Source organism: Homalodisca vitripennis, chromosome 8 (genome assembly GCF_021130785.1).
Source record: "Homalodisca vitripennis isolate AUS2020 chromosome 8, UT_GWSS_2.1, whole genome shotgun sequence".
In the NCBI taxonomy this organism is placed as follows: domain Eukaryota; kingdom Metazoa; phylum Arthropoda; class Insecta; order Hemiptera; family Cicadellidae; genus Homalodisca; species Homalodisca vitripennis.
Genome location: NC_060214.1, coordinates 38378207 through 38450295, shown reverse-complemented (window position 1 = coordinate 38450295; position 72089 = coordinate 38378207). Strand labels below are relative to the sequence as shown.

The 72089-nt window shown below is 31.1% G+C and overlaps 1 protein-coding gene across 1 annotated transcript; it reads right to left on the bottom strand.

Moving 5' to 3' along the window:
- Positions 1–20966: 20966 nt before the first annotated feature.
- LOC124367568 (nitric oxide synthase, salivary gland-like) lies at positions 20967–54104 on the bottom strand. Its single transcript, XM_046824505.1, has 25 exons — positions 53923–54104; positions 49336–49478; positions 48115–48192; positions 45453–45615; positions 41426–41517; positions 39609–39750; positions 38181–38320; positions 36372–36546; positions 35600–35701; positions 33964–34158; positions 32999–33093; positions 32621–32765; positions 29624–29728; positions 28843–28910; positions 28181–28297; positions 26991–27165; positions 26765–26894; positions 25591–25860; positions 24122–24291; positions 23594–23804; positions 23413–23500; positions 22943–23064; positions 22706–22854; positions 22436–22627; positions 20967–21360 (listed from the first exon to the last, which is right to left on the bottom strand). The coding sequence occupies exons 1-25, from the start codon at positions 54010–54012 to the stop codon at positions 21256–21258; spliced, it is 3462 nt and encodes a 1153-aa protein (XP_046680461.1). The 5' UTR covers positions 54013–54104; the 3' UTR covers positions 20967–21255.
- Between the last annotated feature and the right edge of the window lie 17985 nt (positions 54105–72089).

The following is a 72089-nucleotide window of genomic DNA, read 5'->3' as shown; positions in this document are numbered from 1 at the left end:
AAAATAATTAAAAAGTTAATTATTTTTTTTTATATTATAGGTTGTTAGCTTTATAAACTTAAGCCGACCGAGAGACATAAGTAATTATCGTCAAGCAATTATCATAAGTAATTATATCCATGACAAATTACTGTATAATGTGTCCCAAATTCGCTGCTTTCTTGGTCTGTATATGGCTAACAGTGATTTAACATTAATTTATAGTGGTTGGTTAGTGTTTCAAGATAAGAAAATACATTATTTGAAGAAAAACTATTCATTTAATGTTTTTTAACCCTATGGATATTATTGTATCGACCTCTACGAAAATCTTTGCTGCTGAGGAATAGTTCTCTACGTATAGGAAATTTATCTGACAAAAAAAATAGGTTGCTTGATTATAAAATGAAAATTGGCTCTCGACTCTAAAGCTATGTAATCAGGCTCAGGATCATAGTTCTATTTGTACTAAAATGTCATAAAACTTATTTAAACTAAGTTTGCTAATACTGTCAATACTAATTAAAATGTCGTATATCAATATTCAAAGAAATATTATTCGAAAAATAAAGTGGAAACAATATGAACAAGGTTAGTATTTATCGTAACTTTAGTTTTTTATATATAATTAAATTATATGAAGTTGGGTTGATTAGAGAAACTAAGTCCTAATATACACTGTTTGACGATTAAAATGTTTAAAACAATACTTTAAAAACTATATTTATGAGTTACACAACTTCATAAGTTACGGTCTCTTCTTACTTTTAAGCGACTTTATTTTTAACGAAACATATTACGATAAAGTAATTTACTATAAGACACAATCACCAATGTTGCTTCAAGCGAAAATCATGACCGTGGTATATTACAGGAAGGAAAGTACTCCATTTAAATACAGTACATTTCAGTGATATGAGAACAGAAAGACTACGTTTCGCTATCTGCAATCTGTTCTCTTTCTCAGACTACTGATTTCTATTTTTGTTTTGTTTCCATGAACAATATTTAAATTTCCACATTAAATTTGGACACAAATTATTTTTCCTTCACGATCCTTTTATTGCCAAATACAAACTTTAAATAAAGAACAGTTCATTCCTTTTATTGTAAAAAGTAATTATAACCACCGACATACCTGAAGGATATTCCTCTTATTTTATATTTTAAACAAGAAACTAAAAATATTTTCGCTATCAACGTTTTCTGAAGAAAGTTTTTTTTATTGTATATTCTAATCCTGAATCCAATACGCCTTATTCAATTCCCTCAAATATTATCTTTTCATGAATAATCCATAGTAAATTCTCCAGTGATGAATACCTTCATTAATATTCGACTACATTCCGTTTGCATAATCAGTAATCGGATTTATTCACATCTCCGTTGACCAGTTGGTAGAGACGAATTGACGGCTTTTGATAACAGATCTGTTGCGTCATCAGACGACACACACAACTAACTGTTTAAATAGTACGTGTTTCATCTTAAATAATCGCAAAGTAGTGAATCAGTACGCAACTCGTTTCATAATCTAATTAATTACCAGTATTTATAGATCTATAGATTTATAGAAATTGAATTGTGTACCTCCACCAAGTATTTTATGCTTGAGGGGACTTAAGTATAGTATAAATCGTATTGCTTTAACGCAAAGTAGTGCATGGCTAAAAACGGCTATGCTTTCATTATCACTTACCCAAAACCAAAAATAATGAATTATGGTTGGTGATAATGTATGTTGCTTATCATACATACATTATCACTTCTATAAATATTTTACAAAGTTCTTAATACTCAGTCAAATCAGTAAAATGTTCATTGTACGAGCACATTCTTTTTAAATCGCATTCCAATCAATTCTGAAATAAGTAATAGTCACTGTAATTATTGTAACCTCTTGATCCAATTTATATTTCAATTTAAAGATACGTTTTTGGGATCTTTGAATGTAAAATGAACCAGTTTTCAAAATTTCCTGTAAAATAACTCGAATTAATTAAAAATATGCTACGACATTCTATTGAACTTAAGAAAAACAGAAACATTTTTTCCTAGTGTGGAGGAATCCTAAATTTTAGGTCCATAGCTTCTCAGTTAATGCATTGATTATGTAATAAATGATAAGGCTCTATGTAATTTCGAAACGGAATTAGTCATATTTTAAATATATATTATTACAGTTTTTATAGCTAAGAGCATCAAATGTTAAATGAAATTGCATATAGTTTTATTAAAGGTTATTCGTATGTATAAGCACTTCTGATTATATTTCCTGATTATATATATATATATATATATATATATATATATATATATATATATATATATATATATATGAAATTTCAATAAACATTGAATCGCAAAAATTACTTGCTCCGCCGGGATTCGAACCCGGATCTCTCACTTGCCGGGTGAATGTGCTACCATTACATCACAGAGCGCTTACTTTTGACGATTCAATTATTTTGTATTTGACCGTATCTGTCACATATGCTTTTAAATAAACAAACTAACATATGATCGGAAGACCAAATACCTGTCAAATGACTTTTATTTACATTAAATTTGTATAAATGGCAATAACATTATTTAATTTCAATAAACATTGAATCGCAAAAAATACTTGCTCCGCCGGGATTCGAACCCGGATCTCTCACTTGCCGGGTGAATGTGCTACCATTACACCAATCTAATTTTCTTTTGGTCTTAGGTATTTCTGGTACCATAGTTGAGTTTTTCTTTGTTACAACCATAAAAAAATTTGTTTATGCAATTCTAAAACCACGATTTCTCTAAAGAAAATAAACGAATTAAGAATAGATATAGATTTCATAAAATTAATTTTTTTGTGCATGGATAAATTTAAACTTATATATTTATAAAACTGTAACTTATAAAAAGGAGTCGACTTGAAACATCAATTAAAACTTTACTCAAAATATATTCCTACTCACAAGTTATAATTTACGTTTCTCATAAATGTTAATCCATTTATTATTTTTGTGACTTATGTCAATGTTATTTACTTATTTCATATATTTTTCGTTTGGTTGACATTCCACGGAAAAAAGACATCGTATGGAATTATACCTATTCAGGTATTTTTGTAAGAAAGATATTCACAGTTTTTTTAATAAGTAAACCATCTTACAACTTAAGTTCTTGAATGACTTTTAAATAATATTGTCATAAATATTGAGTTATCCATTCGGGAGAGGAATACGAGAATGTAATTCAATACTACCCTCTAAAAAACCAACTTGATTAATGCATTCCAGATTTATTGCTTTTTCGAACACTTGCCATATTTTCATTCAATCAAATCAAGATTGATTCATCTCATTAAAATGTAAATCTAATCATTTCTTCGGTTGCATTTTCTATCCTGATATCTCGCATAACCCTAGTAGAATTGCTTTAGAATGTAGTAAATCTGAAGTGATGTCAGTTATAGACTCAAGAAAACACCATCTGCTATACTACCTGACAAATGTCCTTATAGCAATTAGGTTTCAAAAATTTTAAGGAGGAATTTGTCCTAGAACTTATTTCCACAAGTTAACGTGTGCTTAGGCAAAGTTTTGTTAATTTTTAAGTTATTTGTTTTCTGATTAAGTAGTATTTAAGTAGCAAGTTTTTGTAACCTCTTTATTGAATTTGAACTTGGAACATAGCTTCTTCTTGTTCCAAAAAGTTATACTGATTTTCGGATAAACAAACTAAGGGTAAAATGAAATGGTAAGGTTTTTATTGATCTTAAAGGTTACCATAATTGCTACGTGGACAAACCAATTTTTCAACAAACAACGTACAATCATATGAGATTTTATGAATGACGTGTTGAAGTGACTTTGTTGTATTGGTTAGACTTTATGTTCTGCCAGTAATCCAGCGCATCGGTTTCTTTGTACGGCATTGTGATATTGAAGCCTTTCTATTTTTTTAGGTAAAAATGTCTAAGCCAGAACATAAAGTAGTATTACTTACCTGCCATGACCTTTACAAAAGTCACATACGTTGTTTTACTGTCTGACTTAAAAAATACAATGTGTGGTAAATTTCACACAATGTACTATTATTCCTGTCTGTATAGAATATAATTTTTTTTAATTTTGGTAGTAGATGAACATCAAATGAATTATTTTTATACCAAATAACATTCCATTAATAGATTTGTCTGTAAATTATATATATATATATATTATATATATATATATATATATATATATATATATATATATATATATATATATATATATATATAAACTTAAATATACATATATTTCAATAAAGAATGAATTACAAAAAATAATTCTTCCGTCGGTAGCATTCTTGCTCAACAAATGAGAGGTCAGAGGTCAAGTCCTGGCGGAGCAACTATCTTTTAAATTCTATTTTATTCTAATTGAGATAAACTATTGCTTTTTATACCTAGATAATTAATATCAATACATCTATATTATCACGTAGCAAAATATTAACCAAAAATAATTATGATACATTTAATTAATTGTATTACAAATATAATGAGTTGAATATTTATTAGTATGACTATACTTTTTACGTATATGAATTTTAATGTACACTTTCAACACTTGCAGGTTGTTTACTAATTCATAGAAATTAAATATTTACATTTTATCTTTTTTAAATTTTTATAAAATATTGAAAAAAATGTTTAATATTTAAATTAGTCAGATATCTATCAAATTTCATACGCGTATATAAATGGTTTTAAAATAATTATGTTTTAAAAATATATATAAAAGTAACGGTAAAAGTAAACCAAAATCAAAAACGTTTAAATAGAATTCTTTTACATATTTTTACTTGTAGAATGGGGTTCTGGATAACCAGCTAAGATTTATCTACTATATTCACTACTTGTATAAAAACAATATATTTTTAAATGCATTAGATTTTTTCTTTATGGCTTAAGATTTAACTAAAACAAGCGATATTGTCAGCTGGCTAACCTGTGTAGAGCCCGTTGTAGATCTCTGACACTGACACAGCCTGCAGTGATTGTCCATAACTCACTATTGTAGATGTCTCTCGATCCGTCAATCATCCTTCTCAATCAAAAAATCTACTTGACTGATTGATTGTACTGTTCTAAATGGTTACCTCAGAGGTTAACGTGACACTACTGATTGAGAACGGATGATCGCTAATTCTAGTTTGAGTAATTCTTCTGTCATCCATAAAAAAATGGTTTTGCCTAATTTGTTTTTGACTTACAATTATTTTAAAGTTTTTATTCAATTAGTTAATGTCTCAATATTAGATTCAAATTTATGAAGTTATAATAGTTCAATACCTTTATATTTCTTTTAAATTTGTTAAAAATACACACTGGTACTGATCCTACATAATTTAAATTTTCAATCATACTTACATTTCATGCTGAGCAATAGTTATTTGAATTTGTAAAATTAAGAAACAAGACTGATACACAGAAGAACTCCATTATTTGATTCTATCCCTGTAGAAAATGCACCATCTACAAGTACATATTATGTAATGGATGATTTGTTCCATAGTTACGCACTTTCTATAGTATTGTAAGTTCTTCTTTGCTCTTTCAAAGTGTTATACTGCTGTAGATTTTATCTAATTTAAAATTGTCGAAAACTACCAATTTGTTAGATTCATTTGAACTAGTATGTTGGAATTCATATTATTTTTAATTTCTAAACCTGTACGTGTTATTCACCTAAACTAAGATACTGAGGATAACTTACATTAGGTTTTTATAAAAAACCCTCCTCTCCTTTCACATGACCGGATATTCATGGTGGATAAAGCTGAGGGTTGATGCCTCTAAAAATCCCATGTTACTTTCACTAAGAGAGGAGATAGTAAACACTTCTTAATGTATTTAAAAAAAGGGAGTTTTGCTTTCTTCACCATCTTCCACTCAAAGCAAGCGTGGAATTGTACTCCCTCAAGTTTAGGCTTTCAATTTTATAGGGGATACCCACTCACTCTTAAAACCATCCTCCGCTATAAACTAATCCTACAGATTGACAGTTTACTTCAATATTTTCACATATCCATATGAGTGCCTCATTATAACATTCATTACATTGCCAGTAGGTAAATGATATTTTCACACTAGGCGAGTTCACATTGGCTACTGTACCGTGTTGACCTATTTTTTATTTGTTATGTTCTCTTAGGACAAGAATGTTATACATTGCACTTATTCCTGTAAGAACCTTTGCGCTACTTACGGAGGGACAGGATATTCAGGATGGGCAAGGTTAGGGAGTAGGGGCCGCCTACTATCGAGATCCATAAGGAAGAATTAGGGCACTACATCTCAAAGTCATGTCTCCCCGGAAGAAGAGGGGGCCAGGTCTGAACCAGCCTCTCCAGTCAAAGTAGGTAGGGGAGGCATACTCTTGTTGAGGCTAGCAAGAACCTCAGAGGTTAGAGAGAACAAACCACACCAACTACAACAGTAATTTCCTACAGTAGATTAAACCTATCGAATTGCCCACGATCCCCAGAATCTCGATATTTGCGGTTAGTTATGTGTTGCTCTTCCATAAATGTTGCCCAGATTGAAGTGGCACATCGGCTTTTGCTGTACCCAGTGGTGGATTCAACTAGAAGATGTAAACCAGCCAGAAGTGATCCCTGCTGAGTAACCTTTTGACCTTGCAATGGGTACAACAAAGGCCAATGTTTCACTTAAATCTGGACAACCTTATAGATTTCCAGAGGCGGCATATCACTAATCGCAATTGTCGTGATTGGGGTGCTAAGGTAGATCGGTAAGTCTAATCTACTGCAGGAGATGACTGTTGGATTTTGTAGTGCTTCCTTGTGTTAAGACTTGTTGCTAGCTTCAACATAAGGGCGTGCCTACCGCTACCTGCTTTGTGTGGAGAGACTGATACAGAGCTGGCTTCCCTTTCATCGAAGAAGAAATAGCTGAGATTAATTCCCAAATTCTACCTCATGGATCTTGACAAGAGGAGGCAGTATACCCAAACTTACCCATCCAGAATATTCCGCCCCTACTGATCAGAACAAAATTTCTTTTTAGGACTAAGCACAATTTCTCAGCTTTTTATCCTACGAAAACAAAAATAATAGTAACAGACTTGTCGACCCTACTCTGTAAGGTTCTGTACATTAAATTGCTGTAAAATTTTAAAGAGATGTTGACAATTAATAAGAGCAAAATAAAAAGAAAGATGAATGTTGATATTTAAGAATAATGAGAACCAACGTGTTTTGCTTATCTCAATTTAATAAAAATATTTTAAGTAAAAGAAACATATACTGCATTTACATGTGTATTAAGGATATAATGGGACAGTATAAAACCTTATACTGGAAAAGTTGAGGTGGGATTATGGAATGAAGATAGGCGGGTTGATAAGAAGATTAACTATCCTTCACATCTGGAAACAACTTAATCGTTCATATAACATCAGACTATTCTTGCCAATCACATATGTATTGCAATTTTCACTTCTTTTATGAAGCTGTTCTTACAGCATATAAACACCTATTACAGCAAATCCTAATCAATTGGTTATAAGGATGTAATTTTTTTGTTTCTACAATGTAAATATTCAAAAATGTGTTTTTAAAATAATATGAGAATATCATACGAAAGTAATACCAATTTGGGTATTTTGATGCGTCTCTATCTTTACTTGAAAAGGCTGTAATGTATTATGAGGAAATAAGATACACTAAGAAATAAAAAAAATCTCTTCACGGGATAGAAAATAGTGTAAATTCAGTTGAAAACTATTTTTTTATTGCCAGAACCTTGCAAAACAAGTTGGTAAAATATTTCATTTATATGAGGAATTGAGCAAAATGACATTATAGCAGCACTTCGTTTTAAATATCAATATTATTCACACCAATTTAAAAGTTGAATTTCGTATCCATCTATAGGTGTTTTTTGTAGTAATTTCAACGTACGTATTAAATAATATTGGTGTATATTAAAAGTCATTTTTACTACTGTAACATACTGTTAAAAACACTTAAATTAAAGTAGATAAGAATCGGTTTCTTAAATGTGTGTAATTGAAATATACAAATTAAAAGTATATCACACCACATTGTCGCGTAAAAAGCTTTACTAAAATCGCATGGAAAATTTAATTTAGTCTCCCGAAAAATCAAAAAGAATTGTGAAAGCCAAATGAGTGATGGTTATCAATGAGGCCCACCTAAAGCCCATAGACGAAAGTGCACTATCATAAAACTCATTCTTGTTTATGTATAAATGAAGTTTCATCAAAAACGTTGGTATAAAATTAAATATTTCTCTAGATATCTTACTGATAATTAGACTAAGTGATTTACTATGTAACATTTTGAAATTGCATATGGTTTTGCTTAATTTGTTAACAAATGTGTCTTTTGTGCGATTATTCGTGTATAACATTAAGGTTACGTTTAAGACCAACTAAATAAATACGCTAACACTCAGCCAAATCCAATAGAGTATATTACCATTGTACATTATATTTCTCATATAAAAATACTTCAGTTTGTTCTCGAAATATCGAGTGAACAGACAGACTGATAAAAATAACACGTCATCAGGCCAATCAAGTGATAGATCTCGTTAACGCTCAACCAATCAAACAATATCAAAAACATAGTTTTATAAAATTTAAGTACTGTTAGCAAGCGAATTATTGACATGATTAAGATAAATTTAGTATTTTCTAATTAAAAAACTAAAATTTTAAAATAAGTCTAATGGTACCACTTCATAATCTATGACGCTAAACCATAACCTAATAAACCAACAGCAGTACAACCGATACATACGTAAACATTTAGTCTGATATAATAACAAAAATAAATACTGAAGTATAATAATAGACTGTGAAAAATATATAAAATTACCAACCTCAGCAATAAATAAGCACAAGGAAAAAACTAAGCATGGCAACAACAACAATGCAAACAACATAAGATGCAGCTATGAATAATTAGCTGTTACTTTGCCAGGATAGTTTCAGCATGCCATCTTAAAATTTAGTAGATGCAGCAAAGAAGACGACTCGTAACAAATTGCATTGACGAGGTGGACGAATCTTGGAAATATTCTGTTATAGTTCTGTTACAGTTACAATGAATATGAAGTCATTGTAACAAGTATAAATTCAAAAATCTATCGACGGGTTTTTTTTTGACAGGCCGCCGAACACAACTCGACACCCGAAAATTCCGGTCGGCCGAGGTGCATATCGGTTTGCAAAAGTGCGGAAAAACCGAGAACTGTATCCAAGGCCCAAGACAGTACTCTTGAAATTTCTACAAAATAAGTTACGAGATATCTGTCCAGCAGGAACTCTGACGCATATTACCGTAAGCAAACCAGAACAGTTTCAGTAGGGGTAAAGATTTTTTCCCAAAAACAGTTTTTTTTTTCAGTTCAATATGATGATAAAGAATTCTTCGAAAGAAATCGCAAAGAGATTTTTATATTATTATTTAACAACATATAAATAAACTAATGTAATCGTATTTATTGAGATAAATAGGATTTAATAAAATCCACAATTATAAAATAATAACGAAATTTCAAAAATTGCAGAATAGAAGAAATACAAACAGACAAACAAAGATAAAAACTTTGAAGTTCCTCGAGTGACAGGCTTAGATAGGCTTCGCCTAAGCTCACCAAAAGCAATGTTATCACTGACTGATGGCGAGATAGATCCGTCATTACTGCTGCAAACTCGTCAACGCCGATATTAATATCGATAACTCAACAGAGCTGTAAGTAAATCCGATTTAGGGGCGGAATGTAACTGACTATTAAGGGGTAAATCCAACACTATGCAATGTATCTTTCCACTTTAAATAAAAAGATATTCCTAGGAAATCACATAATAACGTTTAATGCATCTTATTTGCTGTGCAAAGCTATTATCATAGATCTTCAGACTAGTTATATAAAAATGAAGCTCTACGTAAATAATCTAGCCTCTTGTGTGAAAGGCTTCGCGAACACACACCCAATGTTTTTAAATGTAATATTAAAAAAAAAACTTTGGTAATGTTTTTTCACTGTTTCTAAACTATGTTTTTAGATATAATCTCTTATTTTAAATTAAGATTTTATACCATTTCAAAAATTATTTATAAGAGCTAACAAATAAAACTTTAAAGCATGACAATTCACTTTGGCATAAATGTACTTCTGATCACCGTATCAACATTTATCGTGTGATATTTATTTGTGTTTACTATGTTTTGTACTATAGTGGATTTAACGTTGTTAATATGCAATCCTCGAAATGTTTGCTGGTTTCTACATTTTTGAGAACTTTGTTAATACATTTGATCAATACACTGACTAAGGTAATTTTTTAGAATAAACTTTCAATGAATGCACACCAAATGTCTTCAGATAAGGAAGACGTTATCCAATTAAAGTTGGTAAACCAATATACAAAAAGACCTCAGACAAACCACGAACAAACTCTATCTAAAGATCAAAGTTTGACAAAATAATCAACATCAGGAAACTTTAACCATTAAGAATCACAAATATTTCAACAGGTGATTGTTTTACGAAAGTGTCCTCTTTCCTTTACTTTACATTGGATATTGTTACAAAAAGGATTAAGAGTTATTGGAGTTATATAAATGTTTTTTTAACTAGTGAGTTGTTTTAATAAATGTTAAAAGTAAATGTAAACATATTATCAAATAATAACATAGTTATAATTATAAACGTATTAATGAAACATGGTATGCCAAATAACCGGTTTCCATCCAACAGAATTTTCTTAGAACCTTCAAATGAATTTATTTGTTAGATATCTTTTCAACCACATGTAATTTTATTCACCTATTTTGAGTAAACTCAGAAAGGACATATGTTTCATAATAAAAACTGCTTTAGTTTGTAATTGTTTACAGAAAATATCTGCTACGCGTTAATCTTAAGTGCGTGTGTATTCCTATATTTAATATTTATACAAACTTGTGATGATTGTGCAAAAAATAAAATTTTCCTTTCTCCTACATTTATTCTGAAAAATTTAAATAGTATCAACACTGGGAAATTTATTCATAGAACGAACATTAAGTCCTTTATTTTCAAACTTAAGACTCTATTTTTTCAAATAGACTTAATTTTTGGTCAGTTATTACATGACTAGCACACAATATAATTAGTCTTGTAAAATCCAATGCTAAACGCCAATGATAGCTTTTAATAGTATGCAGTTACATTCCATTACTAATTAGGTTCATTAGTTGAAGCGGGAATGTTAAAATAGATGAGGCATACCCGCTACGTGTTGACGAGTTTAATGACAGCTCTATCGCTTTATGTCAATAATTACCATTTGCCAGTAAATATAGGTGATTGCATTCTTGCTGTGCTTAACTGATGGTCTTTTTAGTTTTAAACATATGATGGTTTTTTCTTGGTTTTTCACGTATATTTAAAACTTTTCATCGAATAGTATTAACTCAATATATGTTATAAAGTTAGTAATTTATCAAAACAACGAAGTTGATAAAATTACCGATTTTAAGTCTTATATACGGTTAACCTTTCAGTGCTTAGAACCAAAATAATAGCCTTATTATCAGGTGAAATCGAATATAAATTATGTTGTATATTAATCATTCAAATTTTATGTTTATTAAATACCAAGAAAGACTCAGAGAGCAAAGGTAGTTCTTTTAAGTTTTAAATTCTTTTTACTGCTGAAGTTGCCAAGCCTGACTTACATTCCAGTCCTAAGAGACTAATTAACCAGAACAGTTATTCATTACCAGAATATACCGGAAAAGTAAGACTAAAAAATCTGATCTAACATCCCTTTAATTTCTTTATATGAGATTTAGAGTGAGTAATATGCAGTGAGTGAATGCACTTATTTAAGGTTTTGCATAAAATTTACTTAATGGTATGTTTATTGAAATACAAGAGCATATAGAAAAAAAACTCTAAGAAGACATCAGTATCTATTCGAGGAACACACCCAAGTAAATTAATTTTTTAATTAGTATTTCTTACGACAAATGTACCTAAACAAATCTCTTTGTACTATTATCAGTTCTGAGTTAGGGATGGAGAAGTTTGAAATTCTGTTTTTGACCCTAGCATGTTTTATCAGTGACATTGTACTGTATCCACTTTCCTTCCCTTTCATGCATATTTGATAAGATCTTCGCACGTGTTAGTGACTCATAAGGACTGGCAGAATAAGGGTTAAAAGGGGATTATAAAAAACAAGGACTCTTTTTTGAAATAGTTTTTAGATAGGAAGGGCAAAATTTAATCGATTATTTTAATATTTTGCCCTTCTTATCTAAAAACTATTCCCCGAATGTATTCTGATGTCTTCTTGGAGTTTGTTTCTATATGCTCTTGTATTTGAATATTATATCTATAGAATATTTGTTTTAAATAGGAAGACTAACAATGACTTATTAGAGAACCTTATGAGATCCATATACTCAATACATAATATTTACATCAGTAATCCCAGTCAGATTATGGTATGATTAACATTTTCGAGATTTTTATGAAACTAAAATCGATTCCTGTTACTGGAAATGTCATATGGTTTCAACAATATCAACAAATGTAACTTTTTTTTTTGTGATGACAATATCGTAATCCATAACACCATTGTAAACTGAGCTACTTTATAAATGACATAAATCGAGACTCACAATATACCGATTTTAATTTCCAATGAATAGATATAGAATAAATAAAGATTCACCCATAATTTCAACCCTCTAGGTCGACTCATTCGACAGCTACAGTGGGTACAGACATACAGAGCGTTTGATGTTAAGAAACTGGCGGGAGATTTTTCGCTGAACTACTTTAGACTAAGTGCCAAAAAGTAAAGATAATCTTTTTATCTTTATCAACAGAGATATTGCCAACAATTTTGCTGTGGGCTGCTAATTAAACCATTATCTTGTCGTTACAACTGTTTGACAGAACAATAATTAAGTTAAGGATAGTAATTTAAGAGCCCAAGATTGTCGTTTGTTATATTGTACAATACGTTACTCTCAGTTATAAAAGATTATTACCCTCTGATAAAATTGCCTGTCTTCAGTGCTTAGGCTAATCCTTGATGTTTCTTGTAGCCCTTTGTACACAATCAACTTCTGTCAAACCTATCCGTAACATTAATGAATTTATTTAAAAAAACTCAACACATTGGATCTACATTTTTAATTGATAAATAAAATTTTACTTAAAATTCATTAAATTTCAATAAATATTCACATTTACTTGATATGTATTAAATTGAAATATAAAATACAAAAATAAATATTTTGAAAAAATATGTTCCAAAAAATTACGTAATATGTATAACTTATAATTTTCAACATTTATGTCTCAGCTATAAAGTATTTATGACTTTAAGGGTAATAACACAAACTTAAATGGAAATACGTTTTAATATTAGGATTATTTATCTGACTTGTGGAAACAGTTACAACAAACCTCTTGTCGAGGCTTTTAAATTTATTTCGTGGTTTACCTTCATTACATTAAATAGATTTTATTACAATGAAAAGTCAACTAAAATCCCTTTTAAATGTTTTTATTGCCATTGTAAAGTATTAAATACTTAGTAAATAGATTACTAATCAAAATTACAACTGTGTCATTTAAATTTAACATATCTTTTAAATTGTCCACATGTGTATATTTAATTGTTTATTATTTATTTAGAGGTTAATTTACAATGATAATGGTTGAATACCGGAACAAGCGTATGGCAATAAAAATATTTTTAAGAGGGTTTTAGTTGACTTTTCATTGTAATAATATAAAGATAACTCTATAATATGGAGTTAATTACATAATAAATAGATTTTGTATATCCAGTCAGACTATTACAGCTGTCAGGGCAATATGACGATACAGACCGATTTCCAGAACCCAAAATCATCAACGTTAGAAAGTTTAGATTATTATTATTATTATTATCATTATTATTATTATTATTATATTATACTTGCAGTTATCTGTGGCTTCGCAAGTAATTTATAGTCTTTATTTGTAGTTAGAGTGAGTTATATTTCCGAAGTACGATCATTTAGAAAAAATACTAAATAAAAAGTACTTTATTTAATGTTAGCAATTCAAGTTAAGTAACACAGATATCACAACTTTACTTAATTTTATAATCTTGCAACATTCACTTATAAATAAAGTAATAAAATTAGAACCCACCAAAAGACGCATGGCGGCATGCTACAAGCTATAATGTTAATCCTTCTTTGGTCGTGGCACTTTAAATAATGCGCTTGAGAGTAGTCTTAAATTATAAAGGACAGGGCAATAATGTTACCAACATTATTTGCTTCCAGTATATTTTTACTTTATGAGGATCAAAATATTATATTTGAGTTTAAACTTGTTTCTGATGTAATACTATATCATTAATATATTAAACTGATTTATTAACATTTAAACTGATCATTATATTTAAATTTTATTATAAGATTTTATTAATAATGGGGAAATTCTCTTTCAATGCAAATTTAATAACACAAATCGAATTCAGCTTAATAAAATCGGAAATTTATTAAAGGTTTGAATGAGGTATACCAATTTAATATCGGATTATAACAAATTATGAATTTTGAATATTTTCTTCGTCTGTATGCGTTATTCCGAACCTGAAATAGAGAAAATGTCTCCTTAAGTTCAATTTTATTATTAAAAGAGTTAAAGCGTTTATTCTTCTCTTTGTAAAAAAGTAGTAATAGTATAAATAAATCTGTGTGATAGGTCAGTAAATATTAAAAATAACTTAATAACTCACAGAGTTTGGAACTGTCAATAAATATGTTTATATTTTATTGGGCATAAATATATAAAAACAACAAATATTTTAGAAAATACGTCACGATTATGTTGTCAAGCGATTACGAACATGTCACATAGATCTATCAGCTGATCACTTTTTGTATATTTTCTGCGATTTGTCTGAACCACATAAAACAGCACATTAGTGATTAACTTTAGGTGTCAGTCGAATGTGATAATGCGATGTTCTCATTAATGAAATTATACAATTAATGTATAATTTTCATAGAACATGGCGTTTTTTTTTAAATTCTTATTTGAAGGGAAAAAATCTAACAGGTTGTTTAAAAATCCATCGGTAAAATTGTATTAAAAGTCCGATCCACTTTTAGCATTATTTTTCGTATTCCCGTAAATCATTGGTGTGTACAATGATGTGAGGATCTTTTTAATCATGACAAAAAGAAGACTCGGTACAATGAATGTCGGTATTGTAATTGTATTGTAATTATATTGTAATTGTATTGTAATTGTATTATAAGTGTATTGTAATTGTATTGCAATTGTATTGTAAGTGTATTGTAATTGTATTGCAATTATATTGTAATTGTATTGCAATTGTATATTGATATGCCTGCTCTGTATCTATCTCAGATCCATAGTCCGATGCAGTAAAGAATGCGGCAAGTGGCTCACCCCATTAGAGCAAAAAAAAAAACTGAGCCCTGCATCCCAATATTTGTAAGTATATACCTTCTGGTGATCAGAACTTGAAATTTTAACTCTTTTTTAACAAGGGTAACTCGTGCGATTATTTCAACTTCATAACTGTTCGCTTTTACATCTAAAATTATAGTTTTCAACTGAGAATACTTACGTATTCAATACAATAATTATAAGTAACGCACTCAGTTGAATGATTATTTACTAATCAAAAGAAACATCAATTACCAGGAATTTATTTTCAGAATATGTTCCTGTATAGTATCAGAAAGTTTAATGGAATACTTACCTTTGTTTAAAATTACTAAAACAAAGAAAACTTTATTATTTTTATACGCAGAGTATAATTCATAATTCAGTCATTAATTAGTATATTATAGACATATAGATATTTAAGGCACATACTATTATTATTACTACTATTATTAATAGCATAGATAGATTCTACTGTAATGCATTATAATATATTATTGTTATTGTTGTATGTTAAAGTTATATCGTTCTTTTAAAAATCTGTATGGTTGTTTTTACTGTATTTTTATATTATTACAAATGTTGAGATTATCTCCATTTCACTTTCTGCTGATTGCGGTGTCTAAAATATGACCAGAACCAGACAGAGCGTTTTTTTTAGTTTACATTAGAATTGTCTGATGTCGAAACGATGAGCCTTCGTTGCCGAATGTTTTTTTACATTTATTCAGACAGACGTGGACAGCAGATCCCTTGACTGAAGTCTGTGACGATGTCAGATTGCAAACTCTCTAAGCGGAAGGAAGATGTAGCTAAAAATTCGCATTGAATTGAGTCTTCCAAACACAGTTGAATTTATATTTTTGTTACGTTTGTTATTATTTTTATTTATTTATTTCGTTATTATTTATTAAGTTTTGTCAAAATGTTTGTCTAAGAAATATTCTGTAATAATATTTATAGAGAAAGCATATTTTGTTATAAGTTTTTTTATAATTTATATTGCCTTATTAAAAAAATATAAAACAGTTAAATTTTACTAAGCAAAATTGAAATTGAGTAAAGTTTTATGAAATCGTGGTAAATAAATATCACTGTACTAACTTAAATTGGATAAGAAAATTTTACTTTAAATATAACCATCGGTTTTACGTGCTAAAATAGCATTTTTATTTGTTAAAGAAACAAGAATCATACAAAAGTTTTAAGTGAACTACTTAATGTATTCTGTAATTAAAATAAATGTATAGATAAATTGCCCAGTGATGGATTTATCCATTAATATTCAGTTACATTCCGCTCCTATAATCGGATTCACTTACAGCTCAGAGGAGTTTTCAATAATAACATCGGTGGCGTTGAGTTGACTGCTTTAATGACAGATCTATCTCGCTATCAGTCAGTGATAACATTGCGAGGGATATGATAATGTCGTCAGCATATCAACACCTATCACACAATAAACTGAAAATATTGCATTTCTCTTGGTCTATCTGTCCGTACGATAAATCGATAACATGGTAACGTAGAGACTGCATTGTCGTGCAAGTCAGTTCATGGGTTATAGCTGGGCGTTACATTTATATATTATTTGTATAGAAAATGTATAAACAAACGGAGCACAATCACGACATTTTAACACATTTCGCTGAGCTATCTCAGTACAAACAACACCATCACTTGGTGACTTGTATTATGTAACAACTCATTAACAACTTAATTAACAAACATGTGAATTTTTCATTCGAAAAAATATCTTACGAAAGATTCAATATATAGAGTTCTAAATTTTAATAAAATTTAAATTTACTTGACAAGAATGTGATCTATGATAGAACTTATCCTGATGTTGGTTAAACTTCATTAAAGCCTACCATTCAGTAACTGGCACGATATCTGTATTGACTAACGTGATTATCATGTGATTATCTGTCTGTCTGTCTGTCTGTCTGTATGCAGGACATCTCAATAATGACGCAATGTGGTGTAATTTTACCTTATAGATAATCCCAGTCACATCTTATTTCATAGCCGAATAGGTAGATACTATTAAACAGATAATTACCAGTAACATATATTTAAATACCTCAGTTTTATTTTGAAACATATTTGTCACATCTTACGTAGAGATTGCCCAAGTAAAGGAGAAGTTTCAACTAAAAGCCACTTTCTGAAATGTACTCCGACGAGAAGGAGGTGAAGGGTGATTACAGCTCACCTTCAATCTTAGTGATCCTTAACTTCGCCCTCTCATCTTGTGCTGAATTTCTACGAACATCAGTTTATGATGGCTAGTAGTTGGCCAATTATATATAATTAGAACCGCATGCTAAGATATTTTTAACTTTAATTTATAGTACTGAAGTCACATTGAAATTGTAATTTTGATTATTATTTTACGTCTACGGTAGACCGTACGATTTTTATTAATTATTTAACTCAATTTAAATTATACTTTTAAGAAATTCAAAGTATAAAATAAGTCAAGAATCATATTTTCGTTGTTTTTTTTAAATAATTAACATAATTTCAAATAACAAAACTTTCAAAATTAAAATAATATCGAATTATACATTCTACAATTATCAAACTATTTAAATTAATTTCATTTATGATCCCCAAAACGAGATGTTCTTAAATCTAATCATTATTTTAGAAACTTTTTTAGTGTGTACACACTTTTTTGATTAGTGAAATTCATACGTTATAAACAATACCCCGGAAATAAACAATATAAGTTTAAATCATATTATTCCCAAAAGTGTTTTATTAATTCGCACTCAATTAAATTACCAAATTCTTTAAGAACTCTAACTGATCCTGCAGATTTGACCAAACTTGAAAAGTTTTAACTCTCCAGTAAAAGTATTTACATTTCTAATTCACATTCTTTATATTCTTTATAACTTAAAAGTTGTTAAAGAACTTTAACATGAGGGTCCTATGTAAAGAGCTCTCAAGATTGTTTGATGCAAGAGTTATTTGATGTAGATACTCTCTTCTTACTCAAGGCACCCCAAGGAAAAACCAGAGAAAGGCTACTCCCCGAGTTTAAGTATTAAGGCACTCCTGGCGCTATCACTATATTGTCCCATATGTGAAACCAGTCAGGGCCAACTACTCGCATTGCCAGGCCTTGACTTGCGAGACCAGCTAAAATATAGTATATTCTATATGAGGCAGTATATTCTATAATATACTATATGAGGGTCTTACATATATTATCGTTCCGCTTCCTCTAGCCTTGTAAAACTGGCATTCATTGTACAGCTTTAAATATACACGTACAATTATAACACCATTAAATTATTTCATCTATAGTATAATTTTTTGTTTGCAAAAATGTTCATATTTGCAAATTATATTTGTATTTGAATGTACATTGTTTAAGTAGTTTAGACTATTTGTATGTATTTCAAATTTGTACGGAGAATTTCCAAATTATAGTACAAGATAGCACAAGTAATGAAAACATTTTTGTCTGCATGAAACTGGCATAATCATATTTTGTTCTGGAGTCTTAACAAAACTTTTAATGGAACAATATGTATGTATAAAATGACAGGAAAATGAACGTGGGTGGAAACAAAAGAGGTTAGTAAAGTACTTCAATAAAGTATATTCCTTGTATTATTACAAAAAGTTAAATAATAGCTTCTCTTCATATAAAAAAGTAAAACAATATCAGTATAAGATATAGAAGTCCAAATGTGAAAATTCAGAATATAATAACGTTATTTTCGAAATAATTTCCATATCGATACATTTTCTTGCAGTAAATTTACTGTCATACATTTTTAAAGTGTTTATATTATTACACATTAAACAACTTTGGCATTTGTAATTCTGTTCAAGTTTGATTTTAATGGTTGATGGCTAGCTAAGCCATTCCGTAAAATTTTTCCCAGCGTTACCGAACGTTTTAAATTTGTCTTATGGGAAATCATTACAGCACGAAAAATGGCTAATTTATTACATTTCTAAACAAACTTACTACAGTCATTTGACATTTTACAGCAGTAGTATAACTAAATGAAGCAATAGGCTTAAAATGTGTATACAACCTCAGCGAAGCAAGCAACACGTGTGGCGTACTCCTACCTTTTCTTTATTACCATTCAATGCAAGGGGTAATTAATTCACCTATATTCGGTTTCGGTGAATATCTTCATATATTGCGCACTCTTTAAGTTCGTTGCCATTATTTTGATTTTTACCGTAAACATAAATTTAATATTGTTAATATAATTGCAAAATATAGTTTCGCATTGAGTATCCTCTAAAGCTTAGTAAAGTTGTCTATTTTATTTTCTCACTTAGGAGTTCAACAAAATAATTTATTCGCAATATAATTTCATCCATGTCTATTTACGTATCACTTGTCAATGCGTATTACTCTTACGAACAAGATATATATTTTTTTAAATCCCTTTACAAACAAGCGAACTATATCTAGGGGCTTTAATATTTTATTCCGTAAGACAAACTTTCTCGTAAGGCGGTTTCAAATCCTTGGGAATAATTACTATTACAAAGAAAATAAGTTCTATTTTGTTAAATCCATTAAACAAATATTTTACAATCAAACCAACTACTTTCTAAGGTCTTAATTGTTTTATTCCGTAAGACTAACTTGCTTATAAGACGGTTTCAAGTCCTTAGTTAGGATAATAGGAATATATCTAGTAGTTATGGTTGATAAACACAAGAGTTTTAAATATTTATTTATTTAATATTATCATTATTTAAAAAAATGATCAGTATTAAGAGGATTGTAAAAATCTTAATAGATTGTAACAAATTGCAAGTTTTTAAACGTTATTCCTGAGACGTCATTTAGAAAATATATTTTCCAAGGTTCATTTTTGATAGTACGATTAGTGGAATGCTATGGGTTACAACTTGTAAGGTATGTGTTTGAGAATTAACATCATTACTTCTAATTTGAAATATGACTCTTTCTGTTTGTGTCTGCGGTATGAGTAATTTAACCAATTTTCAGTTAGGTATAAAAGTCTTCAACCTGGGTGCATGAGTAAATAAACTGAATAAAAGCACTTATAGAAAATGTTCAACATATTTCATCCTCGAGCCCTTTATTAATGAGAGCCTTGACTAACAAGCGACTGACAAAGGAACAGGATTACTAGTAAGCTCATAGCGTGTCTCCTCCCAGTGGCTTTACTCTCTAGCTTAGCTGTGCATGAAACTTAAATATACACTCAGGCCTTTCGTTGAAGAAATAAATTCCAAAAATGTCTGGATTATGCGTTTTGGTAACTTTTTCAAAATTGTAAAAGAGTTTTTACTAATTTAGTAATTTGAATGAGATTCGAAAATTATGACGTCAAGTAATTTCAAACTAGTCAGTTTCGATAATAATCTACATGTCATGGATCCTTAAGGGACTGTGGTAGTCCAATCTCTAGATTCTATTTTATATATTTCTATAGGGTAAGTTATGGTAATTAAATACATGTTATATATTTAAAAATATATATTTATTATTACTAAAACAATTGTGAATTTATTATTCTGTAATATATATTATCAATCTTTAAACGAAATATATTGTAAGAATATATACCAGATGGTATTTTAAATAGCAATCACAAATGACAATCAGTCTTAATTGAAAATAAATATTAATCCATTTTATGAATGTAATAATATGTGAATATGACTACTATGAGCAGGCAATGTAGCCTACATATAAAACTATTACTACTACTGGATTCAAAGTGAAGTCTTCTCAAATGTCAAGCGTGGTACTATTGTGAAGCCAACTTGACCTTGACAGTCTCTCGAGTCTTGTTGTGGATGTCTGATACCCGAAAAGTGACTCCAAAAATGTCCTCATGATAGCGATTCTCAGCCTATAAACAAATCTCAGTGTTAAAGTACAGAAACATGAATAATTTCAAAGCTGAATACTGATATTTTAATTTTCTACAGTGATATATCTTAGTGAACACAGTGGTTATAGCAAGATAATCAAGTCAAGAAACGTTGAGCGTGGTTGTTCCAGGGTTTGGTGGCCAATCCTGTGTGGTTCGATTCTAGAAAGCAACCGAGCTGTTCGGGCATTGGTTGTGGATTTTAAGTCACGTTTCATTCATAATTGTAATTTTAGGCGTTAGAGAGTGTTTCTTAGTCCCTACTGATAAACTAAAACTCTCTTACTTTCTTTATTTTTACGAATTTTCAAATAAAGTTCATTGCAACCAAGAGTGTCTTCCCTCAAGAGTAGAAGCTGTGACTTCACTTTGTCACCTTCAGTATTGGAAGAATATCAACACTCTTAAGCTCTGGAAAACAGTTTTTACCTTAAGACGTCATGAATGTTTGATGAGAGAACAATTTAAATTTAATTATATTAATTAATTTTTATATTTACGGTTAAACCACTAGAATGACAAATTTCTCAGTTAACATTCTTTTAGAACCACTGATTGAAAATATCTACACTGTTTTATATAACTAATTAGTAAAAGTAGTATTCACCTCCAATAGGTTTTTCAATGCCACTGTAAGCACCGATCACTTGTCTTATCACGGACTGCAATAAAGAGTAGTAGTCTCCAACACACGACACAATTATTCATATTAGAGCCGATTGTAAAAGACTAAAGTACCTCTAACACTAAAAGTAGACCTACTTTTTAGAACACTAACAAACCACTACAATGACCACGTTGGATTGATCGCTTTTGTAAAAAGCCTTCTGTGCTTATCATAGTTGCAAACGTGCTCATTTTTGTTTAACATCGATAATCCTCAAGATAAAGTAATATCAAATTGGCCGATTGTTAATATTACTTATCCATGATTGGCCTACTTATTTTTTACATCAAATCTATCATATTCTGGAAACCGAGTGACTTTTACCTTTACATAATCAAAGTTTTATAGAACATTAATTGAAAAGAATGAACATATTTTTGCTCATACCCTGAGCGTGAGCATGTATTTCTCGACTTCGTCAGTGCTCATTTTGCTTTCAGCTTGCAGAAGGGCCTTCAGAGTCTGCAGGACATGCTCTGCCATGGTGACGTCACCACAAACGTAGAAATGACCTCCCTCCAGAACCAGTTTCCTGTAGAGAGATTTTGCCTCTCCACGCATAAGGTCTTGCACGTATGTCTGAAATCAGGGAGATTAAGTTATAACCGGTTTCAAATCTTTTCTAGCAATATTATTTCTTTTACTTGCTTAATTTACCTTTGGGATGCTCGGTTCTCTGGACAACGCGAGGAAGACCTTCTCAAGAACTCCTTCGGTTACCATCTTCTCCTTATCTTCCTTGTGTAGATCCAGGGATCTCAGTCTGCATCCGAAGAACAACGTCATCTTCCCAACGTCTGAGAGACCTGACGAAAAATAGTCCAAAATTATTATTTTTTTTAATTAAGGCATCCTTTAAGAGCATGAATGACAAATTGGAAGATTTTTAGTCACCTTCGTTCTTCTTAAGGGCAAATCTATGTTGCCAGAAGCCTCTGAAAGGTGCAATGCCTGTGCCAGGGCCCACAAGAATGATAGGCTTAGAGATGTCATCGGGCAGGTGGAAGCTTGGAGCACTAAAATATATATACAATATATTATAAAATACATGGTGTTATATTTTGTACAAAACTTTTAATATGATATTACATAATCCCCTTGGATTTTTAATATAACTCACAAACATATATGGTATCAGTTGTCAACCTAACAAGTTTCAAATACCAGTGAGCTTACTTGCATTGTGAATTAGGAATCATTAAATTTTAATTTTAAATTCTCGCAGAAATGTGTTTGATTCTTTAAAATCTAAGAAAATCCTTTTCTAACTAGATAAAGTTGTTACGTTATTTTTATGATCAACAACGAAATAGCTTAATGCACAAATTCGGGAACTAATTTTTTTCCTATGGTTTAAAGCTCACCTGCGCACGAACAAGTATACTTGGTCGTCCTTCTTGACGTCATTAAGGTAATTTGAACACACTCCATAATGAACAGGCCCTTCTCCACCTACGTGACAAATGTTTGTGTTAAATATATACACCCAGATAATATTTAATAGCATAGTACATAATTCATTGGCTTTCTGGTTGATATACTTGCCTTCTGTACGGTAAGATACAACTCCGACGGTGAGATGGACCTGATTAGGACACAGAGCCTGGGAGGATGAGATGCTGTAGAACCGAGGCTGGAGAGGGGTGAGGTGTGCCAGCAGGAGGGCGGGGAGTGGCTTCACCGACGGGAACTCTTCCAGTACCTCCAGCAAGTGCGGGAAGCTCCAGTGCCTCCATTCCTCATACGCAGTCGGATCCTGGACAAGAAATATGGATTATGCATTGGATATTACATCTTTGTGGTTTTAAATTTATGTTCAAAAAGATACCCTACAACAGTGGGTTTAGGACGTATTGTGAAATTGACTGTAGTATTTCAATATATGTATCTTAAAGTGTCAATGAGACGATGATAGGTGAGAAGAAGGGATCTCTTAGTGGTGAGAAGATATTTGTTGGTAACTTAAATTACAAAAGGGATATTGGAGCGACAGAGTGTTCTCGATCAAAATAAAATAGTACACAGTATCATTTATAGCAGGTAGTATAATGTTGTGTAAACTACATTACTAACCTCGACTAGAAGCTCAAGTTTTTCCTTGTCCTTAGGATCAGTTGCGCAAGAAGCAAGGAAATTCAGAAAGTCGGGGGTAGGTGGTGTTGTGATGTCCAGGAACCGAGTCAGTAGCACCCTGAGAGAGGCTCGGGGTAGGCGCTCGTGAGCTTCCCACGCAGTCATCACCCCTGAAAGATGTTAAAGACTGGAATTAATAATACGAAAAGTGATCATTATAAATACTCAGCAACAATTATTTTCTTATTTTTTCTTGTTTTTGGGGTTTTTTTGACGCTAATCGCATTTTCAACTAAACATGCTAAAAACTTTGTAACTAAAAGCAGTCCTAACTATCTCAAACATTAATTTATCTCCTCGAGAATTGATCCTGTTACGTGTCGGTTACGGGGCCGCAACCTTACCACTAAGCTATGGTGAAGGTTAATAATTTTAAAATGGTGCGAATAAAATATCACTTTTTAATAATTATTATAAAAACCTACATAAAGTGACGATGTTTTATTTTCTAATATATACCGCCATACACTCCAATTTTTTAAGGATTTTATATTATTATTAGAATATTAAGGCTCAATAATAACAAACTTATATTATAGGACTATTTCAATTTAAGTTAAAGAAGTATATACAATAATATAAACATTATGAACACTGTAATAAATCTTTACTGTAATTGGACAAAAATAAAATACTGTAGTTTAAAGCCAATAAAAACTGCATAATAAACTCCTTACTGTAAGTTCGAGACACATTATTGCAAGACTGACCGCATGAGCATTTATTGCACCCCACTTCCCCCCTCACCCAGTGGCATTGCCACATTGACATATCAGCTGATTCTCAGTATGATACGATGCTCTCCATTCCAGTTGTTTTGTTCTTCGGTGTTCGATTATTTGATATGTTTTTATTTTGTTAATATTTTATGCTCACTTTCTTTGTCGTAGCGTAAAAACTTGTTAATTTCAGTTAAATCGTGCAGGTATAGGATTAAGGAAGGTAGATGAGGGGTAAATATAGGCAGTATCGATTGCTCGATTGTTGAATTAAATCGATTATCCCATCACTAGTTATTGTTTCGTCACAGCTGGCAACATCGTCCCATAACCCTGGCTAGCATTCAATATTTATTTTACTTATATGGCCTCTTTTTCAAACTAATTTCCTTTCTTGAAATAACAAATAACTAGAAAAAATGTGATTGGAATTAAATTGAGTTTCTAATCCACTCTTACATCCACGATAATTTATGGAGACTACAAGATTAGTTCGTTTTGTCTTGCGGGAACCCCAAATATTAATTTGATAAATTCCATAAGAGTGGACTATGACAATCATAGGGCTTTTTCCCAGCTAATTTAAAAATATTTCTCCAAATGGTGGATATTATTTCATATTTGCGATTCTTTGTTATCATAACGGGTTTATTGAACGAGTCCTTTCTAAAGTATCTTCACTTAGCTTACCCGAAGAAGCTTGAGTTTCTTTGAGAAGCTGTAGCTCAACAGGACGATCAGGGTTCAATTCCGAAAGATCCAAGTGCTTCAGAACTCCTTCTACCAGTTCAGTCCTATTACAAGCCAGGACCCCCACGTGGTCCCCGGGTTCGTATTCCACACCTTCTTCTGTGTCCAACTCCACTCCGAGGGTCACAATGGGAGAGTCATCACTGTGCAGGTTCCGGTTGCAGGCGACGGTGCACTGGTAGACCTTCCTGTTGTGGTACTTGCCCAAAGCTGTGTGCACAATTATAATATATACAAATATTAGCTTGTAAAACTATAGAAAGAACAGAAAATTAAATCAAATAAAGTCCGAATTCATGAACCTACTAGGGAACTCTGAGTCTTGAATTTCAGGACAAGAATTAGAATTGGTGGAAATTTTTCCTCAATTATGTCACAAATTTTATTATATAAAATTATCGAAAAAAGAGTTGTGTGAACAATTTCTTGGCCATTTATGAGCCATTTTATACTCGTTTCCTTACGCTGTATTTGTGTTCTTATAATAAAAAGATCGTTTATAAAATACTGTAATATAGCCTAACAAGGCAGTATGTGAAATACGATTTTATCCCGTTTTATGAATTGTTTCTAACTCATGGACAAACACAACGGTTTCCTGATGCAGCATTTTGCATTTAAAGCATAAAAATAAGATAAAAGCATGGATTTATTTATATAATTCATATCAAGAGGTCTGTGGCTTCATGAATTCCGTACACTGATATTGTTCGATTTTATAAAATTGCATTTTGATATCTGCAATATTAATGGACAAAACTAACCCAATAATTGAAGACTCCTGGAGCATTTGGAAAACATTTTAAATATTACTAAATGTTAATAAAAACAATACTTTTTCAAATGGTTTAGATGCCTTTAAAACCAAATGTTTTACCATCAGGCGACTCCACAAAATCATTTTTGTTTGTTTTGGAGTCGCCTGATGAAGTTTGGTTTAAAATGCCTCATCCCAAAAATAAACCATTTTAAAAGTTTTTTTATTAAAATTTAGTAATATTTAACCCATTAATTATTCTAGTCCAAGAGATCAATGAGCGTAAATGTAATCGTAATTATCGTAATTCATTAAACTTCCCTGTATTGGATTGGTATACGAGTGTATCAACCATACCTTCCTTCAGGTTCATCGCAGGACATTCTGTAAGTCGGACAGTGGATGCGGTGATGGGTGCACTCTGCAGGCTCTTGGCCAAATCAATGAAATCACCACAATCTTCCAGCGAAAACCTTTCACATGCAGCCTGCAAGATTATTATGTTTTTTATATTCCTCGTTACTTCTCTGATATTGTAGGTAACTAAGAAAATACAAGGTTACATGTAACCAACAGTACTGACCCGGAAGACCTCAGGTGCCCACTTGATGAAGGCTTGCTGTTGACCACACATCTCGTCTCCGGTTGTCATCTTCAGCAATCGCTCCCCTCCCAGCTCCTCCAGTAGAGTATCCACATAGGATCCGAAAGCACAGTAGTTGGGGTAGGCGCTCGATCCAAGAGCGAATACTGCGAACCTAGCACCGCCATTTTGTGATTAGTTTAACCCATAAAGATGACTTATTTTCTTAGTGCAGCCTACTTTTCGTCTCAGTAGGGGGTAGTAATATCTTATATTATTTACTCTATATTACTTAATGTGCACGAAGTTGGGTAAATAAAGATAAGGATCATTTTTGGACGACATTATTTTAAATATCTCCACTATGTCATAAATTAATGAGGAGATTTCGATATAATCAGGTGAAATTAGGACTATTCGATTCTTTCTTTTACTTAACTCGTTTATATTGGTAATAATATTTGTTAAGACAATTATAAAGACTAAAATGTCATATTAAATTAAACTATTAGTGATTGCTATTGATTCAATTTATAAAACGTCTAAAGTCTAATTTTGTCAATTCTTGTTACCATTAGATTAAATGTTACATTCAACTCCACACTTTTCCTATAGACAATTAGCCTCTTTCAAGGTGTTACTAGAGGAATTATTGTTTTAATTAAATAAAAAAACACTCTAATTTTTTTAATTTTCAAAAATATTTTATTTGTCCTATAAGTTACTAACATATGCATTTACGCATAGCAACTAAGTTAAAAACAGTTTCGTTTTACCTGCGGTCTGGAAGTTCTTTTTAAGTGTAAAAATTGTTTTTAACTCAGAAGTATTTCAACTCGCATATTATAATTTTTGTAGAAATATTACATATTCCACAAGAAAACCCTGATGTCCGAAATTATTTACTAACGCTATAGAAACCAAACAGAAATGTTTTAGATTAATTAATACAGATTAAAATAACAGCTTGGGGGACAGCTCGATAAATATAATAATAAATAAGATAAAAATAAGTTTATTTACTCGATCACTCAAATGTAAATAACCAACAATAATAAAGTGGTACTTAATTCTGGGCAAATTTTTTACTTTCTCAATGCTCGATATAGCATTGAGATATTCAAAAATTAAACAACAGCAATATTTTTCACTTATATAACCCATGCAATAATCTATATCTTCATTTTTACCTGACATTTCCTAAACGGCCATTGTTATTGTTCAAGTTAGAATTTAGCTCTGTCACAAAAGTTCTACGTTCCTGCTTCTGCTTTCTTTGGCTGTTCGCTCTGATTAGGGTGGCAGAACTGAAAAATAATAAATTCATTAAACTTATATCAGAAGTTATATGCAAAACGTGTTGCTAACGGTCATGCTTATAATATCGTGAAAAATAATATATGTATTTGTTAGGGCAAGAAATTAAAATAATCATACGAAATGAGGATCTACCACTTGGCAAGTTTACTGTAGGTAGTATAATATACAGTTATTGTTCTGATTACCTAGATGCGACACTATTACACTAATATTGCCATAAGTGAAACTTCTGTTTTAAAATCTGCTTTAAATTAAAAAGATGTGCAATTTACCACTGTTAAAGTATTAATAAAAAATATTACGCAATCAAATAAAGAAACTATAAACTTGGAAATTGTTAATGTCATACTCTCGTGGGAATCAGTGCTTCCCAAGCTTTGGCTCAGTTCAGAAAGTACGAATTTAACCGACTTACAATTACTGTACATTCTTGGTAAATTGTAAACCTTTACCAATAACATGTTTTGTATTTACGTTTTATCTAAATATGTTAAAAAATATTTTAATAATATATAATTGAACTTAGACTTACTTTAACTGCTTTTTGACGATTATTTCGTTGTTTTCTCCCTTTAGAGCGAACAAGCTGTGTGCAAATGACTGAAACAAAATAGAAATTGCATGAAAATTTACACATAAGAGATGGCAGGTGAATTAAAATTTGGGTAAAAAAATACATACTACTAATCTTGTGTTAATCCTAAATTACTGTAATTGTATGTTAGCAAATATTTGCACATTTGCCCTCTTTATGAAATATTAAAAATTGATACCTATGAATATTTTGAATTACCAATATTATTACCAGTATAACACAACACCGAGGATCGATTGTCATGTTCGTTTCTAATAAACCTTTATCTAGTTACAATGATGTTTTAACAAAATTACATCATATTTTGTATACTTTCTGGCTTTTAACAACGAAGTACTCATTAAGAATTTGAGAAAGTTAATTCAATGGGCCTGTTTGTAGCATAAATATTATAAATCTGTTTTCAAAAGCCGTTTTGTAATTTCCAGGAAATTTTAGAGTAACATTTATTTGAAGTTTACAGTAGAAAAGTATACAAAGTTAAATAAAAACTATTAATAATACATAAGATATTTTACATTGAAGGTAAACTTTTATTAAACTGGTCCAAACTGTTTAGTTGGGTTATTTGTGATGCCTCAGAAACAGGTAGATTAAAAACAACTAATCTAAGAATACTATGTGACATGAGTGTACTAGAATAAGTTGAAAATTTACACAACGTGTAGGAGTCGACACTCTTAATAATTAGCTGCAACTTTATAACGACGCACCATACCTGTCCGTTCTCGGGAGAATCGCCATTGCCGAATGTAGAAGCAACGACAAAAAACAGGCTCTCATGTTCAATATCGTTCATGTCATACTCATCCATACACAGGCACTGTGGACAGAAAATTACGTAACACTGCTATTATAAATTATATGTTCAATATCGTTCATGTCATACTCATCCATACACAGGCACTGTGGACAGAAAATTACGTAACATTGCTATTATAAATTAAATGTTCAATATCGTTCATGTCATACTCATCCATACACAGACACTGTGGACAGAAAATTACGTAACATTGCTATTATAAATTATATGTTCAATATCGTTCATGTCATACTCATCCATACACAGACACTGTGGACAGAAAATTACGTAACATTGCTATTATAAATTATATGTTCAATATCGTTCATGTCATACTCATCCATACACAGGCACTGTGGACAGAAAATTACGTAACATTGCTATTATAAATTATATGTTCAATATCGTTCATGTCATACTCATCCATACACAGGCACTGTGGACAGAAAATTACGTAACATTGCTATTATAAATTATATGTTCAATATCATTCATGTCATACTCATCCATACACAGACACTGTGGACAGAAAATTACGTAACATTTCTATTATAAATAATTCCTTTGTCGTATTCAAAATAATGCAACCAATCCCATACTTTTCTTACTTATGGTTATATAAAATATTAGGTATAAAATAAACGTTACTTGTGAATTGGCTCTAAGAAATCAATCAATTGTAATCAACATCGATTACAAAAACAAATATTACTCTAAATGCATTGCTATATAACTTTTTATTCATATTAATTTTAAAAGCATCTTTGTCAGTTTAATAATGAAATTTTAGAATCAGTTTTCATTAATTCTGTGCCTTTTCAAATATTTATACTTCTCTCTACTTTTAGAGAAAATCTTTATCTACATGTAAAGACTCAGTTAGGAAATGAATTGGTTCAATTTAGTGACGCATTCAACATCCAAGCAGTTATTGTACAAGCTAGTTTAACTCTTTAGTTGACAGTATATAAGGAGTTAGAGATAATCTTACTAAAAGGATACTACTATGTAAAGGGTTAACCGTTTATTATACTAGCTAGTTTATACCTTGAAATTTATACATATTACAGTATCTTCAATGGTCATATCTAATAAAAAATCAGATGGCCTAAAAATATTTGGTGTTAAAATTTTTATTGGTAATTTTTCTACAGAATTTCTATTTCAAAATCAGTTTTTAAACAACTGTAAAACTGTTAAAAAATATAACTTAAACAACCTTTACAGCTCCAAAAACTCTCTTTGCAAAGTAATTTTCCAGATATAATACTCATATTAAAAACTTTGCAAGATGAATTGGTTTAAAACCTCTTAAATATACTACTAGAAAAAACATAGTAAATTATTTAAAAAATCTTTTAACGTAGATTTTTTTACTCTATGTTTTTTCTGCCCTGTATGCCACGCCACGCGAGATACAAAAACCCTAAAAACATTTTTATATAACGTAGAGGGGCTTTATTGGTAAATTTTACAATATTTTGACATGATGTTTTTGGAACTTTGTTAGCTATCAACAAATGTAACACACTTGCGGTAAAATTTAGGGGATATGGAACTATAACACACGTATAGACAATAAATAATTCGTGAACAGTGAAATTTTGCTAAGGAAATAAAAGTGACAACACTACCAAGATCATTAACAAATAGAAAACTAGAGGATTTGAACCTAAAGAGTAAAGACCTCCATACAGTAATAATAGCCACTAATATATTATCAGTTCTATTTCGTTACTTTAGATCCAAAACTTTTATGCGTTTATATTTTTATTCATAAGTAAAAAACTTATTCAGATGCCATAACCACACGACATTCTACTGAGGACATTCATAGGACACTTGAGCTATGGTGAGGTAGCTTTAAGTCTTCAAAAAGTCGTCCTATACTTTTTGTAAAAAATTTAAATAGCAATTTTTAAGAGTTGTTAATCTTATATACTATATTTTATAAATTGAAAAATTATAATGCTACAATTTAGGGTACAATACAAATGCTACAAATACAAGGTAGGTATACGCCACACCCCGTGCTGCGAAACAGACTTCATGGAGGTTACCTTCAAAATTAAAAATTATTTTTAGATGTCCTGCGAATAGGCAGATAGAAATACAGACAATTATACAGAAAAGAAATTTCTACATGCCCCTGCAAGCAAAACTGAAATTGTGTCAGCTTCCTGAATGATATGCTACAATAACGCTAAGTCTAATTTCGCTAATTTCATAGTTACAGATGCACCATCATAGAAATCATTATTGAAAATGTGTACAAGTGAAGTTTTTTTTTTATTTCAAATTAAAGTTTACAGTTGAAATCTTTCTCGTTATATCTTGGCACATATTCATTCTCATTTTTGGTAATTAAGCTAGGCTTCAAAGCAGTGTTCAAATAAATAGATTCGGTGAGTTAGGAAGTGCACTACAACGCAAGATTATGTTTACATTAAATATTGTCACTAATTTATAAAATTGGCCTTCAACTCGATTACTATTTCTTTTACCTTCATGGGTAAACATTTCACATGTTGAAACCTCATGTAATTATACTTAGTATGTGTACAAAGTTATTTATGATACTATTTCCTCGTTGCATCTTCGTTAACCATAAAAATGTTGCAAAAAGATTCGCTAACTTTCAGTTAAATTCCATATAGTTGCACGCATAAAAATGAATTATAATGCAAACGGTCAAGTCTACAGGTCAGCCTTGTTTTCGAGACATCGTCTGAACAAACAGATACTCGGAAAATAAATGTTCCACCTTATCTAAAGCTTAGCCAATAATAAAATAATTTTGATACTAACATAAAAATCACGAAAAATATCATTATACTTTAGAGATTAACTTTATTAGTGCTTCTCTCTTGAGCTTAAATTCCTACGTTCTTGTGGAAGTTGGATTTCTCTTACCTGAGAGTAAAACGCGTGACTGAGGATGTCATTGAGTTTCTTGGCAAACTGCTCGGACTTGCCGGTTTCTGTTGCGTACAGGATCGTGGCCTTGATCCTTTTTGAAAGGGCACCTCCGTAGAGTTTTGATGTGAATTTGATAGCTCTGTGAGAATATTATATGGTTAATTAAAAATGTATTAATACCAAGTGTATAGAAATTACTATGAAGTAATATACTGACTTATAATTTAACTTTAAAACGAATTAAATTGTATTAACAATTCATAAACTAGCTGGATTAACCCCTCAAAAGGGTGAAGATAATGTGCATATATCAGGGTTGTTACATATTAGCTATTTATAGAAATAGACTCGTGTTTAATTATTAGGCCTAACCTTGCAATTGGGGTAAACTTAATATTTTGGCCTTTCTTTTTATTTTTGAATCCATTCTTTTCTTCATTCCACACATGCACAGTCCATGCTTTCTCCTGAAATCAAAGTAAATATTATTAATATATGATAAAAATTCTTCTTAATAAAAATAATTCACTAATAGGAAGATATTTCAAACTTTTTACAATTATCTTATACTTACTGTTTAATTATCAGTATCCTACTCATTCTAACAAAAGTTATACAACCCATTTTTTTTAAATTTTTTAGTTACTATCCTGTTCCTTTTGCAAAATCTTTTTAACATTATCCACCAAGTATGTATGCATGTATAAACACTTTTATGGTAATCAAGAATTTCGGGACTTAGTTGAGTGTTGTCAAATTTTATCACCATTTTCTTAAAAATCAAAAAAAATTAGTAATTAAAAGATAGTAGTCAAATTATTTATTAGTCAGAAGTTAGTCAATTGAAATGAGTTTAATATTTTTTATCGCCTTACAAGAAGAATGAAACAAGACACAAACATGAAATGAAAATAAAAATGTGTTTAAAGATAAAAATCTTTCCAATTCGACTCTTATTAATAAGACAATTTATAGTGCATAGCGCTTTTCATCAATTCCGAGTTGCCTTATTTACTAGTCCCGCTTATTTTTCATAAAATTTATAATTTATTTTTAGTTTTAATGTACAATTTTAAATAAAATAATCAAAATATTGAGCAATATGCTGCTTAACCACCTTTTTGTTCTTAAATGCAGACTTAGACCTCAAATTGCCTTCATTTTCAACTGACGTGACTCCCAAATTGTTTAGTTTCCAAATGAGATGGTTTTGTACAAATATAATAATCACCAATTTTATCACCATTTTCTTAAAAATTAAAAAAATTAGTAACTTTAAACTTAGACACAGATATAAAGTGCCGTTTCCATATATGTTACTACCGACGACTAAGTACCTGATATATGTACGTGGGATAGAGATTGTAGTGAGCCATCTCCAAGTGGAAGACCGGAGTGATGGATCCGGATATCGGAGGCACTATCCAGGCCCAGTCGGCGGGACAGCCCCGGCGTAGTCGCTGCTCATTGTCGTAGTGCTTCATGAAGGACTCCGCCGCGGTGTGGTGGTCAACAATAGTCACATTCTTCAACTGTAAAAGCAGAGCGTGTAAAAGGAGGATGTAACAGGTAAACTGAAATATGCCCTATTTCACCAGGCGAAGTTAGGGCTTAGAAGCCTACTCTGACACATAACCTGGGGATCAACGCTTATGCGACTTCCGAACCACCACAAATAGACGGGCAGGCGAACCCGTCAGCGGTCACCCATCCAAGCAACAGCCACGCTCGACGTTGCTTGCCTCAGTGGTCTTGCGATAACCGTAATACCGCCCACTACACTGCGCCATTAGCGTGTAAGAATTCAATTTGTGCCATTTCATTCAATAACTTAAATATTAAATGAAAATTATTACGGAAAGCATACACTTTACTTCACCAACGGTTTATTTGGGTTACAATAGGTTTACACGAGTTCAGTATTTTTTTCATAGCAACTTTATATTGTTATCCAGTAGTATAAAATTTAGAGGTTAAAATGTTTATAAAATCACCCCCATCTTTCCAGAAATGTAATAATGGTATTTCCTTTCAAGTTTAGACGTATTTTTAATTATATTAAATGATTGAATGAACCGACTTTACGAGTATGCCCAACGACTCTGTTCAACATAACTGATCGTAATGAATAGTCAATAGGCAATAGAATTGTCATTCAATGTATATCAACGATATATATGTATTCTATAATTTAATTTTCTACAATGACCATGTTTTCTTGTATGTTTATGCAATCATAGTTAGTTATTAATATATTTTTATCAAAATTGTATTTAATTAAAAGCAAACTGTTTGTGCGTTTGTGTTTTTGAAACCATCTTCATAGATTATTCTAATGAACTAACTATTTTATTACGTTGCAAAGATAATATTACACATAAAATTCTACGTACAGTACAGTTAAGCATGGTTTTATTGTAAGTATTGCACGGACACAGTATTTGCTTTATCGTTGAAATTGAGAAACCTCAATTGTTTACTTATCTGGCTCGCTTTCCAATGTATTTTTCACTGTCCTAGATTGCGTATTTTAATCAGTTTTTCAGTTCTCAGAGTTAGCAATATTAACAAATTTCGTGTAATTAAAAGTCTGGTTTATATAAAAAAAAAAACTAATATATAGTTATTAAAACCCTCTTTAAAATGTTTACAAGTGTTACACTTTATATATGTTAAGAAATCGTGAAATCATGTACTAATTTACATAGTAATATATTTATACTTATTATAATGCTGTAGCAACATAATTAACATAATTTCTCGCACACAAAAATAATGTAACAAGAATGCAACGAAAACTTGTCATTCATTAGTATGGATTATTGTACCTTTTATAATCTATGACAAAAGACTATTGATGTAGTTTGTAATGTTTTTTTAAATCGTTCTGACATCTTAATAAAACGTTCTCACAAGCAAAAAAGAATTACTATGAGTGATGAGCTTCGCTAAAGAAAAGATTTTTGGGTCTACCTGGAAGCTGTGTAGGACTGCAAGATTGGCTTCTATTAGGGCCTTATCTTTCCAAAGCGTCACTGGCGTCCTCGTATCCAATCCCATCTTCTTAGCGATGGTCTGAAAAACCACAAGGCTTTGTGTTATGTGTGACACAAATAGTATTTGCTCCTTAAATATTTTTTGGAATATGCTTTCATACAGGATTAAACAATCAATGAATGTACTTTCAATTCAACTAACAGAATAACAAGGAGACTGAAATTTAGTTATAATTGTGTTAATAATGTATTTAATCTTATTTATCAACTCGAATTGTGTAATTTAATATTTTTTTAATTATATAAAAACTGAGGGAAGTTTCCCTGAGGTAGATGAAGAGCTTATGCAAATAGACATCAGACGTATATAAATTGTTATAGCATTGTTAATACAAGAGCTTGTCACGTATTAGATGAGCTAGTTCACTATAGAATGATCAAACCCTGCTTATATTGCTTATTGCTGTGATAAGTATAAATTGTTAACTTAACCACGACAATGAATTACATTAGTTACTAACCTATTTCTTACACAATATTATATTAATTTTTTTATTATTATCTACCATTTGTACTGTAAAATGTAGCCCACTTAAATTCTGTCGAGTCTGTATAAATTACAAAACAAATTCAAATATACTGAAACTTCAGATACTGTGACTTCTCCAACTGCATTTACTAAAGATTGTATAATCGGGCTTTAAATAGATTTGTATCATTGCACTGCCCAGTGGAAAAAATGTAATCACCTCAAGAAGGTTGTATCTGGTGGCGTCACACAAGTTCCGGGCTCCGATCTCTGTACTCATGTACCAGCCGTTGAAGGGGGCAGCGGTGAACTGCAGACCTCCACAGTCGAACATCATACTGGAGACTGCCGGTACCGTGTACCACTGTAGACCCAGCTCCGCGAACCACTCATACCTGGAAGTGATCATATTATGATTTAAATTAGAAAAAAACATATTTATCTTGCTTTTGGGGCGTATACTTTTTTAAGTACTGTAGAAGAAGCCTTGAAATGGAAAAATTTGGAATTATATTTGGGTAAATACATTAATAATAATATTCATTTTATTTAGCTACTTAAAGTTAGATTTAATTTATTTTTTTCTTTATTACAATTTTGTAAGAGTACAAAATACTTTTTAATGGATATATTATAGGTATAGTTGAAACTTGTTTGTACAGCTTATATTGTTTTGCTATTTGATAAAGGAATTATTTGGAGGTTGCATATTATACTATATCTTATTTTGCTGTTCCTTGTTAATAAATTAATTTGAAAAAGATCAAACGAAAATTAATTAATCTTTCTTTTGGGCCGTAATAGCTTTTTAAGTGATCATTAAGCAGAAAAGATAAGAAAGACAGAAAGAAGGTTTTAGCTTTAAACAAAATAATGGTAATTACTCATACAAGTAAAATATAAAATACATTACAGAACATATAATTTTAAACTGTATAACACGCTATATACTTTAATAATATTTATATTTGTTAAACTGCAGACTTTTATGTAATATTCTTAAACACCCAAAGGATCCCAAACTCATAGTAAATAAAGGAATTCCCACTTTATTTTGTCGTATGGATAAATATTTACAACCTTGTTAATGATTTCAGCTGTATATATTTTGTCAAATATTTGTTTTTTGAACTGAGGAAGAAAAACGCACAATTGTTTAAAAAACAAATATTTGACAAAATTTATACAGCTGAAATCATTAACAAGGTTGTATATTCCATACTGTCAGGATATATATATATATATATATATATATATATATATATATATGTGCGTGCGTGCGTGCGTGCGTGCGTGTGTGTGTGCGTGTGTGTGTGTGTGTGTGTGTGTGTGTGTGTGTGTGTGTGTGTGTGTGTGTGTGTGTGTGTGTGTGTGTGTGTGTGTGTGTGTGTGTGTGTGTGTGTGTGTGTGTGTGTGTGTGTGTGTGTGTGTGTGTGTGTGTGTGTGTGTGTGTGTGTGTGATAAAAATCATAGCATACACTCACAATACAAAAGTTCTCTTAATACGTTATTTAATTGTAAGGGAACTATGTAAAATAAGTTTATCAACCAAGATTTTACGATTTGGAAATTACAATAATTCAGTTACAGTTTCTAATTGCATAGAATTTTTGCTCAAAATTAAATATTACATATGTAAAGAAGGGTGCACATTTTTAGCGGTAGTACTACTATGATGTTATTACTAATGTTTTAAAAATCAAACCTGTTTAATTAAACACTATACTTAAAAATCTAGCTATCGGTTTAGTACATTTTTTTACAAAAGTTGTTTTTAACTCAGTTCTTTGTGTAATATTTTTATGTTTTTTATGATACACGTTTAAACATTGTGTGTCATATTTTGTATAGAAAGAAAAAAATTCTAAACCTTAAAAACCTATTATTTATCAAACATTTTTCTTCAAGGACATTTAATCTACCTTAATATGTTTCTTGCTCTAATTGGAAATATTCCTATTCAAAATTTGAGTTTTTCCAACCAGTATAAATTTTTTCTACATAATTTGATAAAACCAGTACTACTTACTCAGGGTGGACGAAGGGTACTTCTAAGATAATCTCAGGAGGGTAGTCGTAGAAATCAGGATCTTGCCCGTTGGCAGACAACACAATAGGTAGGATATCCCAGCTTGTTCTCTTGCTCTTCCACCCCAGTTTGATACAGATCTATAAAAGAAAACATACCTTATTAATAAATCTAAATTACTTATGTTTTACTTTCATTACCACTCATAGAATTCGTAATTAATTTAAAAGAACACATGTTATAACGTAATCATCGCTAAAACTACAGTAGACTGTAATTGTATAGCTAAAACTTATTAGAATTGATAGTTATATATTTTTCTTAACAATTGTAGAGCCCATTTATAATATAGTATGACAAAAAAATTTATTTCGAGTGGAGTGCAATAAGTGGATCCAGTTGCTATATCGATATAAACAATCGATGTTTTAATATCATACACTGATATTAACAACCGATGGTAATTAAGTAAGCTATAACAAATAACTCAAATAATCGATTAAAACTGTAAACACTTTTTCAAATTATAAACACTACTTAAGTAAATCAAATAAATAACTTTAAAGATTATATACTTCAACTAACTTGTAATGAGCTTAAAACCAATCTCTAAGCACAAATCTTTAGAGAAGAACGATTGTTTATAGAGCACACTGTAATGTGCCTTCATAAAATGACCAGTCATGTTTTTTTTACTACTTTATTTACATAATTATGGATTGAATTATATCAAAATGTCTTTTAATCGATATTTTAAATAAGGATATTCACTAAGCGATTTACATACCAACTCAGAATATCGTATTCTGACCTGTCTTTCCAACAGAATAATCAACAATTTATGTAAAATACTCTAAACATGTGTGAAGCAAGATTAAACTGAGATATAACATAAATATTTCATACAGTACGTATTATTTATCTCACTTATTCAAAGAGATACAAAAAAGCTTGGTTTTATTTCTGGCTAAACACGGATTGACATACTCTGTAAACACTTACCCTAAGGCATTCAAATACAGTAGTGTAAAACCAACTTTACAATATCCATAGAGTCTGTAAAACCAGTAGTTATATTATCAACACATACGCAGTACATGGTATGCATTAATTAATATTTTGTTTACTTACATTGAACTCACAATTAATAAGTTACAATTTTACTTTTACACTAGTCTTAATATGCATTTTCTCGCCATTAGCATTTGTCTTTGAAGTGTTATGTAATATATATTGCTTCCTTATATCCCTAGAGACGTAAAAAGTGAAATTGCATAACTCATGAGATATAATATTGCAAAATATGGGATTATTTCATTAATGAAACACCTTTGGCGCTATTTCTTTTTCACTTATTTTTAATCCGTTAGGTCTCTGTGTGTTTTTGAGTAGTTTCCAAAATCTTACTCGTGAACGTCGAGTTCTTACCTCGGTAAAATCAGCGTACGCAGGGTCTCCGGTGATGGTTCCGTCAGCGTTCTTGTAGCCAGCGTAGGCGATCAGCTGCTGATTCCAAATTTTGTAGTCATGCTTGCCGTCTGTCCTCTGCGGGAAAACTGTGATGGCGGACCTACGGAAGTTATAACACATGCAATATTACTGTTCTATAGTTTATACATATTGGAAAGAATGCAAAACAAAGTTTGAGTAATATTACTATGAGGTAAACGTAATGGTATTAATCAAACTATACTCCTAATCGGAGTGTGTCTTTGTCCATGGTAAACCAGTGTCTTGGAATAGAATAATACCTAATAAACTAAGCTGATTATAATATATTGCACTTGGTATGTCTGTTGTCATTTTTTGAACGCTAAGCATGCAAGCGGCTCAAGTAAATGGTTGAAGTGGTATAGTATATGTAAGGAAAATACATGTTTTTTTTTTTTTAAATATTTTACCTTATTATTTTGCCTTTGAACTGTCTAAATATTTGCAAAAAGGTATGTAAACGTCCACTTAGTACGGATAAATACAGGTTATTAGCCTCAGTTTTGTAACGGGTAGAGTAAATAATTTTAAATGTAAAATATATTCTGTTATTATACGGCATTTAATTTTGTATGGTGTTCCAAGCCTTAACATTGAAAGATTTTGAGTGCAGGGCATTTTTATATTATTACAAAGCAAATTTTAAAATCGTAAAAGTTTTTAAATCTATTTATGTGCAGTAAATAGTATTATTTGAAAGACGGTGTCATGAAGTATCGAAACAAATTTATTTTGGCGTTTATTCATATCATAGGAGTGGAAATTTAAAAAAAAACCTCAGTTTTCTATAAATTGTAGGCCACCATAAAAAATATATATATACATATATAAACATGTTCTTTGCAAACATATTTTCGAGACACGCCGAAATAATTGGCCATTTTAAACTTATCTGAGAAGTATATAAATATGTTTTTTAAGGGAAGTGGAAAACATTTTGAAAATTTAATTTTGGGCCACACTGTACCGTTTTCAAGGAAAGGAGATTTGAATACATGTCTCATTTTCGAATGTAACCTTTAAACGCCAAGCTAGGTTAAGCTCAATAAGCGTGTAGTTTTTAATCTAAAACAGTATTGTGCACCTAGCTTTCAATTGTGAACCTGATGAGACAATGACCTTTTCACCCACATTACACTATATTGTGTATTAAGGGTATATCTGACGTCAAAACGATATAAAGGGTTTATTTTGAGCTTCTTCGTCACCGACTGTCTTTAGGACTTTTTTAGACGAGTCACGTCTTTGACAGCATCAGATTCCAGACGCTGCACTAAGAGCAAGGTGAACTGGAGGGAAATTGATAATTCATAATAAATAATATTATTTAAACGTATGTATTTACGATGTGGACCACATTTTCGACCGTGGGCTCAATGGAAAACTCTCAAAGTGTAGGAACGAGCTTATCATAGAAAAAATGTACATAGACTAAAAGGTCTTGATAGCCTGTTTTTTTCTAAATTTCACAAACAAAAATGTTCGGTTTTCACCTCGTGTTCGGAAGAATCTCTCATTGAGGATTCAAAATATTTTAATCTTCCTAAGAAGATAGGCAAGATGTTTCGCTGATTTTCTCTCTTTAGTACGCTGAAAACTTGTGAGTTATAAATTTTTATAGCTAAGTTTAAGGATAAAACAATTACTTCAATATATTAAAAAATATAACTCTATTATGTATTACAATTTACTTTTCTGGCTGTAATTAGTTTTCAACAAGTATGATTTAAATTTTAAATAAATAATAGAATTACCTTATGTTGCCGTTGTTGGTTGCATATTTGATGTGCTCACAGATAGCCTCAAACATGCCCCTGGTGGTGGTAACATGGCGGCAGTCAAACATCTGCCAACAACCACCAGCGTCAAACCAATATACACAACAAACTTGAATGTACACAGTTACAAATGTACAGTGTACAGGGAAGCCACACAGGGCAGACGGGTCAGACTTCGTGTGTACACTTCCAAAATACAAAATATGCGAAAACCAGAATTAAGCAAATAACAATGTGGACTTTCTATGTTAAAAACTACTGTACGTTGTGTTATATCAAGTCTAGATATAATAAAAACATATCAGGAAATAACCAATCTATCTATTGAAGAAAAAATGAGTTATTGCAAAACCCTTTAATTGGTCCTGAAGCCAGAGATGGTGGCGTTAATTGATCCTACTTTCCAACTCTATTTCAAATTTATATTTGATTTTGACAATACATTTTGTAGGTTGGTTAATATTTCCGTTTATATAATGAACAAAACTGGTTAAAGTCATAACCCTTGAGGAACTCTGTTCCATTCAAACCATTGTACCATTCGAAATGTTTTTAGTTCTTAAAAAAAACAAATATTAAATGCTAAACTATTATATATTTTGGAAGTTTTAAGCGAATCGGTTATTGCATAAACGAAATTTAAAAAATCTGTCTTTTCTTAATTAAAGTTTCACATTTTTTAAATTTATTATGATTTTAATTAGTGAATGAGGATATTTAGAGAGATACAGTTCTTCCGTTATTTTAATTAAATAAGAGCTGCAATTTAAAATAATATAATCACAAATGTAATAAGTATTTATAATTGTTCTAACATGTTCACTAAAACCATATAAAAATAACTTATTGAATAAAAAAGTATACGATAATATACCAAAAAACCCCACACTTAATTTAAAAATATATTATTGTCTGCTCTATGCTGATTTATGGACATAAAAGAACAGAAGAAATAATTTTTTTCTGTACTGGTCAAAGATTTACCACTTAAAAATTAAATTGTTTTATTACTCTACTTTTTTACTAGGAAAATGACAAAAGCAGAACTTCACCGTAACTTAGCTTCCTCGGCACTGCTATTTTATGTTGCTTCTCAGAATTTGAACTTTAAAAATGTCAAAACCTATATACAATGTCTGACAAACGGTGAATCAGCCAACACAGTACATTAGACATAAAATTAACATTAAAGTCTGTCTTCATTCAGCATAAGAAGTCATCAAACCAAATGATTGGTGAACAATCAGGTCGCGCCATTAACTGAGTAAACATAGCAATAAACTGTTTATTGTCTGGTCTAACCTCTCGTTTATATGGCCGTTTAGTTTAGTAGTAAAACACCTTTGATGGACTGCACTCCAATTCATATTACCTTATGACGGTCATAAAACACCTTATCATCATGTTATTACTGAGAGTCCAACATGATTCACCGATACTACACCAGGATTTCCAAATAATATGATAGTCATGTCAATTCCTAATGCATTGTATTAAAGAGGAAACTCTACAAAGTACACAAACAATTGTGTGGATGACGCAGAAGATGGTAAAAATGTGGGAGAATGGGAGGTGAAATTGGTTGGGAGTGGTGGAAGAGGGCTGAGTGTTAAGAAGCTAACTACAAAGGTATCGGTAACTCGACAATGGCTCTTAATAACTTGACCTCTTATCAGATACATCAATTTTGACCTTATACAAAACTTGTTGTTCGTGCAGCACACGCCTAGGTTTCTTGCATATCATACCTTTATCATAGGATATTCTGCAATTGGTTTCTTTACGAATGAAAGCGGGAATCTTTTTAATTTACCATTTAACCCTATAAGTATATTGAGTAAAAATCTATTGATTCTTAATTTTGTTCTAAGAAATAGCATCATTACAACAAAAACTCCGGTTTAACCACAATATATTTCAGTTACTCCACAGTTTTGAGCTATAAAGCTTCAAATGCTATTTCTCAAATGACTTCCACGCATTGAAAAGTACATAAATTGTGTAGTGGAATACATTCATAAATAAACAGTAGTCACTTAATGTTTTTAATATGATTTCTTTGTAAGAATATTTTTGACGACAACATGGTAAACATAATGTTCACTCAGCCATTTCTTAAGTTTAATAAAATTATATATTTATCAAAAATATTTTTATAATCGTAATATTGCAATCGCTGCATATTTCAATTGGATAAAGTCACAAAACTTAATTTCCTTTACAATTAAAACATGTTTTTGTGTAATATAATAGTCGAACTAGAATGTATTTTAATATCCTCCCTTTAATAAGGTTAAAGTTAATAATTGGCCATTAGAGTATGTAAGGTTGCTTTTATAAGAATATATTTTTACTTATTCATTTGCATAATCTATATCCTTAACCCTATGTTATTTTCAAACATTACGTGTTACATGTTATTCAAAAATGTATGAAACTAAATGAAATGAAAAATTTCTTTATTAAAGTGGCGGCTATTAAGCCCTCTCTACCACTCAACCTCATATTGTATACAGAAAATTTAAAATAGTTTAAAAGCATTTATTTTTTAGAGATCGTGCTTCTAATTCAGTTAATGCCGATTAGGGCAATGAAGTTTTTAAACTTAAAAGTAATGGGTTTATTTAATAAAAGCAAAATATGTACATTATTTTTTAATTGTTCTCCTAACATACCGTCTCACCCTCTTTGACAAGAGCCAACCATTGATCGCTACTCCAATACTATAGAGATATTAGGGTCATACTGCAATAAGGTAGATAACCATCCGTTCCGCCTATTGTAGTAACAGCTCTGTCGAGTCAGCACAGTTTCCCCTAGCTCGATCAGATCATCATTGACCTCTCGACCTTTGTTTTGGGCTAAATGTCCTTTGTCACTGCTGCCGCTACTCTCCTAGCCTTTATAATCAATGGGAATTACCCGATGGAATCCTTATTTATCCTGGTCGTCTTAGGTTATATGTAATACCATTTAGGAACAAATTGAAATTTAAATTTAAACGTCATTTAAATACAAAAAATACCAAACTTGAAGGCAATATTCAAATAATACGAGTACATTAAGTATAAATTATCACTACCACACTACACTAACATTTTATACACGTCCATACAATTCGTATTTATTAATTTTAAATAAATTATATATGGTAATAAATGTATTGTTTTGTTAAGAAAATACCCTACAGTTGTAGGCTTTCATAGTTTATAATACTATCTACTTATTTAATTTTTTTTATTTTGCTTCTCAAAAATGTTGTAAGTCAGGAAATACATGAGATAAAATAATTATATTAAATTGCATTGTCCCTAAAACTTTTAAATAAAGCACATTAAGGGTTATGCAATTTTACTGTTATTTCTAAAAATGTTTTGAATAAAATTATTTCTTATAAACCACCTAATTTATTGAAATGCTACGCTTTTATAAAACCATGCAAAACGTTTTAAACTACTCTTAATGTTGCATTTCTTTTTTCTCTTCCATACGAATAAAGATTCCACAGTAATCTAAACTTGTGCGTTTTGTGTTTTCAGAACTGACGCACTCTTATGAAAGTTTCAAAATACTGAATGGCAAATTATGAATTGGGATTTCAGTAAAAACTCTCATTTCATGTAAAACCAATATAGGTACTTTTTCTGGTACTTAACAATTTTTGACAATGATTTAAACTCTCACTTCTGCATTTAGTTTTATCGTAAGAAGATTTAAAGCTAGTAGAAGAGTGGAAAGTACAACATAGGGAGAATCGTACATTTTGAATACGAAAGAATTAATATTTAACAAGCTACATGGATTTTTAAAAGCTTGATTTAAAAAACACTAATAAAAATAATACGACTGTAACTATTTACCCTATATAACAAAAAGGAAGTTGATATTGAAGTATCTTCTTATTAACAGAGAATAACTTGGATCTAATTGATACTTTCAAACCTTAACTCCTCTGTTTGCATGTATTTAATGTGTATAAGTTAAGAATAAAAATACTACTTACGTGGAGCTTCGACCATTGAATTCGCCCTATACATCTGGCAGCGTTCCTCCAGGCCAACTTAGCTCCGAACGCCAACTCACTCGTTGTCAAGTTGTAGGTGCCCGTTTGTTCGATTTCCTTCAGGACTTCTCCCCACCTGGCGTTCATTGCCTGATTCGAAGATCTACAGCATATACAGGATCGTGATGTAAAGTAAAAAGGTAAAGAATTTTTAATTTGTCCAGGTAAAGTTAGAGCTAAGAACCTCTCTCTAACACTTAACCTAGGGATCAACGCCTTAAAAGTGACTTCCAACTCACCAAGAATGCTCTTTGTCAGGCTTGTGGACTGCTTGTAAGGGTAGGATTGCTCAACGCTCACCCATCCAAGCGGCAGCAGCTACGCTTGATGTTGCTTGATTCTGTTACTTGCAATGACCTGCGTAACCACTACACTGCGCCATTGACACAACACAAATACGTGCTCTAGAATCTCACTTTTTTCATATTGTCTTCTATATTTTCATATATTATATCACTATGTGATTTGTTCCCCATTGACTACTGGCATGTTTCGATGGCCCCGATAAAAGTGCTACGGTCAAAGACAGTCTGGACTAGGATACAAATTCCGACGTCGTATACCGTTCAGGCATTACCTTTCACGAAAGAGTAATAATTAAATTTCAAAGAACATTTTACTTACATAATTAATACCTTAAAATATACAACCTCACATTCCAGCGTTATAAATTATCATTATAAGCCCAAATCATGATTTACTCTGAGTTCGAGGATGTTACTAATTATTACTATCAAATATTTCGATCAAATATCGATGTTTCGATGTGGTGTGAAACGAAACCCCAGATAATACTCATTACACCAATGGTTACTGGGATTGCATTAACGATGGGCTCGAGAGTCCATTGTTACTATGATCAGTGTAATGATAAGGTGCTCAGCTTTGATGGTAAGTTGTTACGTCGTTAACGATAAGTTACGAGGTGCTGTCAAAGCTGTGTCCTCCGGATATTAGATGGTAAAACGTCATTGCGCTTCCTATCCGATGTTCTACTTTACCTCTAAGTTAGTGTATATTTCCTCTAAAGCAATTTATAAAACAAACCTACTATCAATATTCTTTATATTTATTTAAAAATGAAACGGGAAATTGTAAAATAAGTGGGAAAATATAATGGATTGTCGATTGATTTACTACACTCTTTATTTTGACAGGCGAAGTTAGGACAATTAGATCCTTTCTTACACTTAACCTATCGAAGGACCCAACAGAACGTAACGACATCGCAGCTGAATGTAATTTAGTTTTAAGCCAAATGAATAAAGTCAATTAATCTGAAAAGTGACGTGTGTTATACGTTTGTTTTTTTTAATTTTAAAGGCTCTTATAAGAAAGATGGAGAGTGGAGGATAAAGCATAATGTGGAGTTGAGGCAACTATATATGGACCCAGACATAGTGGCCGAGGTGAGAAGTAGGAGAATGAGATGGGCTGGCCATTTACTAAGGAAGGAGGACAACTCCTTAGTCAAGAACGTCCTTGTAAACAATCCGGAGGGCAGAAGACCACCAGGAAGGCCCAAGTTGAGATGGCGAGACCAGATCAGAAGAGACGTAAGAAAACTGGGAAGAAGGGAAGAAGAGGCAATGGATAGAGAGATCTGGAGGCAGTGTGTTGGCGAGGCAAAGTACCACCTTGAGTACCAGGAGCCACGGCAGTAAGTAAGTTATAAGAAATTTCGGGATATTTTCCATCGATTTGTGATTTAAAAACATCAACACTACGTCTCAAGATCGGCAACTGATCCCTTCATCAAGTAGATAACTAACCTAACTAATAACTAACTAAAATTTACCTGTCTGGTTTATTTTACCCTAGATTGAAGTGTGTGGACAATATTTTTTCGCATGAGGAAGAGATTAAATTGCAGTTCTCAAAACGTAGTGTTACTGATTTTGAGTCTCACTGATAGGAAACGTTTGGAAAATCCTGTTTCCTTCAGTGTGGTGTGATTAAATTTAAAGAATACTCTTATTTCTTTCCGCGATTTTCTCGTTGCAACCACGGTTCCTCATAAAATCAACGTGAAAATGTTTGAATTGACTTTTTACTGTGCTATTCTTTGACTTTTTTTACACTGAATTCATTAGCGCTATTTCTTGGACCAATAATATTATACAAAAAAATTAGTAATCTCTAGGACGTTTATATTAAGATTTACCACACAGATGTACAGGCAGAAGGTTTAAGAAGGACCTGCCAGATGTTCTCTAGATGACGTGACGGTTCTCGAAAAAAATAATTGAATTTATAATAATATTCAAACCGCGAAATGTTTCTGCAGAATTAATTCATTAATTTCACTCCTGTATTCATTATAAAATAGGTAAATACAGAGTTTGTCACATATTTCACTCCTTAAAGATTTTATATGTAATATTTAAAAAAAGTACAAAACAAAACAACAACAAATTATTGCATTGATATTTAGAATATAAACTCCATAATTTCGTTGGTCGTCATACCAACCTTTTTTCATTTAGTTTTGTCACCGTGGTGGGGCTCAGCATAATTGGCTATAGAGGAAGATAATTGTACTTTTTACAAGAATTATCTTCAACCAACTTGTTTGTTGAGGTAACTAAGTGACGTTACTTACTCTGTGATCCTCGCCATAACGCTGGCTGGCAGTCCATGTCCATTCTTCACCGATTTCTGAGCCTTGGCTTCTTCTTCACTAGAAATACAAAGTGCTTTTGCATTTTCAATTAAGAATAAGAATTACTTATTCACACAATAGAACACAAAGGTTTTCTGTGCAAGTCAAAACATCAGTATAAAAAGTTATTATAAGAAAGCAAAAGAACAGAACTGTTTACAAGAGCATACAATCTAATCATAAAACACAGTATATTCTTGAGACAATTTTAAAATTATTCCCACTACAAAAATAATCGGTTTAATCACGAGTGTCGTGGAGACTATAGAAAGCCTTCCCGATCAAGTAAGCCTTTAAATTCATTAGGTTTGAATAAAATATCTATTTATTATTTTATAACTATACATAAATGAATATACCGTCAAAAAATAGGAAATGCATTTTGTTTTCCATCTTAAAAACACTGAAGTATTTTATGTTTGCTGACGTATTTATGTTTTTTTTTTCTTTCATAAAGAGTTTAAAAAATCTTCATTTCGGCTAACCCTTTCCCTAGACTACTAGAGCATTTTAATATCTGAGGGATAACTAAATTATTTCAATTTTAAATGTATTGGGAACTCTTTTAAATAAATAAATAATTATTAAAAAGATTCATAATGTTATTAAATAACTGTCCACACTCAAGTGATTCACTGTTGAATATTCCAAAACCTGTAGGTTATACCACCGATGGAAGAGATTCATCCTAATTACATTAATAAATCTAACCTGAAATAAAAGTTTTTTATTGAAAAAACCAGTATGATTATTTAGATAAATTAATGGATTAATTCAAACTATATTGAGGACTACAGAGCTACATCAGCACAAATATTAAAAGGTTTCTCTCAATAATGACAACTTTTCCAAATCTACTTCTGAATCTGATTGTACTAGTTACACAACAAAATGTATCCTCTTCAAAGTGAGTTGTTCCAGTGAGTAGTGATCATTTGAATGGGAAAAATAAAAACGAAAGTGGCGCAGCTCTGGCGTTGGACCTTGGAAATAACTGAACTAATCCCCTAGACCTCAACACTCCTTGTCCTGAATGATTTATCTCCTGCGTAACTAACACAATCAAAGTTTGTACTCTACTATAATGGCATTCATGTACATGGTTGTTATTAACAGATACATATATTTAAAAGGATATTAAGGATGTTTAGTTTTATTTACCTCTTAAGAGAACCATAGTACTGACTGAGAAAGTCCTTAGCATGAAGTATCAGTTGCTCTTTAGGGCGTGCCGAGTAAGTGGTCTTTACCATATGCTGGAACATCAGGGCACCCTTGCAAGCATCTCTGGTGCATGCTGCCTCCTGTGAACACATAGATGATTTTAGTGATGATGAAAAATATATAGTGGCGAATTTCCAAATTATGTGTCAAATTAATTCTAGGCTTATCATCAAAAAAAGGTTTTAAGCTTTTATTTTTTTAAACTTGTATCCAATTAATTTCATAACTAATAAATCATGCCCTGATTGTCTTCAGTTTATCATTTTTTTAAATGCATCCTTTTTGTAATAATGTCTCGGACATGTTACATGCTACTGTGAGCATACAGATAATTTGGTGATGATGATTCAGTGGCAAATTTCTAAATCATGGTTCCAAATAATTCCAGACCTATCATCAAAACATTGTACTAAACTTTGACTGTTATTATAACTAAAACATTATGCTTGTCTTCAGGTTGTGATTTTTAAAAAGGATCTTTTTTATAAGTATTTGAATTTTAAACTAAATTTTCATTATCATGCATTTAAATTTCTTACTTTGCTACATGGTTGACGTTATAATTTAGGATTTCACAACAAACGTGGAGCGTAGATTCCAGTTTCCAAAACAATATGTTATTGACAAGAGAATACCAGTTCAAAAATAGGAATACATACACTTTGCTTAACACAATAATTCATCAGGCTCCCTTAAATGCACATAGAAAACTCTCAAAATTTGTAGGATCGTATAAGTTGAAATCTTATAAAGTTTATCATCTCAAACCTTAACTCACTCCATGTTGTTCTTTTTTACTAACTATATTCAAAAATAAGAATGTCCTGGAAGTTAATCAATTGTGTTAATATAACGTTTGGTTTGTTATTAAATTATTCATTGAATTGAAAAATCGAATTCCTTTCGGTCCCGTAATTGAAGAAACAAACCACATATGGTTCGATATTTTAGATTTGTTATTAGTAAAAATGCCTTTTTAATAATTTAATTATCATTTACTTTATTATAAATAACTGTTTAAATGCATTATTAATAGCAGTATGTTAAGTATCAAAGTTAGTTTAATATAAGATTTTAGAGTTGATTGTGCAATACAGCACACTATTTAAAAGAAACTACCTGTAAAAGTTTCAGTGTAACAGGTACAATTTTGTTATGTGCATGAATCAAGTAGACACTATAAGTTTTAAGAATAGCCCTAGATGAGTTAGAAAGCTAATTAACTCAGTGTGTAATGCACGATTACAAATTTCCTATCATCTCAAAGAACGAATGAAATAAGCTAGAAATATCTTTTTTGCCGAATCAATTTGAAATGTTTCAAATGTCATTAAGACATATTTCATGAGATTGCTACAAGTATTTAAATAATATAATTATACATTTATAAAGTACGCAACATATATTTATGGTGTGTGTGTGTGTGTGTGTGTGTGCGTGCGCGCGCGCGCGTATGAGTGCGTGCGTATACGCCCTAATAATAGTATATCATTATATGCCTAAAATTTACCGTAATTATATCCAACAGTATTTAACTGTATAGTAATGTTATATACTGAATAGTATATGAAGAACAGGTTAATGAGTTTAACTATTTTACAAAAGATGTAAAATACAAACTTTGAAATATTGTGTTTGCTATAAAAATATTATAGATGTGCTATATACAATGTTAAATGTTAGATTTGGAAACTTTGAAATGTTATGAAGAAAGTTTTTGGTCAATACAAATCGCGAACTTTTTTTGAGAATGTAATTAACTTATCCTGCTGTTGTTTATATTTTATCAATGATTATCCAGTTAATATGTCATGTTAATATTAATGAATAAATGATAAATGATTTTTAAATCAAATCAAAAATCATTTATCATTTATTCATTAATATTAACACGACATATTAACTGGATAATCATTGATAAAATATGAACAACAGCAGGATAAGTTTTGCATTGAATGGGATGGTAGCGTAATAAACGAAATAAATTACTTTAATATTATGAACATTGGAAGTAGGATGAAAAATAAAGTATAGATAACTTATAGTGAAAAACAACTTACACTAAACACGCTTTATTGTGGTTTGATTTTTGGTAAAAAAATAATCGGCCATTTTAATAAACAAAAATTTTAGAATTAGAAATGTAGTTAACATATCACTAGCAATAACACTGATGTATGCAAACATAGAGTCTTCCAAAGATCAGTTTTACTTCTCATGGTATAAATCAAGGAAGGTCGGCTTTGATTTAAACCAATTACTTTACTCATATATATATATATATATATATATATATATATATATATATATATATATATATATGACGGTATGGCATCTTCTTTAAATAATATGAGTAAATGTTCTTCTAATTACACCTACTAATTATATCAAATAATTACTTTAATGACTGTATTTACTATATTTCGAATAATTAAAATATGATGAAAAATATTCTATAGAAAATAAACACAATCAAGGTTTTCAATTATAATTTATAAGAATTTTGAATTACAGGTATAGTTAACATACCTCTGGCAAGAACTGATGTATAAAAATCCAAATTCAGAGGCTTAAATATAGTTCCACTATATTAATACTCGTATTTAGACCAATCATTAATTATTTTACTATATTAATGATATGAATTCTTCTCTTAAATAATATAAGTAAACCTGTGTTTCTAATGATGCCATTAAATTGCTGTGCTATTTAGCAATTCTAGTGGTTCATAAACGACGAAACATAATATTTAACAGGGCAGGAAATAAAGTTTGACTCTTATTTTTATATTTTTTTCTTAGGTTTTTTTTAAGTTCTCATAATGAAATACTATGAATAATATTTTTTTAGTATTGAAAAGTCTTTTTGTAGACATGGACGGCCTGAACGTAATCTTTGTTTATCTCGATTATAAAAGGTATTTTGATCTGAAAGAAAATATTAATTTCTTGATGCAATTTTCACTGGGATGTAAAATATTCAAGCTTTGGATTCGAATTTCAGTTCATAAATAAATTGTTCAGTTTCAAAATGTTCAATGAAAAAATCATGAATGTTAAAATAATAGAGTATATTTTTTTAATATTACAGTTTTAAAATATGTTTTGTCAGGAACTGTTTAATTAAGACCCAACTTCTAAATGAAACTGTCTTCTCGTCTGTCATCCATACAGAGCGCACAGAACTCAATTATTCGTACACTAAACTGTGATTAAATATAACTGATAACTTGAATTCTTGATTTAGTCAGTTAGCGGTTAGGATTAGGTGAGTAATTTAAGGTAATATAGCTTAGTGTAGCTTAATGAAGTATTCAATACTATCATAGCTTAAGACTTATAAGATAAAACCTCATACACCTCATTCATACTCTACGGTACTTGTAGGCTAATCTATTTAACTGTAGGAAAGATATCGCTTTCGATATATTATCTGTCTACCCGCATGATAGCTTTAATAAATGATTTAATAACTGTTGAGCTCTATGCTCGAGAATGACTTTTTAACATAGCCGCGATCAAACATAAAATTTTACGCTTAATTGGACAAAAGTCATGTAGATAGAACATTGTCCCTTTTGGCACAAGTATATATCTAAGAAAGGTAGATTATATATCAGGCAGCGATCTTGAACACTACATGGCAAAATTATTATTACAAAAATTAAAATTAATATTTTAAAAGTTTTCACAGAAAACTGTTATTAATTGCATGTTGCAATTATAAAGTTGATATATATCGAAAAATATAGAAGTTTTTAAGCAATTATAACACTGGAAGTAAGAGGAAAATATGCATATTGGGAAAATCTCCAATAAATGAGTTTAAAAATAATTTAACTAAATAGTCTTCATTTCTAAATGACCCAGACTATTTTTTACATAAAAGACTTCTACACTAAAACATTTAAAAGAATGCGTTATGTTTTAAAACAGTTTTTCATTAACTATTAAATACAACAGTGCTAATTGCCAGACTTGAGCTTAAGTTATTGTAATTATCTGATCACTAAGAAAACTTTCAATTTTTACTTTTATTTTTACCTTCGAAAATTCCAAAAGATATGAAAATATGTATAAAATCCATACGAATCATTTTTGGTGTTTATTATGTAATAGCCGATAAAATAACGTATAAACATTTGTATTAGCAGGTGAACGAAAGTTTAAATAGTTTATTTTTAACTAATACACACATAATTAAATGCATATTTAAATAGATATACAATTTAATTCGTATATCGTATGAATTAAATCGACACACAATACATTTCAAATAAAATCTTAGCCAAACTAGATTACCAGAGGCCAAAATACGAAAATGCTCACTCCAGAATATGCCCTCAACACAGTTACATGGGTACTTGCTTCTGGATACATTAAAATTATAATTTAAAAATTATTTTATTTAATTCGCACCAGCGTATTAATACAACATATTTGACCAAATTGGAAAATTAATTTGTAAACCAAGTCAGTAAAACAAATGTTATCAATGACTATTTCAGTAAAGCCACCAACCTACCTGGAGGCAATGGTTTTGTGCCAGCCGATCCACGGATATCTCTCCCGTCTCCAGATTTTTCAGCCGGATCATGTCTGCAGAGGACTTCATGGTCGCCAGGGATAGAAACTGTCCCCGAAGAGGTCTGGCCGAGAATGATCTCAGCTCTGTGTAGAGGCCTGAAGAAATAAAGGCGAGGGGAGGTACCACGCCTGCAGTAGGAGAGACAGACAGTGTACAGAATGAGTCACTGTGAATTTTGATGAGTTCATCGTGGATCAAGTAACCATCAGGTGATATCCGGGAAACACAGAACACACCTGCCTCGCTGCCACGCTGTCTGTCTCCTCTCGCCGCAATTAACACGGTGAAGAAAGCGACAGCAGGGAAGGGACATTATAAAACCCGCAAATTCAATGCTTTATTGCTTCCAAGCGGTAATGAGGTTTTTTCTTGCCCGTCCTGATGATTTCACCGACCATTAGGGAATATACCACCGTAAAACGATTTTATAATTGAAGGACGTAAATTTGCGAAATAAACATTTCCGTATTTTGTTTCGTAGGATTACCTCCTTCGGTTTTATAAACTCCACTATTATTTTAAGACCACACACTCAGATGACGCAAGTTCAGATATATAAAAAAATATTATGTAGGATTGTTAACTGCAGTATTTCAAAGTTTTTATGTTCGAGTGTATTGCTTGTTTGATTTCTTATCATCCCATGCTCCGTTATATTATAAGGCAGGAATACACCATACTTTATATCACGTACTTTCGCCGAAGTTGCAAATTCTAACTACGTGTGATACTATACTAATAGTATTGTGTTGCATGATTTTACTCCGTGTGTTTACAAATCTGTTCTTTCTGTAATTTTCTCGTTGTCTTAATGGTTATCCAATGTAAACATGTTCGCTACCGCTCAGCATTTGTCTAGGGAGTGACTTGCACAATCATCGATCCTTATCTCACGTATATAATTTTCAAACTTCATGTAGAATTTAAAATCTATAGATAAGTTTATTCCCAATAATCGTGCGAACAGACATGAGAAAATTTTGGGCACCTCACCAACCTGTGAGAGACTTCATTAACACTACATTTCGAGATCTGTAATCCGATCACTTCCCCAGGTGAATACCTAACCTAACACATAATTATAAACTAGGTTAACATAAAAATATCAGACCAGAGCATTTTCGCATGCATGAGTCAAGAATCACACAATGTATATATAATAAATATATTCTATATACGTATTGTGAAGTTCAGTTTTAATCATTAGTGTTGGGATTTGTTTTTTATTAAGTGCATGTTTTATAGTTAGTGAAGTTAATACACAAGATGGTGGTAGTGATTTTTCACTCATGCGTGTCACAACTCTCTCTCTCTCTCTCTCTCTCTCTCTCTCCTCTCTCTCTCTCTCTCTCTCTCTCTCTCTCTCTCTCTCTCTCTCTCTCTCTCCTCTCTCTCTCTCTCTCTCTCTCTCTCTCGCCGTAGTTGCTACAACTTTACAATGAACTGTCAAAAGACTCTAAACATTTAGTATGTATAGAATGTAATGGTTGTTTTCATTTGGAATGTGTTCAACATTTGAAGGAATCCGATTATGAATACATTCTTGATTCACAAGTTAATTGGAAATGTTCAAACTGCTACCGTGTGAAGCCTTGTCGTGGTGACAATACTCCTGTAACACCGCTGAGTGAGAAAATGTCTGGTCTTAAATTGAAAAGTGGATCGGAAGCTGCCCAGTACCACAATTGTTACAGGTACGACAAAGAAATCAATTTGCTTTACATGTAAAAAAGGGTTTTCCTATAATTCGTATAGAGCAATTTGCGTTAAGTGTGACAAAAGTTTTCATTTCAAATGTATTGGGATGTCGAAGGAGGAGTATACAGGGAAGTCTCGATCGTGGACTTGTACAGATTGTGAGGATTCGGGTTTGACTAATACAGAAATAGTTACACAGCTGACCGAAGATAAGATTACGGTCGAGCGGCCTGACGTAACGATCCTTGCTCTGTTGAATGAAATGAGAGAATTTAGATCAGAGGTCAGGAAAACAAATAGTGGGTTTGCTAATCAGATGGAAAAATATTCTGAATGGATAATTGAGAATGGAAAGAAAAATGATGATATTGGGAAGAGTATGGAAAAAGTTGTAGCGGACATTTCTGTAATTTATCAGGAAAATGCAAATTTAAAAAAAAATGTGCAAGATTTGACAGTAAAATTAAATGCAATGGAACAGGCAAATAGAGATAAAGATTTGGAAATTAGTGGAGTTCCTTTTATGGAAAGAGAGAATCTCATTGGATTGATCAGTAGAATCTCAGAAGTGATTGGCTTCACTTTTAATGAAAACATGATTGATAATGTGTTCAGATACAAAGGAGCCGGTACAAAACTTGGAAGTATTGTTGTTCGATTCGTACGCAAGTTGGACAAGGAAGCAATGGTGACAAAACGCAGAGAAAAAAGGAACCTTAATTCTCGTGACATTGGATTTATGGAAGGAGAGGCGACCGTCATTTACTTCAATGATAGCTTGACGATGGAAAGAAGAAAGTTATTGAATGCAGCACGTGCTGTGAAGAATGAGAAACAATACACTTATTTGTGGGTTCGAAATAGTCGAATCTACATGAGGAAAAATCAAGGTGATCGGTATGTGATTATCAACAGTCAAGATGACATTGATAAACTTGTATGAAGAGTGAGAAGTGTCATGAGGAAAAGTGTTTTATCAAGCAGTCAAGGAAACGTATTTAAAAAGGGATATGTGTTAAATGTTAAATTAATTATACCCCTGTGTTTTGTTGTTTTATTGGTTTTTCATACGAATCTCGAGGAAAAGGACTTTTTCAATATTGTGTGTAGGTTTAACTATTTGTTTTCAACATGTATTGTAGTGGATAAATTTTGTAACTGTCATTATGGAAAATGTATTGTGTTTTGTAAAATTGTTAAAATTAATGAAAAATAGTACTTTTAATATTGCTAATCAGAATAGTTCTAGAAAAGTTTTAAAAATAGCACATGTAAATGTGGAGAATCTTCAGGTTCATAGAGAATCTTTTTTTAATGTGTTTAATGACGGTGTATTCGATGTCATTGCAGTAACAGAAACCTTTTTGAAGCCTGTGGTTTCCTCAGAGCCATATATGTTAAACGGTTATGATATTTTAAGACACGATAGACAAGATAAGGAAGGAGGAGGGGTAGCTATTTATTTTAAGAAAAGTTTTAATACTAGGGTAGTAGCGTTTTCGCAGGCTTCTTACTGCAGAAAACCTGAGTTTTTGATTATAGAAATGTCATTAGGGTGGAAACTTCTTCTTTGTGTGGTATATCGGCCACCTAAAATTGGTTTTATTAATGAGTTTTTTGAGATTATTGCTAATTTATTGCCTTTATATATTAATATTTTAATTATTGGTGATTTCAATACAGATCTAGCAACAAACAGAGTTTTTGCTGATAAAAATGAACTTGTAAATTTAGTTAGTAATTTGAATTTGTCTATTTTACCTTTAAGACCTACTTTTCATTTACCACAGTCAGACACATGGCTAGATTTGATAATATGTAATGAGCTTAATAGAGTTAAGAATTTTGGTCAAATACCAGTACCAGGAATCTCATATCATGACATGATATATGTTGAATTGAATTTGAAGGTACGATTATCTAATAATAAGGAATTAATAGTGATTAAGGATTATAAAAATATTGCAATAGATGAACTTAATAATGAGTGTAGTAATTTAGAATTTAATGAAATGTATTTGAAAACTACTATAGATGAAAAAGTTGATATTGTTTCAGATAAAGTATTACAATTACTTAATAAATATGTTCCAGAAAGAAAGATTTCAAAAAATAGAAATCCATGTCCATGGATTAATTCTGAAATTAAAACTCAAATGAAAGAAAGAGATAGGTTATATAAACAATATATAAGAACAAAAGATGTATTTATTTGGGAATCTTATAGATTGATAAGAAATAGGGTGCAGAGATTGACTAGAGATAGTAGAAACAGGTACTTTGATAAGTTGTTACGAGTAGATAAGCCTAGCAAAGATGTGTAGAAAGTTATAAAAAATCAAGGAGCGGGAAAGCAATGTAATAAATTAAGTGAACCTGTTGTAGATTTAAATGATTTAAATAATTGAGTAAATGAGTAAATGAGTAAATGATTTATTTCCTCAAATAAAAATACAATAAAAACAAATTAACCTCTTGGAAATTAGCTGACCAAATTTCCAGTAGTATGGTCAGTTTTAATACTTAACTAATTATTTTTGTGGTATAGATAATGTAATTAATAGGGATTTAGTAGATTATTATGAAGCTCTGAGAGACGTTCATGATAATAATCATACTTTTCTGAAATTTTCAAATGTTAGTTATAAAAATATATCTGAAGTGTTAAATGAGATATCTTCCAATGCAGTAGGTAGTGATGGTATTTCATTGAGGGATGTGAAGTTGGTGTTTGAAAATATAAAACCTGTAATTTCGCATATTTTTAACTTCTCTCTGCAGTGTGGTAAATATCCTGATCAGTGGAAAAGGTCAATGATTTTACCATTACCTAAAGTTGTAAATCCTATAGAATGTAAGAATTATAGACCTATAAATATATTATGTGTTTTGGGAAAGGTATTAGACAAATTGGTGTATAAGCAGGTTATTGAGTATGTTAATGACAATAATATACTGAATAAATATCAGTCAGGTTATAGAACACATTTTAGTACACAGTCTGCTTTAGTAAAAATAACTGATGATGTAAGACTAGGGATGGATAGAGGGTGCCTTACTGTACTAATGTTACTTGACTTTAGCCGTGCCTTCGATTGTGTAAATCATAAGTTGTTAGTTTCAATTCTTAAATCTTATAATTTTAGTGATAATTGTTCAATGGTTTGAGTCGTATTTGGAAGGGAGGCTACAGCAAATTAGAACTGTCGAAGGTAAGAAATCTGACTGGAGACTTAATCCTATAGGTGTACCACAAGGTTCAACTTTGTCGTCATTATTGTTTTCTTTGTACATTAATCGAATTAATGAATGTGTTATTTTTAGTAATATTATGTTGTATGCGGATGACATACAGTTATATGTTCAATGTACACCTGATAAAATAAATGATGCTGTTAATCAATTAAACGTAGATTTAACTAATGTTTTCTCTTGGTGTAGTGATCATGGGTTACAATTAAATATATTGAAGTGTAAGCCGATAATATTAGGAACCTCTAGATTGTTGAATACTATTAGTGAAGACAATATTACGCCTATAGAAATCAATGGGCAGATTGTTAAGTTTGAAAATTCAGTTGTAAATTTAGGACTTAGAATTATGGGTAACTTGTCATGGGAAGAGCAAGTAAATTATGTTTGTAAAAAGGTTTTCCAAAGTTTGTATCAATTCAAACGTTTATATTTCAAGCCACCAACTCATACAAAAAAACAGCTTGTGATGTCATTGATTTTCCCACATTTTGATTATGCTATGTCAGCATATTGTGATATAAATGACGAACTAAGTAATAGGTTACAAGTTGCACAAAATGCTTGCATTAGGTATATTTTCAATCTACGATTGGATGATCATGTAACTAGGTATTATAAAGAGTTGAATTGGCTAAAGATTAAAGAACGGAGGGAGTTAAGTATATTGAGTTTAGCTTTTAAGACTTTGAAATATAAAACGCCAGAATATTTGTATGAAAAATTTGTTAGAATGCAAGATGTTCATTTGAGACAAACAAGATTTGGTGATCATATCTTGCAATTTCCAATCCATAGAACGGTGATATATTCTAAATCTTTTCGTGTCCAATCAATTAGATTATTAAATAAACTAGAACGAACATTAAAAGAAGAGCAAAATGAGAGAATATTTGTGAAAAATATAAGACGTTTATTGCTTTTAAAATATAGTGAAAAGGTTAGAAAATAAAAATGTTATTATGAAATCATGCTTAAGATAAACAGTGTAATAAAATAAGGCTATATTTGAGTTGTTAATATAGATTGAAGTGTATTTGGATTATAATTGTTTTCTTCTTTATATTATGTGTTTGTTTTGTAGATTTTATTTACAATGTAATGAAATGAAGTGTTGGAATTATATTTACGTAAGAAACATGATAGTATATTTTGATTTTCAAAAAAATATATATATATTTAACTAGATATATAATTAACAATGTATTCCTTGTACAATGTATAAATCATGTTTGTAAGGTCACACGTTTGTAAGACCACGACCTATGTTCTGTGTTGTAATGTTTTGGTGCCTGTCCCGGTGGAAGAGTGGACCTTTGGTCTAAACCGGGGCAGGTAAAATAAAAAAATTGGTGTCAAATTGGTCTCTCTCTCTCTCTCTCTCTCTCTCTCTCTCTCTCTCTCTCTCTCTCCAACACCAGTTTACCTTATACTATTCAGTAATGTTTTATTTAACTTGTAAAACCTGTATGCGGGATATTGTGCAGAGAGTGAATTACATAAGTTAAATATAATACAATTTTGACGTATCGACAGTGTTTTTAATTAGTTTAAACCCAAAACCAGCGTCATTTATGCAGTTCCTACCGTGTAAGAAAAGCAGGAAAGTACATAAATATTTTGAAAATAAAAGCAATCCTTATAACAAACCATTTTATTTGAGATAGTGACACTGTGTGCTGGCAGTGTTTAATGAGAGATAGCAGCACTTCTTTCGTAACTGTGGTAGCTATTTTAATAATTCATCAAATCATATAATTGCTCAATATGTGAAATAGAAGTAATTTTACACCATTTTGAAGTTGTAAAACTACACCTCAAAAAAAGGTCGATTCCAGTGGTGTATGTAGAAAACTACAGGGACTGCTAGCTGGCTTAGGAAGTATACAATATTTTACAAAAATAGGGGCTCTGAAACTGCCCCTGGAAGTATTGAGCTTAAAAACACAGTAAATGTTTACTAACTTAAAACAAACTACTAGGTACAATTTTAATGATTGTTTTTTTAAATTTCAAGAGGGCGGTCTTAACCCACTGAGCGCCTCTTATATAATACGCATATGGTTAACTCTACTAGTTACTGACAACATTGAAACGTGGTGAAGGTCAGAACTAATCTAGCGCTGTCTATTCAGTGGTACAAGCGATGAGCACCTGTTAGCCATCTGCATATGAATGTATAATCGAACTTTGGATACACAAAAGAAAATCCTGTTTACTTTGTTGAATAAAATTGGTCCTAGACAACTACCTTGACGGATACCACGCAATTAAAATAGAAGTGAGGTGTCAGTGCCTAGGTTCTCACTGTTGTTAATGGAACGACCAGAACAATTCTCCGTAAGCTTTTAACAGTATATCTGTCCATTACTTGATTTTCTAGTAGATAAATCTAAAGAATTAAAAATAATAATTCGAGAAATTTATTGATTTTGTTCTTGACTTCGAGTAAGTAGCAAAATAAGTTATTGAGAGTTGGGCATGTGCTGTGATTTGTGCTAAACCTAGATTGAGATTTTTCTTATCAGAACCACTTGTGTACTTTTCTTCTGTGACCTTCGGTGCTCCAGCCTTATCCATCCCAACTATTTTAAAAACCTGAATATAACAAACAATCATCTGACGACGTACATTGACAAACCATACTAGCAGTATTTTTATAAACCATGATTATAGTACTAACTTTAATTACTTAAATTTGTTTTATTTTCATACGATCTAGAATTGATAATAAAAAATATTCTTTATATTGATTCTGGATGATGAACCATTCAAACCTTCAATATTACTAAGAAATAGTATACGTATTAATTATTTCTGAATACTACTAATTACTTAAAATATAAATATTAGTGTAATTGAAAATGTATGATGTATCATAATGGCCTTCATTTACTTTTATGTTTCCTTCATAAAAATTTTAGACCTACTTCACATTCAAAGTTAGTTTTCCTGGGAATTCTCCAAATTTTTCAAATAGCGTACGTTTTCCTTGACATTAGCCAGTCATTGCTAATGAAATAAAATCATGGAAAACCAACAGACAGTAAACTTTAACAACAGCGAAGGGATAGTAAATGTCAGCGTAAATCACGCGCCGACATAGACAACGGTAGTGTGCAGCTGACTGTGAGACAGCGGAGGCGCGCGGCGCGCTGCCCATGACGTCATAAGGACAACGGCCAATCCTGCCAAGTCACGTGACCTTCTCTCTCATCTTCATAATGTGGGTATCAAGGTAGCGCTTTGCTATTCTTGGCCTGTCCTGCAATTCGTAATCGTGTGTTTGTAAACAGTCACTTATAAATTTCATTTGCAATAACAGTTTATATGTATAATTATTTTAGATACGGTTGTGTTTAACTTCAATCACATAGATTAAGTTATTTACACATCACACTTACTAAAATTATGTTTTTATAATATTTTCTTTCATTTAAAACTAAAGACCACAGTAATCCAGTTGATCAGCTAGCGAGTGGGAGGGTTTTTAAATGTTGTTGCGCAGTCTCTAATTTTATATTCAGAACTACTTTCAGTTACGTAGTGCCATTTGCATGGCTATAATTACATATATATAATTATAAACACTTTTTTCACACTGCCGTTTAAAATTCAATTAACAACAAACTAGTTACCTTTTTTTAATAAAATTCAGTAAACATGTTTGAGTTTAACATTGATAAACTGGACTTGGTGATTGTTCGCTCTTTATTATCTATGAGAGGTTCAAAGAACGCCAAAATTGAAATTAAAATATTTATCGACTAAATAAAGAAGGCTCACTCTTCGCAGCTCTTAAATCAACTTCCCGTTGGAATAACCGAAACTTTCTAAGAAGGCATGATTAATGATTAGGCTTTCTAAGAAGGCACCGCCATGGCAACGACCGACCGTCAACAAGGACAGATAGTAACACACGTGTCTCTGTTTTTAAACTTTGTTTTTGTTACTGCCGTTTAAAAGTTAAAGTAGTAGCAGCAGTGATTGATGTTTTGTTTTGGCCAGTAAATGATTATTATTGCATTACGTCCTAATAATTTTACTAACGCAAAAGTGACTATTAGTTTGTTGTAAAATTAATGCAAATTTCAAAATACAGTAAACTGACTTGAAAGTTCTCTGTTAATTTGGTAACAGGTTTAATAAACAAAGAAATAAATAATCTTTGTTAATCTGAAAAAATTAAAAAACATATACTATCGTTTAAGTAACGTCCCACCGGAGTCAGAGAAGAATTTTTAATGAGAGCACTAAGTTCGAAATGAACATTACAAAACAGATTAAATTGAGAAAAATTGCCATATAAAATAAATTATTGTTTACTCATTTACATATTTCATGAAAAGCGTTCGTATTTTCATCCTTGAGTCATCCGGTAATGTGTGAAGACCTAATAATAAGTTGATAACAGTTTATTTAGATGTGAGCTTGGAATACTTTACAGCTTGGAACATTTTATCTGATATACTTTATCTTTTAAAATTGTTTATTTCTATACTTCTGACCCATCTTCCAGAAAATTTTAAGTTTAATTATTTCTTTACGTTATTTCCGGGAAGTGATAGTTCATAATGATGCTGGAAGATTTTAATTTCGAATCATAAGTACACCAATTTAAAAATAATCAACATACTAATCTCAAAATCTTACGTCCAAATACATTACATTTGCTTGTAATTACAATATTGGTTTATTATTATTATTTACTTTGTTTGAGGAATATTTTTTTTGGACTATCTTTATTATTAAATTTATAAATATCAAAGATCATTTTAATTCTTATTTCAATTCAAGTGCTAATTTATGGTAATACCATGTAGCAGGAAAATGACTGCGTGCAGACAAACAATGACCCGTCTACAGAGAAAGCGGTAGACCTTGTGGGTTTCCCACCTAGTGTAACATACATTTGTCTTTTTTACAACGTTTGCTTGCTATAGTTGACTTTTGCCAACCTGATACTCTCACTTACTGAGTTGCTTGTATACAGCGAGTATATTCTTACTATTGGTTAGGTGGGGAAGACTCATACAAGGAATAAGACGTTTATTTGTAGATAATTCTTTTCCAAGAATATTTCTGATATACAGCTGAATGAACTACTATTGTACTATAGGCTTTGAGAAAAATCACGATAAGAAGAGAAGATGAATAGTTTGTTTGTAACAGATTAGAATAAATTGAATATAACATTAAGTTCTATATTTAACCACTATTAAATATTGGGTATTATAGTTAATAGTTGTATTGGTAATGCGCAAGTCGTTTTTGTAAGATTACTGTTATTACTATGAATACAATCAATATTTTAACGCTCCAATTTTTTATAGTTCTTTTAGGTTTCTTAATCTCTGAATTTGTTTTGTGGGTTTTCCATGTATTAAAAAAAACTATTTAATACTTTTATTACAACATTTGCACATGTGCTCAACGATTTTAAGAGTAGACAATGTATTAAGTTTAAAATATAAACTTTTGCACATATATCTTAAGACAGAAGCCCTAAAGTAAGGAGTAACTAAATAAAACCCTACTGAATAATATTTTATACAATTAAAACGATTGAATGTACATTTATGGTACCATGTGTACAATATATATATTTTAATTATCTCTGTTATTTAACCTCAATAAAAAATTGCATGAAATGTTTTCGCGGACTCACACTCAATATGCAATGTACTATGTAAACATTCTACCATTTCCACGAAAGCTACCATAGCCTATGGGGTCTAAAATATTTTCTGTAATTTAATAATGAATTGATTACATATTTAGTAGTACTACAATCTCATGATAAAAACTCCCAATACAAAACTTATCTAATGAATTTAATCAAGAACGATTATAATGTGATATTGAAAATGTTTAACTCACAATGGATTGATAACAAACAATAACATTTTAATATTTTGCAAAGTCTTACTCCTTATAAGTCCTAATTTTTGAACTGTAAGTAGGTATAACCGTTAGTATTGGTAAAGCCGTCTGTATTTGAAACGTGAGAATCACAGACAGAGTCCGTGAAAAATTGCCTTGGATTGTCTAAGAACGACTAAAGGAACTTTCTTTAGACGTATTAATTACAACCAGCTATGACGAAAAATTATATGAAACCATACTTGATTGCTGTTATTGCCCTTTATTACCAATAGTATACTATATAATGGTATGTACATAATAAAGGTGATGTCAGGTCGGTTTTTATACGAATGCATATTTCCACAGTTTATTATTGGGAATCGATTGATACACAGAAAATAACAGTCTGATCGCCCAACTATTGTAATATCACTAGCAATTACTCGTGGCTTTACCCACAACTCCTCTGCTTTGTACAGTATTTATCATTCCATGCATTTGATTGAATAGTTCCAACGGTTTCAGTAATAATGGAAATATCTTAGACCAATGTGAAGAAACCTTAAAGTCCAAGTTATTAACTTTCTTAGTGAAAACATTTATTATGATATAATGCCATAGAGTGAAAATTCCCACTTTAACATTTCCTATATTTTTATTGTACATATATAGGTTATACTCTGAGTAGATTTTTTAAATCCAAGCAAATTCCATATTTATCTCCTTTTTATGACATCAACCTTTAGCTCAATAAGAGGCGTCAGGTTTGTTTTACAAGGAACATTTTAAGGTGGTTTTGATATAGCAACATTATATTTCAGAGCACTGAATCATCAAGAGCTACCTATTTACAATACGTCTATAAACAGCCATAAATATGCTTCAAAATGACTGGGTATGCATAGTTTATAGCTATAGCGGAACAACAAGTAGGGATTTTAACGGGAACTTTTCCTCTGTTATATAACTTGTGACTATGATACCGAACATCTCTTGATGCTTTTATTGAAAGAAACAATGCATCTAAACACGTTAGATGCAAACCTAACCAAGAGCACTCGTAGCAGTGACTCTTTAGAGTCTTGAGAAAATGGTTACGTTAAAAGAAATATATCTTAAAATGTCCCTCAGTGACGTTCTCTACCGTAATACCGTTTTAATTAACAAATTAAATTCAAAGAAGCAATAACATTTTATTTACTCTTCTCCTGATTGTTAATTTCACTAAAAGATACAGTTTTCACCTATGAAAGTCTTAATTAACTTTGAATCATATACATTGAGATAAACATAACTATGAGCAGTGAGTGACAAACTACTGCAGTGATGCAGTATAAATCCAAAAGGCAAACAAAGTCACCAATAATTTAATTAAATTTACAAAATTACTGGAAAACATCGGTAAGATGTCCAAGATTTAATATTAACGTAGCATATTTTGTAGGTCATAGTCAATTTATGAATTGTCTAATAATACTACAAGGAAAAGTTTGAATGCTATCTTTATGACTAAAACATCCGCTGTTCATTGAGATAATAGGTGTCATTATCTTCCTCGGCAAGACCCGAGTGATTATGATAAGGCTCTGATTAGGTCGGTTTTAATTATAGTTGTTGAGCAGAGTCAGTCTGGTTGGGCTGTTTCCTTTTGCTTACCAGCCCTGTTGAAGTGCACAAGTAAATTTCGAAATCCTTTCTAGCGTTGCATTTCAGAGGAAAATACTATACATGTGTTATTTCTCCAGATTTTGTAAAATAATTACTTAGAAGTTTTCTATGCACCTCATAAATTTCCTCCAAAAAATAAGTTTTTCCTGCACTCGTCATGCAACAATAGATATTTCTTAAAACACCTTCTTTACTTGTATGTTTTTGGCTCAAGAACTATAGACATGATGTAAAGGTTACAGGATTATTTCCAGAAGTTCGCCATTTCTTATTGCTACAATACAAACAGTAACATTATGTTTCGGGATCTGCAATCTGATCTCTTTTTCAGATAAATGAACTAATGCGTAACTGCAACCTAGTTTAAAGTAAGCAAAAAATACCAGAGCGTTGAGACACGCATAACTCAGGAGAAATGTTTTTCAAAAACAAATTTCAAACAGAAAAACAAAATTTAAGTACAATAAAACAAAAGATTAATTTGTTATGAGAGTGCCTAAAAAGATTTCATTGCGTATGACTTACAAATATGTTGCCAGTAAAACTTGTAATGTATTTTATTTCACATTTATATTCAATTGAAAGGTCATCACCACACATTTCTGTATCTAAAAAATTTAGCAATGTATGGTATGTGTTTCTTCTAATTGTTGATATACTTCCCAGTGGATGCTGAATGTATACCTTAAACTTCTATTTGATTTCTAAGTATGACTTTGGTAAATTTAGTTTTTGAACTTTTAGTAGATGCTTTACCTTATGTAGTGGGTTTTGACACCGAAAAATCGGATGTTTTCCAACTAATGTAGTAACTCATAAAGAGTATAGGATTTTTTTTAGACACTAATGCTAACAAGAAAAATATTTTAGTCTTTAAAAATACTAGATTTACGTAAGTGAGTAGTAAAAATGAACACTGAATATTGCTTGGTAAAATATTTCTATTAATATTTCCATGTTCTTTAGGTAATAATGTCAAGTAAAGCCTGTAGATTAGTATGAGACTGGCAGTGTGTTACTAGGCAATTAACCACATAATGCCCTTGATCTTAGTGTACAGCCTCTCCCATGTTGCTATATCTCGACATTATAGCACAGTTTCACCTCTTGTCACTTAATATAACATAGATTGCTTGTAATTGGCTGAGCGTTAGCAAACCCTATCTCTCATGAGACTGGAAACAAATTAATTTTACCTATCTTTCTATCAATCTGCCTGTCCTTCCGCATGATTTCCCGAAAAAAAACTGAACTAAAGACTTCAAATTGACCATTAAACTTCATTTCTCTATGACGAACACTGAGTTCGATTATGGTGAACTAATTCCATGGGATTTGGCAATATGTTTACATTCGCCTTATGGTTAACTATGAAGGAAATGAAAAAATAGCTGAATAAATAAATTTGCAAACAAACTGAGTATATCCGTAAGATAATTTAACGTTTTATCGTAATAACGCGTGTAGCTTACTATCCCTACATATCCAACATAAGTTTGTGCTGACTTGGTGTATAGGTTTTTATTATTTAAATACTCATATTAAATCCAATTTATAAACACAATTTTCAAAGAAATTTCAAGAAAATTTGCATACATAATTTCAGATTTGCATTAAACTTTATTTCTAAATTTTAAGGAATGAGTTATATGATATAGCACGGCCAAAAATGGAATGAGCCTGTCGTTGAAGCCTATCACTTTGTAAAAAATTTCTTGCCGTGTGATTGTCTATCGTTCTAGCTGTAAATAATAAGATTTTATATTGAAACTCAGCTAACCCCGTTACGCAACACGTGCTAAAGCGTATTCCTACCTTATAAATAACTTTTACACCAGGTTTTTTACTGAATTATTACCATCAGTGCGTCAAAACAGTTTAGTTAAATTACTGAGGTGTAACAGGACGAATATTCGTTCTTGTCAAGACTACACAGCTTGGCGGTTCTTTAGTATTATTCAAAAGCTACATTTACTTGCACAATTAAAATGTATACCAAGTATTTCGTTCAAGTTCTATATTAATCACAACTTCTATGCGCTAACAAACGAGGACTAGGACACCACACACACAGATGCGCGCGCGAAATAAAACATCTCGAAATTAAAGTTGTTTAGAGATTAAGTGAGCGTCGGACTTTTCCTATTTCATTTAGTGCAACTTTAAGCTTAAGATCTGAATTAAATGTAATGTTGTTTTTTACGTAAACTAAAATCAAGATATAAAACTTATTTAGTAATCAAAGCTAGTAACGAAGTTAAATCTAATAATTAGTTGATTTATTTTTTCTTTACTTGCAAATAAATCTTTTTATTATATTAATATTGAGATACCTCTGTAACATTTGCCCTAGTTTTAAATGACGGTAATTCTTATCTGGAAAAATAATCTTCAAATTCAACTCCCTCCTTATTTACAGAAATGCTAATTACAAAATTACTTCATAGACCTGAATAAATGTAAATGCAAAAAGTTAATTGATAGAATAATGATATATTCACAAAACAGAAAAAAGTGTCTCCTAATTTTATTAGTTTTGTATTATTAAGTTCCGAATTATATTGCTTTTGAAGAGAAAACTTTTTAAGTCTCCTGAATTATTATACATGAGATATTTCTTTAAATTCTGGTAAAAAATATGGAAATGGCCACGTTTTTGAACATTACAAATTTAATTCCTATTTCATATTTCATTTCTGGATAAATGTTAACGCACAAGTTGTTTTTGTTTATAAGGTACATGTACATGATTGAATGTGTATGTATCTCTCAAATTGCATGTGTCATTCTCACACCTTTCGCTAACAGAGACAAACAAAGCAGTTGGCAGGATGTTGGCTTTCTAAATGACTACTTACAGACGAACAACTGCTAACTCCACACACACTCACGGGGATTAAACCGATGATTACGAAAGTCATCTGTTTTGTTCTAAAAATAGGCGTCCTTTCCTCAACATCCGTGAGTCGGCTGACAATACATGACAATTGTGGGCCCAGCAGGTAAAACCTACAAACCATGGGTGTCTTTCCTGGTGAACTATGACCCCCATACGTGATCACGTGACGATGGCGGATATGGCGTGCAGTAACACTCAGCCTTATAGAGCGCGTCAGCTCGAGCTCGTGCAGACTTGTGGTTAAACAATAAAACAATCTAAGAGGCTATTACGTGGGTCGGGGTGTCCCACTGATTGTGGCCGAAATGAGTTGGCTCGCCTCGGTTGACGCAGAGATAAACGTGCAATTATTTTTTTATTCGTCACGTATGTTAGTTGGTCTGTGGTATTTAAAGTTTAAAGTGAGGTTGGATTTTATTTTCTCTAATTGTTTCCTACAGCGTATCCTGTATGACAAGGAATGATGAATAAGATATCTTTTGATGTGCGCAAAAAAAACTCCATGCAGTAAATTTCCAGAATATTTTAAAATCCTTTGTTTGAATTTTTTATTAAAAATTCGAAAGAATGTTCGAAAACTCGCGTCACTGTGTTTCAAAAATATAACACTGTGCTTCGCAGATAAAAGGCTAGTATGTGTTGCATAACAACAGAAAACACTAACAGAAAATGTTTTACAGATGATTCTCTTATGCTGAATGAAATGGAATTGGACAATCTCATAATTGAACGTAATATTGTGCAATATATAATTATAATTTGAATTTAAATATGGTATGAGCACCGTGTATCGCCTATCAGTTAATACAATTGTATATCTCTATGACAACATTGTCATTGATGTAGTAATCATATACAAATTGTTTCACGAGAGCCTGGGACAACTTCAGGAAACGATAGTAGACACAAACATAAGGAAATAGTCTTAATGCCCATCATTGATTGTTTGCTTTTCCTATTGTTTTGCTTTTTTAACAGTACTACAAAATTCTATGTCAGGAGTAAGTTTTTGTTCTAACCGGAAAGTTATGCCCTTTGAAGTTATTGTGTATTTTTGAAAAGTTAACTTTAAAGATTTGTTTATATTCACTTTATTTTCCTATGTACGTTACAATAACAGACTACGATAATAAAACATGCATTAGATGTAAAGGAGGTTCAGAAGCATGATTAAGATCAGTTTTGTTTTTTATTCCAAAGTAGTATACTCTGTGCTTTACTATAGTTATTAATGATATTAATAATATATTATTAATTGTAACTGCTATGTTATATGTAAGTAACAGGTGTGCAGGTAATACTCGGTCAAATAGTTATTGTCTTTTTGCGTAAAGTTTTTCGTATATTGTGACTGTATGAAAGAAGCACCACCCTACAGTCGCTTGCGCACTCGAACAAGATAAAGTAGACTTGCTAATAGCTACTTCAAATGAAGGGCACTTTTATGGCAAATATACCCATACAAATTCAAGGAAAATAATAAAGTGTAATCAACATATACATTTTTTAAAGATATTCTTTAAAATAGTAGCGCACTGAGGAGTAATAAATTATTTAGTTCGTATTTATTACAATTCACATAAAAAAACTAAAATTGAAAAAATATGCTTTGATTATATTTGTAAATTACGATTATTTTAATTATATCTTATGACAATATGAAGCAATCACAGGTATAATTTCCAAGCATGTATAACTTTAAAATACTGCCAAGGATTAATTTGGTTTAAATTCTTCTTAGTTTAGTATAGTATGCAACTGCACATTTTTAAAATTGCCCAATTAAATATTACTAATTATAAAATCTTTTTTACTGTACTTTAAAGTAATGCTACATTACACAAACACATACATGTAATATTCGGTATTCAAAATTATATTATACCCTTCCCTGATCTTTCTTTAGAAAAACTAAAAATTCTTTATGGAAGTAGCAAAACTCTTAAATTTTTTTAGTGAGTATTTTTTTCAATATTTTTAGTTTGGAGTCAATGTGTTCTGGAAATTCAGACATTTTACTGGTTAAGAAGCATGAATGGGAATAAATGTATGAAGGGTGGGGTAATTTACAAATACATATTTAATGACAGAACTGACGTCAATAAATAAGATTTGATAGGTATGTTAGTCAAGTGTTCTGATTTTTATACTGTAGAAACCACAAATATAATATGAATGCTCCCAAGCTTTTAATTTGGTTTTTGTGAGAAAAAGAGAAATTGGCGCATTTATCTTTATTTGTGCCATATTATTGTCAACTTTTAATAGTTTTGGTATGTCATCCACTGTTTTCTAACTTCCTTAACATAACAAGGCATAACGGGACTTGCTGAATTTGGTCTATTGCTCATTTCATTCTTGATACAATCATATCAAGTTTATAGGACACTTTGTTCTTCAGACATCTTGTGGTAACAACAACATAAGTGAAAATTTTCTAGCCTTACAAGTAATAGGCAATCCACATTTGGGCAATCCTATGTGTGTCTGGCAATGGTAAATAGCTACTGTTCAGTTTTGAGACAATGGTGTGGAAAGGTAGACCGCGAGATAAAGTAAGCTATGAAGAACAGCTGCTGGAGAAGATGGAGCTCCCTTAGTATTAAAGGCTGTTGGACTTAAAGTACTGATGTCCCCTGCCTGCTTTGACCGGAGAGGCTGGAAACATCTGCCCTTCCCTCCTTCCAAAATTACATGGCTGAGATATAGCCCGTTATCCTTC

Coding starts and splice junctions, on each gene's coding strand:
- LOC124367568 (XM_046824505.1), bottom strand. CDS start 54,012: ATGAAGTCCTCTGCAGACATGATCCGGCTGAAAAATCTGGAGACGGGA. Junction 23,805..24,121: donor AACTTGAGCTTCTAGTCGAG/GTTAGTAATGTA, acceptor TTTCTTGTCCAG/GATCCGACTGCGTATGAGGA. Junction 23,501..23,593: donor TGTATCTTACCGTACAGAAG/GCAAGTATATCA, acceptor TTTGTCACGTAG/GTGGAGAAGGGCCTGTTCAT.